Raw genomic sequence first — 53,127 nt, forward strand, 5'->3', positions numbered from 1 at the left:
TCTTCAGTGGTTTCAACATGATATTGATTATTTCCAATGTCTATAAAACTCAGCAACATTTTTCCGAAACGTGGAGAATAGATGACATCTTTAATGGTTAAGACAATACCATTACACAACATTATACGGGCATTTCTATATCCTTCAATCAGGTTGGATGAGCCTGAAAGGGTTGTCAGAGACGCATTCTTAGGTATGAAGTTAGTAAAATAGTGTCGCTCACGCAATATGGTATGCATAGTAGCACTATCAGCCATATAACTAACTTCTTCACTAGTCATACCCAAAAATAAATTAATTGAATTGGTCACATGCACAAATATAATTCCATTCATTCAATTAATCAATCGAGGAATAATATCCATAAAATAATTATCCAAAATTCAAAACAAACCAAAACCAAACAAATTATTCCAAAGACTTAGAAAAATTGTCCAAACATTAAACCATAAACCTAAAAATTAGGGGGGGGGGTTCGGCCACTAGGGGTAAAAACACGGTAAAAACATGTCTAGAAGAATAAAACTTATTCGTCCATAGGGGCAGGTGCCTTCTGAAATTTTGATATCTCCATGGATGTAGTAGCATCTTCGGGATGTTCCACAATGGCAAAGTTAGACTCACAACGGGAATGATACTTGGTAATAGCCTCGGGGGTAGCTCTGCATATGCGTGACCAATGATCCTTTGATCTACAGCGGTCGCACATGTCCATTTCAGTGGAAGCCGATTGAACGGTAGCTTTTTCCTTGTTCTTGAAGTTTGGGGCGTTAGGTGCAAGGGGTTGGCGCTTTTGGGTCAACTTTCCTCCCTTTAGTGGGCCTTGGTTCTGTTGACCTTGGGCTCATGGGTGGGCTTGTCGCCTATTACCAAGGCCACGAAAATTTTTCCGTCGTTTGTGGCTGCTAAAATTGGTCAAATGAGCTTCAGGCAAAGTGTTCGAGCCAATAGGTCGAGCTTGATGATTTCTCATCAAAAGTTGGTTCTGGTTTTCAGCGAGAAGTAAAACAGAGATCAAATCCAAAAATTTGGTGAACTTATATGCCCTATATTGTTGTTGTACGACAATATTGATGGCATGGAAGGTCGAATAGATCTTCTCCAAGAGATCTGCATCTGTTAAGTCCACTTTACAGAACTTAAGCAATGATCGGATTCTACAAAATTCAAAGTTGTATTCATTCACGGACTAAAGTCTTGGAAGTGTAAATGATGTCAGTCGTGTCTTGCTTCAGGCAAGTAAATGTCTTTCTAGTGATTGAAACGATTGGCCAGAGCAAGTAGAGAGTGTGTGGGTCCTTCTCAGCAAGGTACTCGGTCTGCAATGTATCATGGATGTGTCTTCGAATGAAGATCATTGCAGTAGCTTTCTGAGCTTTATCGATGGGTTTGGAGTCGGTAGGTTCCTCGATGTGGCTCTAATACCTTTTGCAATAAGATGGAGCTTTATATCTTGAACTTACTTCAGGTAGTTTCTTTCAGATACTTCCAGAGCGGTGAAATCGAGCTTATTCAAGTTTGACATGTCCCTAAAACGGAGGGTACAATAAAACGTGGTTAGTCATATGGTAATCCATAGACATACATCGTAGAACATTCGGGTTCTATAGACATGTATTGGTTTAATTTAAACATGAAAGCTACAAGTTTCATGTGGTAAGTTTTGAATGAAAATTTCAGGTTTCAAAGGCACTAAATATGAAACTACAGGTTCAATTTAGTTTTATGAACGATTAGTTCATAAAGGTGAGGTTCTTGCAAGAACACAAAATGCAATATGATGATTTAAGTGTAGTTGATTTGAGTTGCTTCGGAAACTCAAGTGTGAGAGTTTCGGGACTATGAAAGGATGTCAACGGTTCAAAGTAGAACAATAAATTATTGAATCGCTAATGTCCAAAAGTGATCTTTAGGTCAATAATTTTGGATTAATTATCAGATTAATGGATGGCATGTCACTTTTAATTAATTCAATAGATCGAGACCAAATGGGGTCAATCGTGGAAGCAAAATAATGATAGACGAGTCATATTAGCTTCAGTTAGTGATAAACCAAGTGATTATTAAATTAGAATTAATTGGCGTAACCTAAAGTACCCCAAAATAAATATTTGGGTGTGAGTTATAACGCAAGCATGCCAAAAATTGGCATTGGGTCGAAAGAAAGGATGCAACCCAGCCAAAAAATGGGATGGTAATGATGCGGGGACAGGCTCTGCAGTTCGGTTGCAGGTCATTGGGCCTCAGGAGGGCTGCAGGCTTCTTGGCTGTGTGGTCTAGGTAAGCCAAGCAGCAAGTGCCGCTGGTTTGGGCCAAAAACAAGGCACGGGTTTCGACTGGACTTTTCTAGGGTTTTAAGAACCCTAAATTGCTTTTAATTTATTTATATGTTTTGACTCACAAATTCCACATAACAAAATAATTGCGTAATGCATGAAGCGTGTGTGTATATATATATATTAACAAATATATGAATCATATACAATATATATATATATATATATATATATATATATATCAGAAGAAAAATATAAATATAGGGGATTCATACATCATGGGGAATGTTTTCATGCTTCGTAGACGTTTCAAATATATTACTTTATTTTAAGCGTACCTGATTAACAAAAAACAAATAAAAACCTTTGAATTTTGTAGAAGAAAGCCTCCTCCTACGATCCTTCAGGTCCTTAACTTCTGACAAAAGCGTGCTATCCTTCAAGTGCTTAGCTTCTGGCAAAAGCGTGCTGATAACATGTTATAGGCCTATTTGACTGAACTGTATTTAGAACTAGAGGGAGAGAGGTCAGCAGTAAGAGAGAGATTTAATTATGAGGTGTGTGTTGTATCACTGCATTGTGCCTATATTTATAGTAGTAAGATAAGTTAAACCCTTACCTTAATAGGATTACAACTCTAATAGAATAATATCTAATAAGGTGAATATTCCAAGATATCCCTAAATATACTAGGACTTGCACAATTACATTCATATTCTAAATATGACTGCAACAATTCTTTAATAATCTCGAGCTAAAAATTTAATCCAGAAGGGTTGGCGGAGAAAAACTATTTCTGGGTTAAAATCTAAATTTCTTGGGTTAAAAATTTAGGAAAACTAATGAAAATGGCTTGAAAACTTTGAGTTTTAATGATAAGGACAAAATAAAGGGTAAAGTGAATAGTACCATGATTGATTTTTTAGTGTAAAAATGTGATTTTTCGTTAAAGTAAACAGTATTGAGAGCTTTTCCTTAAAATTTTAGATTTTAACTCAAAGGGTTGAAGATGGTCCAAGTGAGAATTAGGTAAACAATAGTTTCACACGCCTGGTATTGATTTTTATAGGACTGTAAACGAGTCTAATTAAATTGAATATTGCAATTTTCAAGTTTGACTTGTTAATTTTTTTTTTTTCAAGCTCAGGTTAGTTTGTTTTACTTACAATTGTTATAGGAGCCTAACTCGAGTGAGCTTAAAAAGTTCAAGCTTGGACCGAACCGAGCTATTTCGAACTATTAACTTGGCAACACATTTTACTAATAGAAAATTATATAAAACATAAACCTTGCGAGACAACATTTTCAAACATACTAGTTTAAGATAGTCGCATAAACATCTCTTTCATTTTTGAGTCTTTTGGGTTGGAAGCCCGTGGGAGGCTAGTCACCACATTTATATTATCTTTAGAAACCAAAGAAGACGGTGGAGACATAATATCAATCTCCCTCGTAATAAAAAAGGCCAAATTGAAGATGGTTAATTTTAAAACTTAGAGAAAAAGTAGCAAACATAATTCTTCAAAAGCAAAATTCCAAACACAATGTTCTATTCCAGTTAAAGTCCTTAAATAGAATCTAGTTCGAGTTGCCTTGTGACTACTCACAAGCTTTATGAGCCAAACGTACCAATATTCTAGTTTAGCTTGTTTCTTATCTAGTCGAACATAAACTTGACTTGCTTCTTACATGAGTGAGCACCGACAAGCCAAACACGAATCGAACCCAATGCAAACTCAAGTCATGCCGATTTACAACCCTAGGGTTTGACTTGAACTATCTCCAAGTTGGACTAGATTTGTAGACCAATTCAGGCAAATAAGTAAGTCTAACTAGGGTTTGGCGACCAATTCATGACAGCTAGGGTTTGTCCAAAGAAAAGACCATATATTGTCGCACTTTATGTTATGTACTATCTTATGTCTCCAACGACATAAAGAACTTAACACAAATCCTAAAACGACAACATTATGGAAAAATGTTTTTAAGTTGATAATCCTACATTCTTAATTATTGTTTAACTTGTACATTTTAAGCTAAAAACATACCAATACAACGGAAAAACAAATGTTCCTCCATTTTTATCTTCTTCTTATCCCTTTCGCTTTGCATTCTAAGCCCTGTATTTACCATTTTCTGGTTGCAGTAGTTGTGAATCCAATCCATATCTAGTTTTCTATGCCTCTAGATTCCACGTGTCGCAAGTTTATTAGCCAGTGGATCCCCTTTGTCAACGGTTCCTATATTTGTAGACTCCAACAACTCTTTCTCAACAAAAAAAAAACAGTTATGAATTGCAGATTCTAAAATTTCCTAATGTCTTCTCTCTCTTCCTGCCTTCCTCTTAAACCCTAACATTCTCAATTCCAATTCTAAATGCAACGTAAGAAACGTAGGAGGAGTTTTTAATGAAAATCTCTTATGATGACAAAAAAGTTGAATATGAAAACTCTTTTCAAGCCAAAGACGAGAATGCCGATAGAGCTTGTAAAGCACATGCATGAGCTTTTGATTTTTATTGATCAAAACACCGATGCGCGTGAGCAAAAGCGAAAGGAAAAGGTTCGAGTTTTATTTCACATTCATGTTGTATAATTGTTTGATTGGGTTTTCATTTTGGGTTTTGAAAAATTGAATTATACGTACATTGTGTCTATAGGGTGAGTATGGTTGAAATGAATGAAATTGTAATTTGGTTTGAATTGTACTGATTTTTTTTTTTTTTTTTGAAATTTGTTATAGATGGAAGAATTGACAAAAGCAATATTGGAGATAAGAACTGTCGTATATGGAGATGATGATTCAGAACCAAATAAAGATTCTTGTGCACAACTTACCCGAGAGTTTTTTAGGGAAGACACTTTCAGGCTCCTCATTGTTTGTCTTTCAAAGCTCAACTTGGGGGTAAGCGATAAGAAATGAAAGCATGTTAGCTTAATTAGTTAATTACCAGATAGATATTGTTAATTAAACGAGTTTGTGTGCCCTATTGCATTATTTAAAGATGTCATGTGATGCAGGATCGTCAAAACGCCACTCATGTCATTGCAAATTTGCAAAGGCAAAAGGTTCAGTCGCGTATAATCGCATTAGAGTATTTGGAGAATAATATTGATATTATGGATATTCTGATAAAAGGGTAAGAACGCAATGTACCAGTAATGAAGTTCATAAAATGTAATAGCCAATATTGGAATTAAAATATTAATGAACGGTTTAGTTTGATTTGGTTTAGCTACGAAGACAATAGTGATATTGCTTTATCTTATGGTGCAATTACAAGGGAATGCATTCGCCATCAGAATATTGCAAGGTGATTAACCTTTATCTTTGTAATTGTAGTCTTAGAATTTAATTTCTTTTTAAATGAGCTTGGATATCATATCATAGTATAAATCATTTATTGGTTAATGTCACAGATATGTACTAGAATCAGACCACGTGAAGGAGTTTTTTTATTACATTCAAACTCCAAATTTCGACATAGCATCGGATGCTGCAGCTACTTTCAAGGTTCGATCCATTTCAAACAATTATCAAATTTTAATGAATGGTCATTGTTATGCTTAAAATTCCTTTCACTAGCAGCTTGATCATTAACTCATCGTCATACTTTGAACAGGAGCTTATGACTAGGCACAAATCAACTGTTGCTGAATTCCTTTCTAAGAACTATGAGTGGGTAAGATTCATATAATCTTCATGAAATTTTTTGGTTATTTCAAGCTATTGGTACTTCATTTTTTTACTTTTTACATTTTCTATGTTCAGTAGAATGATCTTTATTAATATATGAATTATTAATTACCTTCTCTTGTGAATTTGGATCCAGTTTTTCCATGAGTACAATTCACAGTTGTTGGAGTCTCCCAATTATATCACCAAACGCCAGGCTATCAAGGTAATAAAATTTACAAATATTTTTTCAGCCGACTTTCTTGGATAATCCATTCAATTTGTTCCTCTATGTTATTTTCGTCTTGAGAACCAATTTATGTGTTCATCAATTGTTGTTATTGATATGCATGTCGTAATTTTGTTTCAGTTGTTAGGAGATATGTTATTGGATCGTACAAACTCCGATGTGATGGTTCGATATGTATGCTCTTTGCATAACATGATCATCCTAATGAACCTTCTCAGGGTATCGAATCTCTCTTTCTCACGAGAATTTTGCATGCATCTCTGCATCACTTATTTAATTCATTTATGTGTTTTTTATGTTTGCAGGATCCAAAGAAGACAATCAAGTTAGAAACCTTTCAGGTCTTCAAGGTTTTGTTCAGAACATCAACTTTTAACCTTTTAGTATTATAAATATTTAAAGTGTAATTAATTTCTTGTCTTTGTTAATGACAGCTCTTTGTTGCAAACCAAAATAAGCCTCCTGAGATTGTTAATGTACTTGTCAAAAATCGAACCAAGCTTATTCGTTTCCTTAACGACTTCACCATTGAGAAAGGTAGGGTTTCTTTGTTTCGATTCAAAATTTACTCCTTGCTGTTCATCTCTTTTTTTAACTCATTTTTTAATAAAAATCAAACTACAATTTTCTGCAGAGGATGAGCAGTTTGAAGCAAACAAAGCTCAAGTTATTAATGAGATTTCTGTTCTTAAACTCAAACCGAGCAATCCCAAGATGTCATCGGTCTTCAGCTTTAGAACCAATTGTGCGATTCAATGTTAAAATTGTACAGTTGAGCTATAGGCCTCGTTTCAGAACTCGATTGAAAAAGAGAAGTTGAATTACTCTACCACTGATCAATTAAAGTTTTGTTGTCATATATCACCTACAGCTTAACTCCGTCTATTGTTCTATGCACTTGACCCTTTTTTAAGCATATTTTGGCATGCGTCAAAATATCTTTACAGTTTTTTTTTAAGGGTCACGAGCATTCAATTTTCAAGACGAAAATGTCTAGAAGGTTGAGATGGTGATGTAACTCAAATTTTCTTTTCACGTACAAAAGTGCAAATAGGACCTATAATTTCATATTGTATTATATTCAATAACCAAGTGTAAACTGAAGATGTATCCCAATATCTTCTTTAAAGTTCTAATAAAAGTATATTTGTTTTCAATTTTGCATGAGAATTTTCATGAGCTGCATTCATTCCCTTTTTATTCTTTCTTCCTTAAATATGTTAGACTATTGTTTTCTATGTGATGTTGAAAACGAAGGCTTTCTGTTTTGGCTCAAAAAACCAAAATTTAGGTTTGGAAGTTTCATATTTTTTGTTATGTTGGGAAGGTGTTCGTATGTTTGATATTTGTATGATATAAAGATTTAAATTTTTGTTTTTGTTATTCTTTTAATCAAGTGTAGGCCTACACAAACATAATTATAAGCTCATTTAGCAACAAAATTAATGAGACATAAACTATAATGCCACATCATTGTTCAAAATCAGTTATACAAACAATCTAACTCAATTTATCTAAACTACCTATTAATGAAATTTTCTTTGTCAATCAAAATAGGGTGAAACATGTGTGTGTTGCGTTTTCAACCATGCGTCCCAGGTTTGAAACTCCCCTTCCTCTAAATTATTGTTTTAGTTTCAAATCCTTCCCCCTATCCTTACTAATAATAAATTTAAAAAAAAAACCAAAATATGATGAAAAGACCAAATTAATTCTGTTAACCAAACTAAAGAAAAATAACCAAAATAAAAGTTATGGGCAATATAGTAAATCAAATATAAAATAATTTTATTGTTTTAGTTCAAAGCCTCACAACTCAGTAACCATATTGGTTGACCCGCTTTTCTCTTCCACGGTTTTCCCAAAATAAAATAAATTTTAATGACAAAATAGTTATTCAGAAATTGTCGATAAAGATAAGAACAACCTCTTCAGCAACGAAAAATTGTTTTAAGTCGTCACAGAAAGCTTTACCAACTATTTTATATTTTCTCTCCTTGTAAAATTTTATTTTCAAAATTTTAATAAGCACATGCATAGGTTTACAATTGCTAGTTTGAAATTACTTAATGTCCAGAATACATTGTCATCCCAAAAACAATAGACATTGACAAACGTCAAAAGTTTCAAGTGATTCCCTTCAAAATTTCACGGTTTCAAGAGTGCCATTGGTAGGAGATTTAGTTTTCAATATGAAATAGCCCTGAATATTTAGATGAAAATTTAACGAAGTTAATGTGAAATAGCATATTTAAATTTTAAGAAGATTAATAGGACAATTCGCTTAACAATTTAGTTAGAATGACAAATTAAAAGAGGTTTATAAGTTTATATAATATTTTTAAAAAAATTGCCTCCTTTCAAAAGATTATGAAATAAAAGAAAAGGATTTCAGAAGGGTAAAATACAACATAAAAAATAAAAAAATTCAACATAATTCCCCAGTAGTAAGAATCAGAATATGCGATCACTTATTCATGGGTAACCCTTCAAATGTTTCACACTAATATTAAATCAACATTAATCTCAGGTACAGTAAAAACAAACCAAATGATGGTAAAAAAAAAAAATGAATGAAAAAAAAAAAAGAAAAAAAAGCCATCCCTTACCAGAACCCACAACTTGGCCAGGAGATTGTACAGATAAAATTCTAGAGGGAAAAAAAATGTATCAGTCTCTCTTATGATTTTTTTGGTTTTTCCTCTTTTTCTTTTGGGTATCGTCGCCTCACCGGAGATGCATGATACACTTGTGACTATATCCCGCAATCTGGTTTTACATCTCACTCAAAGACCAAAACAAAAAAACCTAAAATCGTAACTCAAAACTCACAGAATTAACACAAAACCCATTTTTTTAACCTCTAACACTAAATTTGACTTCTTCAAAACAGCCACTCCCAGTTAGCTCTTACTAACCAAATTTCTCTTGCTGTAATATATAAATGGCAGTGGTGTGCAAAATTCACAATTCACCTGCTTCATTATCTTCACCTACAGTGTCGTGATATCAGAAATGACGATCCTAGGCAGCAATTCCTGAAAAACAATAGGAACGGAACCTGTAAGTGTCGGCAGTCACAAATATTGATAATTATGTGAGCAACACGCACATTGTCTAACACAAATTGCAAATGTGTTGCCGGTACTCATGGGTACTGCCCAAGAGATATCGAGTAAAACAGTATCCTAAGCAATACAAAATCTCGCTAAAAGAATGGGCGCTCGCTCATCTGAGAGATTAAGCTACGTAAATATAACAACATGCTTTATCGTTTAGAACTGTTGCAAGATTCCAGCAAACAAGTAATATGCAGCCATCATAATCTAAGCTGTTAATTGTTCACTGATGGAAACACTGCACAATTAATCTGAGCTCAAATCGGGCGAGACAAGGATCAAAAAATGATACTTTCAGTGATGGCCTATTCTCTGTCCCTTGTTTATCTCTCCGTCGTTACTTTGACACACTCCTAATTGCAGCAGTTGAACATCCATAAGACAGTCACTTTTCAGCCCAACAACATCTTCCTTCTCCATAATTTCATGCCCCTGATTAGTGATTTTATTATTTAAACTGACAGACGGAGTTTAAGGGTTGTTTACGGGATAATTGTTGCCATTTGGTGAGGAAACACACACAGGTAAGAGAGAAACAGAGAGAGCCTAGACACATTTTAAGTTTAACCATGGGCTGAGCTGAATTTGTATTTTATAGACTCAACGATCTTATCATAGACTCCTTTAGATTTCTCTCAGTTTCTTCCTTAAATGCATTTAAAAACAAAAGGTAAAGATAATACTCGTATACTAATCTGCAAGGACCTTGTAGCTCAAGTTGTTAGAAGCATTTATCCCAACACCTTAGGTCCTGAGCTCAATTGCCTCCTCCCTAAATAACACTTGTATAAAAACAATAAACTTAAATGCACCATTGAGTATACTTTATGTGGGCCAAGGTGTAGGAAAAAGAAAGCTCCTACTTTAAAAAGCATGCCTTCAAGCTCATATTATGAACATTAAAGCCACTTTACTAGTGAAGATAACCTAGAACGGAGAAGGAAAAGAAGCAACTTTATTACGGCACAGATGCTGGATCTCAGTAAAGACAAGGTGAACAAGTCCTTACAACAACAGATATTTTCAACCATTAAGAGCTAGGGATTGCACAATAGAGAGACAAGCAGTGCAGCAGATTAAAGAGGGAAACACAATTTTATACATTTTTCTCATATGAGAAAAACAAAACATTTATGACCCAAAAACGCACATGCCTACAGAGAAAAAGAATGAACTTGAAACTCTGGTGAAAAAAAATTGAAAAAACAAATAAACTCAATGTAATGGAATGAGACTATGAGAGGTACACCGTCAAAAATAGTCATATGCCTTTCAGAATACCCATTTGGAACCATCATCCCCTTAATTACTAAGATGTCGATAATCATATTTAGTTAAGCATCAAAGGTCACTAACCAGTTACAACCTCCACCAACAACACCAACAAAATCCCAATAAACTGAGTTGACCGATACAACAAATTGAAAGTCTTTTCCATTAATGTCTAAGTCCATCCCATGGTTTCCCCATTCCTTGAGCAAACTTGCCAAAAATACCTAATAAACCTAGGACTCCAAAGCAATACACTTCCCGATCAGAACAAACAACTGGCTTCCAAACCCTCCATATGGAAGATATAGGAAAGCTAAAATCTACCGTCTATTTATAATAATAATAATAAGACAATTAACAGATGTGTGTGGAAAACAAGCTAGAGGAATTTTGATAAGTCCAACCTTCAGATGAGCAATATCATGATTTACTCAATCTACCGAACCGCTAACTAGACAGTGACCTAATCCAACAGCACTATACAGCAGAAGCTACAGAACCATGAGCTTAACAATTTCTACAGAACAAGATGGACCATAACCAAAAAATCACACGCAGTTCAGCAACGTTCCTCTCTTGGATGGTATGCTAAACTAAAGTTAATCCTGTACTACAGTAATCAGCTCCATGGAACATCAGCTAGAGAAAAAAAAGATTTCATGAACCTATTGTTTGGATGCAACAATTCAAATCAGTTAAATCTTGTGGATCCAGTGCAGCATAGCCAGCCAAATAAGCAAGCTCAAGAAAGTTTTGAGGTTATACGTAGACATCCATATGAATTACTAGAAAAAACAAAGTTCCCTATATTAACAATTAAAGAGAACAAATAAAAAAATGAAAAATATAAGTTACGTCAGATATAGATTAAGTGTCTCATACCTGTATTTGGCTGTCTCTTATTAACACTATAACCACCAACATAACCAGGAGAACTTTTAGCTGAAACATCAGAGGCTGCTCTGCCAAGCCCATAACCAAAGGGACCAGGTCCATCTTGATCAGAATTTGATGATCTCCAAGTAGGGTCTCCATAAACTGAATTACTACTGTAAAAGTCAGCCAAGGAACCATCAAAACCACCACCATTTGATGCAGCAAATGAAGATGTTGGGGCCACACTTGCACCACTGTTTCTTCCATACCCTCCACTTCCCAGACTGTAACTGCTATCCCTGACTCCATAACCAAGATTCCTGCTATTGTTAGTAACATTATTTCCTCCGCCTTGAGCTGACATTGCTGAAGAAGGCCAATTAGCTCCAGAATTTCCAAACGTACGTCCTCCAATGGTCCCACTTCCTGATCCAATGTAAGCATTGCCATTTGTGGAGTTTGTTCCATAATTAAGACCACCCCCATTCCCATTCCCATTCCCATTCCCCCACAAGTTCTGAGTCTCTGAGCTGAAAAACGAAGATGTGTTTCCTCCATTATTGCCATCATACCCAATGGGGCTGCTAAACCTATTTGAAACATTGATATAATAAGGACTCAAACCCCGCCCGTAGCTCATAGTACTATTAAAGTTTGCATTTCCACCAAATCCTGGGCTCAAACCTGGCTCATAATTGATACCAATTCCATAACCAGAACCATATGGAGGAAATCCACTTCGACCACCTGCAACTGGACTGTATCTTCCAAGTCCATAGCCTCCAACTGTACTTGGATTATACCCCTGAGTGTAGCCATTAAGGAAGCTATTGACCCTACTCAGACCATAGTTGTATCCTCCAAGAGGGCTGCGACTGGGACCAGGTGATAACTCCTTCGGAACTGCTCGCTTGACCTCAACCATTTTCCCATTCAGTTCATGAAATGTCTTAAGCAAAACCTTGTCCACTGCCTCCTCGGAATCGTAAGTGATGAATCCAAAGCCTCTCGGCCTCTGGGTGTTGTGATCATACATCACCACAACATCCGTGATTGTTCCAAACTGTTCAAAGTACTTCTTGAAGTCACTCTCCGTCACAGTGGATGCTAAACCTCCAACAAAAATCTTTCTTGTGCGACCTGGACCTGGAGAACCCTGGATGCTGCCACTGCTTCTACCCAAAATATTCTGGTCATCCCTGGGAACAGCCTTCTTTGCCTCAACCTGAGAATAGAGAATGCAATAGTAAAAACGAAGATCAAATTATACAAGCTCCGTGTATTAATTTAACAGAGTAGAAGTGAAGATCAAAGTAATGCATCAACTAAACTGACCGCAGAAGAAAGATAAAACACAGAGAACTATGATTTACTCTAGCTGAATTTGAAATTAGTTTAACACAACCAAAGGAAATGAATTTGTGCAGTTACATTTTCAAACTCCTAACTGTAACAAGGAAACGAATTTGCTTCGCAATTTGAGCGATCCAGAAGGAAAAGAAATCATTTTGATTACCATCCTTCCACCGATGTTGTGCTTCTCCATTATAACATTGTCCGCCACAGCTGGGTCAGAAAATACTACAAAACCAAAACCACGAGCACGGCCTGTGGTCCGATCCTTCATGATCACAGCCTCTACCACCTCCCCGAAGCTGCTGAAATACTCTTTCAGCCGCTCCTCATTTGTATCCCAAGATATGCCGCCGATAAACAACTTACCACTGTCGGATTGCATTTTCTCTACAAGCCACAAGCACGTCATCAATTCAAGCTCGCCAAAAATCACAAATCAAACCCAAAAATGCAAACTTTAAATTAAAATTTCAATCCCAACCCGGCAAAGATGGAGCATTTTACAATGGATCCGATGTTAATTATACAATATAAACAAAAGTAAACCGATTCCGAAAAAACAAAATGCACACAATATCCAATACAATCCAACATCAACGCCCGCAGCTCAAAGTCTGAATTTTTTTTATCAATCCACCTAACTAGAACCAAATGCAGAAAATAGATACCCAACCAAACTAAAAAGAATAGTACCTTATTTTTGAAATCCTAAGAACACAGATTGTAATTTCGATTCAAAACAAGTATTCCTGGATTCAATTTACAAACATCCGATCCTTCACCGATCAAATACTGGACCCAGAATTAAGCACACCTACCAGAAGAAGAAAGAAGAAGAAAAAAAATAAACCAGAGAAAAATTTCAATCAGAAAATTCACCAGGATCCGAACCCACAATAAATTCAGAAAAAGCAACAAAAACCCAAATCAGATTCCCTCCATACCGGCAGATTAATGAAAACCCAGATGCCAAATCCTGCAGAAAATTAAGATCTGAGAGGAGGTACAGTAAAAATAAGAACAGAGGGCATGTTCAACCTCCTCTCCATATATCCCTCCTCCAATCCTTTTGTTTGTTCTTTCAATGGTGATTAACAAATGCAAATTCAGTTATCAAACAGATGAGTATTACCAGATTAAAAAATGTGTCTTTCTGGAGAGAGAAGGAGAGGTTTGGGAGAGAGAAAGGGAGGACATTGAAGGTCTGTGATGGATATATAGGCACTACGGAAATGGGAAGCTCATGATTTTCAGCTTTTCTATTTTTTTCTATTTCTTTAGGCTTTTTTTTATTTTGTGAACAATTTGATTTGAAAATTTATGGAAATGTGTCAGTGCGAAATTTTGCCCAAATTAAGATAATAAATTTTTGTTAAAAAAAAAAAAGATAATAAATTTATCAGAAAATAATGGAAAAATATGGTTTTTCTTTTCTCTAGGATGATAAAATGGGAAGGATTACATGTCGTTCCGGTCGCCGTTCATTCCTTTTATAGTTTTTTTGGGCCAAGATCATTCCTGTTACAGTTACTGACAATACGCTGACATTTTTCTAATTTGAAACCACAATAAAGTGGGCCCAATGTCATTCTATAATGAGGCCACAAGGCATAGATTTTGAGGACTTTTTCTAGGCCTCTTTTGATCTTTGTTTTTTTATTTTCTCACACTATTTCGCTGCTGAAAGAAAAGCAGCAGTTGAGAATTTCAATTACAGATGAATACGTGTCTAATTATAATTTTTAAATTTATTTATTTGAATACGTGTGGATCACATATTAGGGTTCAGCAGTTGCTGCTATTCTTTTTGCAACGAACTAGTGTTCTTTTTTTAATACATGCGATATTAGGAGGGTATTTGAACAAATGATCTTAAATGCAAGGTGAATGTTGTTATCCAACTGAGTCATAAGTCTTTGATCTTAGTTTCTTATTGTTGATAATTTTGCTTTCTCAAATAATGACCTGAGTTTTGTACCATATTTTGATTTGCTTTTTGAACTTTCAATTTAATTCTAATCCTCTTAATCTTTGAAAACGTGTTACTTTTCATATTATTGTCAAATCTATCAAATTTTCCCGTAAACTTGAAGGTCATTCTGTCTACTCAGGTAGAGAAAACTAACACAAAAATGTTGAAAAGTTTGATGCTTGAAGAGAATCGGGATGTTACAAAAAAATAAAAATAAACTAAGAAGCCTTGAACCAAATTTGAAAGTCCACAAGAGACCTCGTTGTTCTGGATGATTGAATTATTGCACAATCAAATTTAACCATGGTAGAGTCTTTGTTATTAGAAAGTGTGTTTTTTTATTTTACTTCTTTTGAAGAGAAATTCTATAGAGAATTTTTCAAAAGTAGGACTATTCATGTATTTAGTATCACCTTTTTTTTTTTGACACAATGTTTTATAATGTTGACATGGAAATTAACGTCAAACTATGAAGTGGCAAAGAGTCCAACTTAATGCGGGAATTAAAATTTAATGAAAATATTAAAATAGACGAAGTGAGCAACATGGATGGAGTTGGTGAGTGAGCAACATGCACGATAATATTCAATGAAAATTTTAAAACTACTAAGAGGAATTTATTCTGGCGACTGATTTAGCGTGCGTAATTAACGTGCAACTTCCAAGAGGAATGTGTTCTTCACCTCATGAAGGAGTGTGCGTTTGCCAAATGTGCTTGGATTTCCACCACCCCCACCCCATGGGTTCAACCTTCAACGGTTGGACAACGGAAATGGTTCCCAGACATCTCTTTGTCCTTTTTCTGATGACATGCTGGGCTCCGTGAGGCGCAAGGAATGAGATATTGTGGACGGATAGAAATGATTCCTCATGTCTACTGGTGCTGGTGGCCAAGGCATCTGCATTTGTTGCACGAATCTGTGGCGGTCAACTCACAGCCTTTTCACTACCCAATCAATCCCCTGGTTGCTTTCGTTGGTCACCGCCGCCTACGGGTAGCCTGAAAGTGAACATAGATGGATCATGGCACTCGGATCAAAAGATTGGTGGCGCGGGGTTATTGTAAGAGATGCAGCTGCTGACTTTGTCTCGGCGGTCTGCAGGAGTTTCAGGATGTCTTTTCCCCTTTGAAGCCGGAGGCAATGGCGGTTCCCGAAGGTATAGTTTAGGCAGTGGCGAGGGGTTTTCAAAAACATTGTATTGAGAGTTTTAAAAATCATAATACACTCTCACACCTATTTTTACTTCTCACACATCTTTCGATAATCGATTGTCGGATCGAATAAATTGAAGAAGATCGGTAGCCAATTAGTACTACGGTCTAATGGTATTCCTTTTTACTTGTAAGTTAAAGGTCTTAGGTTCAGTTATTGCCAAAGGCAAATCTGAATCAGTATTGCTAGCCATTTTGAGGTTAAGCCAACCCTTTTCTCCCTGTACATAATAGCGTTTATTCAAAAAAAAAAAAACCAAAATTGAACAAGGATGTGTGAAAAGTAAAAATAAAAATATCACATTGTTCAAGCGTCCATTTTTTATAATTGATCATTGATGAGATATTTTTTTTTTTTTTGACAAGACAATAATCTTATATAGGCGAATAAGAATTCGAACTTGCATGCAAAAGACAATACTGCTCTGGCAGAGAAGCTTAACCCACACATGCTCAATTCGAAGTTAAATGTTAATTTAGGTGACCCTTATGCTCATAATTCCAAAATCTCACCAACTGAAACGTAAGGGAAAAGAATTTAAAGCCTCCATTTGCTTTTAACAAGAGCAAAGAATTTTTTTTTTAATTTAAAAGGTCACTTTCTGAAACTAAATACAATAAGAAAAGTCTTGGGATGGAAAAAGGTAACTATGAATTATATTTGGTAGGTTTCGGATCATGCATGTTCGTGCTCCCCACGAAAGGGACTTTGCATGATTTGGTCTTTCCACACGATCGTTACTTTTTCATTATCATTATTGTCACAACGCTATTTAATATTATTAACACGTGAACGATATGCTAACAATGTCATCTACTTGTATTATAATATATGAATTAGTACTATTACGTAGTTGTGTGAGTTGTGAGCGTTATCTTAAAAAAAAATTGTTGTTGTTATTAGGGGTAATATTGTAAAGGACAAAACTTAGTATTCTTAAGTTTTGTTATTTCAGTTTTATTTTGCATAGTTGGTTGGTTAGGGTGAGCTATCAATACAAGAGTGTTAGTATCTTGTATATAAATACTTGAGTGTGATCTTATTGATTAACTAATGAAAATACAGTTACCAATAATTGCTCTTTTGAAGTTTAATGATTTCTTTTACCTATCGTGTTTTTAGAATCTACAATTGTTTAATATACTGTCTCTTAATTAATATAATTATATTTCTCTTCCTAATGTCTGAAGAGACCTCAAGTTCAAATTGAAACTTCTCGTAATAAGTAATGATAATATAAGAAATAAAAACTTATAACAAATATCACCCATATGTACATATTGACTCTGTTACAAGCTTTACAAGGCAAGAGATTAGTAATTTAGTATTCCTTTTGCCAATGGTAGAGAGCTTTCATTAAACAAAGTTCAATCAGACAAATTACTAATTTAATAATTAGTAATTTAGTATGGGCATATTATATCCAAATTTGATGGATCTATTGGTTAGTTAATGTGCTGATGATGGGATCCGAAGCCATCATACCCTCACATGCATTCAAAGTCATACACTTACATATTATATTGATACATGTACTATTATGTATAAGGACGAATTCATAGCACCACTTTTATAAAAAATTTGACACATTTTTGTGAAGTTTATTCCGCAATGTATTTCAATAACCGAACCATTTATCTTTTAAATCTTCCTTTAAAGATCATGTCTACCAAAAAATCACCTAAATCTGAAACCATATGACTATTAGGTTAAAGATTTGAGATTTCTTTGTAGATCCGTGTTCGTCCATTTTCTTCATTACAATGAATGCTTTTATGGTTTTGGATTTTTTAAATTCTTTGCAAAAATGATCTATGAAGAATGTTTAAAAGATAGACGGTTAGAATCGTTAAAATAAGAAACGTGATATCCACACCTCTTATTAATTTATGTCCTTTGATCTCATTCAATTCGTTCAATCCGGCGACCGGAAATTAAAAGTGTATTAAGTAAAAAAAGGTGTGTGAATAGAGCACCTCTAAAATAAATTACGAAGTGAGCCTCGTAAAAACGTATATCAAAAGTTGTAAAAAATTTGGTGCCGTGAATACGCCTCGTGTGTGCGCGCGCGCGTGTGTAAGTTTGTACTTGAAAGAGGAATGCATATGCCTTAAGCTTGTGTTGTCACCTTGATTCTAAATTATAATTAATAATTTAATCATGCAGTATCTTAATTATTAATTAATCTTCTTCAAGCTCCATATCCAGTAATCCATGGAAATAACTGCAAGAACTTTTTATTTATTTTCCTTTTATAATTTTCAATTTTCTCAATTTTCTCAATCTTCTTCTGGTTACTTGTTCCTGCTGAAACTAAAACCCGCTCTGATTGCACCTTTTCGACCAACTGAATCTTCGGTTCTTGAAGTGACCTTTCAGGTACTACAACCCCGCCTTCATTGGAACTACATTCAATCCACCAGAAGCATCCAATTTTGCTAGCAGAACTACTCAAGCTTCTACAGGATGGATTGCATAGGTAATCAATCCAACCGGAAGGCTATCATCGGTCTTTGCACAGTTGTAACGGGAGAGAAGCAGTTCATACAACACCGATAACCAGTTACAACCGCTGAATGCAAACAAGACCTCTTGCTTTCAAGTTTCAAACGTATCTGCAGAATAGCTAATAGCACCACATTCAATCATATACGGCAACCTGGGCCAAATATTCAAAACCGTCAGAAAAATTGATTTTCCGTCAGGGTGAACAACTCCGGTCATCTTTGCTACCATGTTTTTTCTTTATGTGTTTAACAGCAATAGCTTACTAACCAACCAGCAGGCGAAAAGAAATACGTAATTACAGAAGGGTGAAAATGGATAGAAAATTAGTAAACCAGCAAAAATTATCTTCAAATTGGATTGAATGTGAATTCTAGCCCTAGCATTTTAGTGTAGCCCTGTTCAGTAAGGTTAACTTCCATGATACGGTAGATTCTAAACAAGCATATAGGCCTACCAAGCACTAGTGAAAGAGTTGATGTTGATTGTGAAGTAGAGAATTGGCACAAACAAATAGGCCCTTGACGGCTAGGTATGAGTCACGAAGCTACCCATCTGCAGCAGCTCCTCATGCTTGTTCTTTGTTACATGTAAATCCAACGTCACCTGTCATATATGACAGGAAATTTGTTAAAATTGACGGATGGAGCTCCATCACTGAATGTGGATGTTGAAGAAATAGTCAAAAACTAATTGTTGTAATCGTCGAAGAGAAACTTTGGCGAGGAGACTTGATACCCACAAATTGATAGACCTCTAAACTCTTTACGGTTCTTATTCTTTTCAACACAGGTATCAGGCCCCTTTTAACAACATGACACTATTGGAAAATAACTTATTTGAAGCAGGACAGTGCATAAGCTATATTGTAAATAAACATCCATTATAAGTCATAGCGATATTCTGAGCCACTCCAAGGTCATAAAGTGAGTCAGAACATTAAAAAGAGTACCCAGATTCCATAGAGATAATTCCGCTCACCTCTTTGAAGATTTCACTATGAGAAGTCTCCTCAAAGCCCTGCATCAACCATATGTGAGTTTACTGAACCACCAGGAACAACCGTGCAAAATGCAAGTAAAATATGAGAGGCCAATATTGCTAGATAAATTGCATGAGTTTGCGATAAGAGAAAATCAGAAAGAGAGAGTCACAGACCAATTTCCTAAACAAGCTAAGAGATGCTCCATTTTGGTCCCCAATTTTAGCACGGAAGACGTGGATTCCCAAATTTTCAATTGCAAAGGCCATCATCATTAAGGCAGATTCCTTCCCAAGAGATAGTATTGAAAAATTACATTATAGCATACATAAACTGTTCCTAAAATGGAAACGAGTGAGCAGGTATAAATCTTTTGGCGCTGGAAATGCTTCAAATAAAAAAAGCACATATACAAATAGAAGAAAGAAAAGAAACCCATATTGGCACTAACGCAAGCACTTCGGCCTCACCATCCGGAGAAAGCAAAGGAAGATACCTTTTCTGTTGAGCAATCATTATTTCAATCTCTCCCATGTGTGGATCATCCAGATCATTCATATATAAGTTCACATCACCTATCATGGCTGCAAAGGGCATACTATTATTCACTCATAAATCATAACACGCAAACAAAGTCCCTTAAAAATATGATCTTTATCGAAGTTTCCCTAAAAGCCTCAATTTCTAATAAAGAAAAACTGATCAGAAAAACACAAACAATATCCTGTAAACTGATATAACTTAACAGTTCCCAAGTTTACTTGCTGAAAAGTAACAACCTTCTCATGATTTCATCCAAAACCATCCAACCAACTGTTCTTAAGTAATCATTTGAATGTCTCCATAATTTTTCTCAGCAACCAATCAGAAGGTAATTTTGTGAAAAAGGACTGTAAATTTGGCCAACCTTCCACATGAGGCTCTCCATGGCTGAACTCTTCCACAACCAATTGCTTATCCAATACAATGAAAGTTTGCTATGCAAAAACCATTTTCAACTCTTCAATCATTCACCAAACCACTAATACAATCACACAATAAACCCTCAATCATTTGTCAAAACTAAATTGAACCCTTTTTATAATTTTCCTGAAAGATCAAACCTTCAATATCAGATTCCACAATTACCACTTTTTTGTCAAACCCAGTTCAGTTTTTGTTATGAAAAAGCAAAGGAATCTACCAAAACCCACACAAACACATATAAGAGAGAGAAACAGAGTACTGTTGGGGTCTTGGGTCCAGGCGAGCTGCATCTTGTATTCCTGGTCGAGGGTGAGGGGCTCGAAGCCGGTGGCTTGGAGGAGAGCTGGGTCTTTCATCAACTCGTGGTATTTTGGGACGTGTTCGTTCATGTACGGCACCAGAATCACTCTTCCTCCCTCCAAGCTCACTCTCTCTTTCTCTCGCTCCATCGCTGGTTCCCTTGCTCTCTCTCTCTCTCTCACAGTCGCGCGCACAAACTGACAATCACAATTATTAACGGAGGCAGATTCTCTGCCCTCCCACTTCCGTGACCTCTACGGTCACAGTTAAGCCACGTTAACATTTTATATTATTATTCGTTTTTGTTTTATTATCTCTATAAAAATAATATAAAATATTGACGTGGCTTAACAGTGACCACACAAAACAAAAGGGCACAGGAAGTGGGAGGGCAGAGAATCTGCCTCATTATTAACACCTAACGTCTTGGTTCGATTATCATGTCAATGATATATTTTCAATGTTAGGCTAATAAAAACTTACACGTGATATTGTATTGTATTATATACGGAGCACTCAAATGAGAAATACACTATCTTAACCAACTTGGTTGCATCGTATTTGCTAGATTTTAGTTTACTTTTTCTTTACATTTCTATCTCAAGTGGGTATAAAGGTTCTCATCAAGGTTGTTGCCCAAGCCGTTCTCGCCTACCCCATGCACGTCTTCTTGTTCCCCGACTCTTTATGTGACGATATCGATTCAGCCATACTAGATTTTGGTGGGGCCAAAAGGTGGGCGAACGACGTATTCACTAGACAAGCTGGACTACTATGTGTAAGGCTAAGGTGGATGGAACTTAAAAGAATTTAATCGGGCTTTCCTTGCCAAGCAGTGTTGGAGGCTTATTCATGAGCCTAATTCTCTCTGGGCTCAAGTTATCAAAAACCGGTATTTTCCCTCTGTGCCTTTCCTGGATGCTAAAGGGAGGGTAGGGCTTCTTGGGCATGGTTGAGCCTCCTTGCTAGCAGAGATTTTTTGCTCATTGGATCCCATTGGCAGGTAATGGCTGGTGATCATGTCAGGGTGTGGGTGGACAAATGGATTCCCTCCCTTCCGTCCGGACACCCTACCCCTTTGGAAGATGACGAAACTAGGGGCTCACTTGTTGTCTCCTCTATAATTGATCATGAAAACTCAGCTTGGCAACTGGACAGCATTACTGATCTCTTATCTATTGAGGACCGTGAAACCATTCTCACTACCCCCATTAGTGATCCCACAAAGTATGATCGACTTGTGTGGTCGGGCGATCGAAAAAGTAAGTTCTCAGTCAAGTCTGGCTATAGATGGTTGCACGATCGAAATGGGAGATCCCATCCCCCGCGTCAGTCAGGTCCAGATACTTTTGAGCCCAAGTTGTGGAACTACATTTGGTCCCTGGATGTTCCACCCAAGATCAGAAATTTCATGTGGCGGGCCCTTAGACGGGGACTAGCAACGAAACTCAGGCTGCTCATCAGAAGGTGTGCCACATCCCCTTTATGCCCTTTTTGTGGTTCATCCGAGGAATCGGTGAAGCACCTACTGCTACTCTGCCCGTAAGTGGCGTAAATTTGGTTGAAAGGGTCGTTAGGTCTAAGAGTGGATCGTGGGTCTATCACCTCTCTGCAACGCTAGCTTTTGGAGCTTTTGGATACGAACCATGGTTCTAAGGAGGAGAGGCAGAAGGCCTTGTCTATCCTCGCCTTCACTTACTGGCATATCTGGAAGGTAAGGTGCACTAACGTGTTCAATAATAAACTCTATTCTCCTACTCAATCTATCCTTGCTCTGAATGGTGCCCTTGCCTCCTTTTGGGAGGGCCGATCCAGGTTGCCCCGGTCACTCTCATCGTGGATCACTACTCCATAGCCTTGCTCTTACTGGACCTCCCCACCTCAGAATTTTATGAAAGTTAATGTTGATGCATCTTGGAAGCCTTGCCTTATGGGCGAACTGAGTGATGGGTTTGTTGGTCTCGTGCTTCGGAACTCAAATTATTGTTGTTTTCCGATACCCCGTAGGGTGATTAAAGCCTCAGAAGTGTGTTCGGCGGAGGCGTTAGCGATCCTTAAAGGTTGTTTACTGGCTTTACAGTGGGGCTTTTCAAACATCATCATCGAATCTGACTCGCTGAAGTAATTTTTGCTCTGAATGGTCAGATTGATGACTGCAGCTGGGAGGCATTCCCTTTCCTCTCCAGAATTTGTGGATTGCGGAATTCCTTTGCAGCTTGCCACTGGTCTTGGGCTCCAAGATCAGCTAATCAAACGGCGGATTTTGTGGTTTCTCATTCAGGCGCGAAGATGTGCGACAATGTCTAGGTTTCTAGACCCCCATCTTCGCTTGTTGGCATCCTGAACACAATACTACAATATCCCCTATCATTGGCGAAGCAAAAACCGACAAGAAACCCAATTTTTGTCGAAAATTTAGCAAAAATCCGACATCAAACAATGCAATGTCGAATTTGAATTTCGACACTAATGCTAACGTCGTGAAAGGGCTTCAATGTCGGTTTGTATGCTTAATCCACCACTACGCAACGTCGGTTTAAAGCGACACTGACACTAACACTAACATCGGTTTAAAGCGACGTAAATTAGCAATTAAATTATAAAATATCCAGTCTTACATCGATTTAAAGCGACGTGATGTTTTGACATGATGGCGATCATAACCAACGTCAACTAGCAGCTAACAAATAAAATACTTAATCTATTGTCGGTCCTAACCAAGGTATTAAATATCGATGATATCAGAAATATCAGTAGTCCAAAAACACGGAAATTTCGATGGAAATATCGGGATATTATCGATATTGATAAAAATTGAATAAAAACCACGGAAATTGTAAGAAAAACTTGGATATTTTTATTGAAACTTTGCACGATGTTTATTTAGTCAATTATCTATTAGTTTATCACAAAAAATTGGAAGGAAATGCATTGCATGATAGATATAATTGATTTAAGTTGATTATATAGCGAGCTGGTAAATATTGTGAGTGTAGAAAATATGTAGTAATTAATGAAAGAAGTTTAAACACACCATAATCATTTATATATAATGAATTAGTACAATATTTTACACTTTATACATTGCATGGTAAGATACATGAGTGACTTAGCAAGGTCTAAAATATCGATGATATCGAAAATATCGGTAGTCCAAAAAAATATCGGTAGTCCAAAAACACGGAAATTTCGATGGAAATATCGGGATATTATGGATATTTTAGACCATGGTCCTAACCGACATTACCCAACATCTCGATAAATAAAATAATTATCATGCATTCCTACATAGATGGTAAATGAGATGCAAACTTCACAGATTCAATTTATTCAAGAATTCAACTGGTTCTTTTGGGTGTAGAATTTCTTGTTAAATGTATTCTATTTCATATAAATAAGGAAGTACAAATAACACATATATAGGAGCCATTAGAGAACCGGTTACAAGATGAAGATAAAAAAACTAACAATTACATATAATATTAATGAGAGCTCCATGCTTGCATATAATCCTAGCAGCTGCCATGATGCTTTCCTGTGCTTGCCTTTGTCGAAGACCACAGATTTTGTAGCTCCATATTGCCATATATAATACTAGCAACTCCATGCTGCCATGCTTGCCATCAGATCAGTGCTCCAATACTTTACTACTTCAACATTAGGGCTCTAATCTCTATAGATTAAACTCAGGTTTTATACCTTTCAAAAATTATGGATCTGTGATTTCCAGTGTCCTTGCTCTTCAGATCCAACATGCATAAATACAGAAAAAACAATTAAAAACCAAGAAACAAAAATAATTTTTCAATTTAAGCATAAAACTAGTTAGAATACAAAATAGAAACTAAAATTAATAATCATAATAATTTAAAAATGAACCACCTTCAAGCTCTTCCTCCTCGAATTGAAGTTCCTCAGAATGTTGATCTTCAAACTGGTGATCCAAAGCAAATGGGGAAGGAGAAGAAGAAAGTCTGAAATTGGGGGAGAAATGAAAGCACAGTTGAAATGGGAAAGAGAAGGATTAAAATATGGGTACTTTTCTGACACACTTTTTGAAATTCATATAGCGTCACTTTAATGAAACTAGCGTCGGTTTAAATCGACGCCAACTTCTGACACACTTTGTGACTAGCGTTGGTTAAAACCGACACTAAGTCTCTCCATCCATTTCCTCATGCAAACAAGCGGGAAATTTCCCGCCTAATATTTCAAATACTATAATTTTATATATATTAATTTTATAATTTTATAACCCTAAAAAATACTATAATAATTATATATATTAATGTAACAATTTTATATCCCTAAAAACTATAATAATTATATATATATTATTAAATTAAATTTCAAAAATTGGTGACCATTGGATTAGCTTAAATATACATATCATTCAATCTCTTAAGTGTTATACATACAAAATAAATAAATTTAAATCTACTTAATAAATATATATATATATACACACACACCATTGAACTTAATAGGATACGAATTCTACGAAACTAATTTCAATGATCCAACTGTCAAACTTGTTTGTATATGCTTCGAAATCACATTAGAAAAAAATTGCAAAAAGCAAACATTCAGAGATCAATTAACGAGACAAAACTTTTCAACGGTTATAAAACGAAAAATCACGATTTAACGGTTATTTTAACTCCGATTTTGATTATTTTTTATAGCTACACTCCTTGATCCTATATGAATACAATGAATGAATTCAATCTTCAATTTAAAACATTTACATTAGTGGATAATGAAAGTATAAATAAACTCTTAAGTGTTAATGAATCTATCGTTTTGATGGGATACGCATTCTACAAAACTAATTTCAACGATCCAACTATCAAAATTGTTTATATATGCTTTGAGATTGCATACGCCAAAAATCGCAAAAAAACAAACATTCAAAGATCAAGTAACAAGACAAAACTTTTTAACGGTTATAAAAGAAAAATCATGATTTAACAGTGATCTTAACTCTGATTTTGATGATTTTTTACAGCTACACTCCTTGACCATATATGAATACAATGAATGAGCTCGATCTTCAATTTAAAATATTTACACTAGTGGATACCACAAATTCTTATGTTATACTTAATGAAAGTATAAATAAACTCTAAGAGTTAGTGAATCTATCATTTTGATGTAATACGCATTCTACGAAACTAATTTCATTGATCCAACCGTTAAACTTGTTTATATATGCTTCGAGATTGCATACGCCAAAAATTGCAAAAAAACAAACATTCAGAGATCAGGTAAGGAGACAAAACTTTTTTACGGTTATAAATAAAAAATCACGATTTAACGGTTATTTTAACTCCGATTTTGATGATTTTTTTACAGCTACACTCCAATACAATGAATTAATTTGATCGTCAATTTAAAATATTTACAGAAGTGGATACCACAAAATCTTATGTCATGAAGATCGATGAAAATTGAGGATTTTGTAAAAGGAATAACATGAAAGCTTTGAGTTCCATTGGCAATGTTTAAACTTTTGAGAAAGGCTTCACAACAGGATTCAGGCAAACAATCCCATTCATGCAACATTCTTTTAATTAACTCCAGTAAAGTGGTGAAGATCCCGTCTAGCATTCCCGCTAAACGCTTGATCTGATATAGTCTTACAACTGCTTTCAATTTCTTAACCTTCTTACAACTTGGCCACAAATCTTGATCCGCCTCTTCAAGCAACCTAAATAAAGTCTCCATTTCGGGGTATCATCAACCAACTCTTGTCCATGTTTTACCACTTTACGAGGGCAAAATATTACGTTGACACTAAGATGCCTACAATCTTTCAATCCCTATCATGTAGGCATAACTATTAGAATTTTCAATTTCTATCTTTCAACCCTCAAACTCTACCACGATTGCAATTTTTTAATTTTCACCACCTATTATAGTAAAAACAAATTAAAATAACAACAAAAAGTTATCAAAATTATGCTCATCTAATCTATTCTAGTAAATGACAACCAAAAGTTATCAAAATAACAACAAAAACAAATTAAAATAACAACAAATTAAAATAACAATTAGAATGCAAAACAAATTAATTTAACATAATATATTCTTATATTACTAAATAGGGCAAAAGATTGTTTACTACCCTCATGTTTCGTGGTTTTCAACATTTAGTACATCAATTTTTTTTCATCCCAGAGTCATACCTAAAGTGTTAATTTTGGGACAGTTTCATACATCCGTTAGTCAAACTGTTAGTTCTCCAGTTAAGTGATAACGTGGCGCCCATGTGGACAATGATTGAGCGCCATGTGTCATTAAAAAAATATTAAAATATTAAAAATATTTATATTAAAAAAAAACCATAATCCCCTTCTTCTTCTCTACAACCTGCACCCTCCCCAGATTTTTCTTCTTCTTCTTCCCAGATTCGGTTTTTTTTTCCTTTTCTTTCTTCTGTTCTTCTTCGTCTTCTTTCTTATCTTCAGGATTTAAAATTTTAAAACAAAAAAAAAAAAAACAAAATCTGGGCTTTCACCCATCCCGACACCCTTCCTCCTTCTCCCTCCCCTCTCTTCCCTGCACCCATCCTCCCCGCACACCCACCCATTCCCCTCCTTTTCCCTCCCTTCTCTCCTCTGCAGTCCACACGGAGCCCTCCCACCCCTCCCTCCGAAGCCACTGGGAGGAGGTCAAGCGCCGTCGACACGGGGGTTATGGCAGAGATCGAAGGCCCCTTGAGGACCCATCAAGTCCGACGACCTGCAATTCCAGATTTTAATTTTTTTTATACCAAATTAATGTTAGGGTTAGGAATTGGAGGGAGGGTGAGAGATCTCCGTGTGGACTGCAGAAGAGAGAAGGGATGGAGAAGGAGGGGAATGGATGGGTGTGCGGGGAGGATGGGTGCAGGGAAGAGAAGGAAGGGTGAAGGAGGGAGGGGGTCGGGATGGGTGAAAGCCCAGATTTTTTATTTTTTTTGTTTTAAATTTTTAAATCTTGAAGATAAGGGAGGGAGAAGGAGGGAGGGGGGTTGGGATGGGTGAAAGCCCAGATTTTTTTTTTTTTTTAATTTTTAAATCCTGAAGATAAGAAAGAAGAAGAAGACGAAGAAGAAGAAGAAAAAGAAGAAAAAGAAGAAGAAGAAGAAGAAGAACAGAAGAAAGAAAAAGCTAGGGAGGGTGCAGGTTGCAGGGAAGGGATTATGTTTTTTTTTTTTTAAATATTTTTTTAATGACACATAGCGCCCAATCATTGTCCACATGGGCGCCACGTCATCACTTAACGGGAGAACTAACAGTTTGACTAACGGATGTATGAAACTGTTCCAAAATTAACACTTTAGGTATGACTCTGGGATGAAAAAAAATTGATGTACTAAATGTTGAAAACCACGAAACATGAGGGTAGTAAACAGTCTTTTGCCCTACTAAATATTACAAGTTCATGTTATATTTAATATTGTTAATTTAACATAAATGCTTATAAATATTATTCATTTCCATTTTCTCATAACAATTCAAGTGACAAAATTAATTAATTTGACTAAATATTTATTAATTTAACAAAAATAGTAGAAATTTATCTAAGTACTTAAATTAGAATTTTTAAATAAATAAACTTGTGTATCATACAATTTAAAAATTAAAGAATTTAGTGATAAAAACGTAAATTATGGAAGAATTCCGTCGTCGATCAATTCTTTATGTACTCAACTAGCTCAAATTGTAATTAAAATTAAACATAAGAGGAGAAAATAAAAATATTACAAGCAAGAAAAACTTACTGCTCTGAAAAAGGAATAAATGAAGTTGGAAGAACAAATAAGAAAGATGCAAGCGAGAACACACAGGGAGGGGTTTGTCAATTAGAAGAACGAATAGGAAAAACGCAAGAAAGGAAGAAGAAAACATGGGGGAGAGTAATCAATCTGTCGCTTAAAACCGACACTGGGTTTCAAAATATTTAAAAAAAAAACTAATTTAAAGCGATATTGGGTTTCAAAATATTAAAAAAATAATAATTTAGTATCGGTTATAAGCGACACTCATATTTTATATCGCTTAAAAGCGACACTGTTATATTTAAAGCAACACTATTTTACTTAAAGCAACACTAGTATTTAAAAATTATTAAAATGTATGTCGGTTTTAAAGCGACGCTAAATGTTTACGTCGGTTTAAAAGCGACATTAAATGTTTATGACGCTTATAAGCGACAGTAAATCCGACGTCATGTTTAATAAGTGTCGCAACTGTCTAGTCCGTCACTATATTATATTAAACCAACACCTTCTACTGACACTATAAGGCTCTTTTGTAGTAGTGACAAAGATGGCCTTCCGTACCCCCCGTTGTAGCTTTTGGTTGCTGGGAGGATGGGTTGATGCAATTCTTGTTTGTCTGTCTGTAATCTTTCCTCTCTTACTGTTGTCGTTTAGGCCTGTTAGCCTTGCTGGCTCTCTTGCCCCTCTTTGTGGCTCCTTTTTGGTTTAATCTAATTAGCTCTTTCAAAAAAAAAAAAAAAAAAAGTGTTGTGCAACAATACTATTTTACTCTCTAAGTTTAGGGGGTTTTTCAAAATGGATCACATGATTTTAATTTTCTCACATTTAATCATTAAGTTTAAAATCGTAACTTTTTTTATTGTTCTCCATTAAATTGATAATGTGATAGACATGTAACACATTTCTTAACGTAAAAGCCTTATTTGCACCACGTGGACTGAAAATTGTCTCCATGGAGTTTCAGTTTTTCCACGATTGATGTTTTGTAGCCGAAGGCGACAACCAATTGCAATTGATCCCAATGTTTTAAACCTAAATTCTATGTACGCTTAAAAACAAGTCGCAAATATGTCATGTCATCAACTTCACAAAAGATCAGATGATCAAATTGGAGGAAAGTACAAATTTTTTCGTTTTAAAACTTCATAATGCAATGTAAGAACATTGAAATCTTGTAATAATTCAAACTAAATCTAAAAGGTATAAACATAATTAATCCTTTTTAGCACATAAAGAGATAAGTAAAGAAATAAGTAAAGAAATACTTCTTAAAAATAATATAGTGCTCGATATCTTTAACCTTTGTTCCCACAAGAATAATTAGCTTGAAATTTCATACTACTTTTTCGTAAAAAGGGGGTGAAGGGAAGAGGGGAGAACTAAAATATCTGGGTTGTGAAACCCTTTGATATAGAAATGGAATGATTGAATATGTAAATTGTGTTTGATAAAAGAGCAATGTAATCAATAGCATGAGGAGTTTGAATTTGCTCACCACCTTCACTTGGTGCTGAGTATTACTACTTTTTTTAGAAGGCGCTATGTGTTCGCTGAGTTAGCTATAATTAATTTATTTAATTTTTATATATACAACATATATTATTAAAATCAGAGATTTTTCCCAACTCGTATTTGCTCTGCCGCTATAATTCAAAAATGCTATCAGACTATAAGTAATTTTTACTCAAGACAAGAAAATGAGAGCCAATTGGCAATTCCAATTAGACAAAAGGGATCAACTTTGGCAAGGAATTAGCCAAAAAGAAAACGTCTTTGGCCCTTTGGGTGATGATCTGATTAATTGATTAAGCAAATGAAATTAAGTTTGTTAACCATCCAGCGCCCTATGCAGATGGTGCTTTAGTGCGGTGATGAAAAACAATAATATCTATTCATCCTGGTGTAAACTTGATCCCCACCAATCGCCCTCCTCCCTAATATCCAGCGCCCTATATATAATTGTGCCGAGGCTTCTACTTTCTATATTATGATTCCCTTGCTTCAAAGCCAAGCACAATCCTTGCAAATATCTCTTCCATTAAAAAAACCCCAATAAAAAAGTAATGAAATTTTGGCCCAATATCAATTCATCACAAAAGACACGTTCACTTCCAGTTCCACATGAACCCTCATTTTATACTCCACCGAACAAACACTTTGGTTTCCTTAACTTCAAAGCTAAGCACACAAAAAACTATTCAGTACACATATATTCCCTCCACAGCCATGATGGTCCATTGCATCAACCACATCATTACCAAACACATAAATGTTAACAAAAGCTTCCCAACCAATTCTACACCCCTCTAGCTCCCATTCCCCTTGATATTCATTACTTCTTCCCAGCCATCAATATGCTCTTCTTCTTATCCCTCTTCCTTCTCTTTTCCTTTCCCCATGTCACATTTTCTGCCCATTGCACCACCGCCGCCGCCGCCAAAACCTTTCAAAAATGCATCACACTCCCTACCCAACAAGCCTCCATAGCATGGACTTTCCATCGCCACAATGCCACCCTAGACCTTGTTTTCTTTGGTACTTTCATATCTCCTTCTGGGTGGGTTGGGTGGGGCATCAACCCGACCTCCCCGGAAATGACTGGCACACGTGCTCTAATTGCCTTTCCGGACCCTAGCACCGGTCAAATAGTTCTCCTCACTTACCTCTTAGACCCAACCACAAAGCTCCAAAAACGCCCTCTCCTCTCTCGCCCTCTTGACATCCACATTCTCTCCTCGTCCGCCACCCTATACGGCGGGAAATTAGCCACCGTCCACGGCGGTGCTGCAGTCCAAATCTTCGCTACATTAAAACTCGCGCCGAACAACACAAAGCTCCATCACGTGTGGAACCGCGGCCTCTACGTCCAAGGCTACTCGCCAACCATACACCCAACCACAGCCAACGACCTTTCATCCATTACGACATTCGATGTCATGTCAGGCACAACGGCCACACGTCACTCCAACATTGGCACACTCAGAACAGTGCATGGCATCATGAACGCCATTGCATGGGGCATCATGCTCCCCATTGGAGCAGTGCTTGCACGCTACCTCAGGCACGTACAATCATTAGGGCCCACATGGTTCTATGTGCACGCTGGGGTCCAACTGTTTGCTTTTTTCCTAGGGACTGTAGGGTTTGCTATTGGTATTAGGCTTGGGGATATGTCACCTGGGGTCCAGTATGGGCTCCACAGGAAGCTAGGGTTTGCAGCATTTTGCTTGGGAGGGTTGCAAACCCTAGCACTATTGTTTAGACCTAAAACTACAACCAAGTTCAGGAAGTACTGGAAATCTTACCACCATTTTGTTGGGTATGCATGTGTGGTGCTGGGTGTGGTGAATGTTTTCCAAGGTTTTGAGGTGATGGGAGAAGGAAGGTCTATTGCTAAACTGGTTTACTGTTTAGGATTGTCCACACTGATTGGGGTTTGTATTACTTTGGAGGTGAATTCTTGGGTGGTTTTTTGTAGAAAACCAAAGGAGGAGAAGCTGAGGAGGGAAGGTTTAGTTGGAGCGTCTGATAAAGGCAGTGGAATCCTCAGTTGATCAGAGGCATCACGTACTTTAACAAAACGATACTTCTCAGGCCTATGGAAAATTGTCGACCGACGAACAAATTTGTTCGTTGGAAGGTCTTTCAGGAGCCCTTTTTTTGCTTTCAAGAACCATATTTATAGCTGCAATTTTGGTTCGCTTTTTTCATGCTTTTGTAGAAGAGGTGAGATCATAGAGAAAGTTGTTGTTGATGTTTTTCCATTACCACAGTTTCACTCAAAAGCTTATAAGTCGAGTTTTTTACTCTTGGCACTATCCAAGTCTTTCGATCTGGGTTAACAACTATCAAATGCTCAATTTGTTTAGAACAATTCTTAGATTCTTAGGTTGTTTAGTAACAAAACTTGTTTACAGTTTTACTCGATACTTCGTTGCGTTTATGACTCAGGATGCTCAATCCACAGAGGAAGCCCAAGCTGCGAAAGAAAGTGGACTAGTAAAAGGATGGAAGCCCCCGTCCCACATCGACCAAAACAAAGTTCACAAACTGCTTTATATATTCCTACTTGATAGCACTGCTTGTCCCTTCGGGGACATCCGATAAAATTGGAACGATACAGAGAAGATTAGCATGGCCCCTGCGCAAGGATGACACGCATAAATCGAGAAATGGTCCAAATTTTTTTTGTCATTTTTACATGATTTCTTTTTTATTTTTGTAATTTTAAAATCACCAAAAAAAAATTTAGTGTGATTGTCATCCCATTAAATGGTATTACTACACTAAATATTAAAAAAGTTGCGAATGTGACTTTTAATTATTACCATTAATCTTCGTATTATAATATGAGTCGATAATATAATCGAAATTACCAAACCTATGATATAATTGTACTAGCCGTTGTCATTATAACTACAATTAATATACGTTATAATATGTGGGAAATATATAACACCATGTTGGAATATGAAGGTCGCTACAAAAAAAACTCCCGACATACATCCAATTTTTATTTTTAGAAACCCACCATTAAATTTACATACTTCTCTGGACAACCATGTAAAATTTTAATATTCCTAAATCATCCCACTTAAAAATAGAGAAAAAAAAATTGGCACAACCACTCAAACCCCCTCCCAAACCTTTTCTTCTTCTGCCTATCCTCATTCTTATCCAAGAACAGCAAATCCCATTCTCCACCCAACCCAGAGCCCATCTCCCTCACCAATCTTATCCAAATTGATGGCAAAAGCTATGAAGATCCATTGCAATAAGAAGTTGGAGAAAAACACCCATTTGCGGATCTGAGATGATTGAGAGAGCAATAGAGCATGGAATTGGCTGGGATAGAGTTAGCTAGGGATTTTAATGGTAGAGGGGCAGCGAAAGGTTTCTTATCAGCAAAGGTCAAACATTTTGCCCTTCCCTTTGAAAGGGAATATTTTTGCTCACTATCAGTAAGCCATGGTGATGTTCACCATCATATTTATCATCATTGGATAAATTTAAATTTCAAGATATGTGTAGTGTATTACAAATCTCAAAAGTTAAACTCATTCAAAGAAAAGAACTCAAGCCCGTACTCGGCTTGGCAAAAAATTACAAATAAAATATAAATGGAATTGTCAAGAATGGGATTTGAACCCATGCCCTTTCGGACCAGTACCTGAAACTGGCGCCTTAGACCAACTCGGCCATCTTGACATTATTGATTAATTTTCGAGTATATAAAATATAACATTCATAAAAAAACAACTACTCCAGTGAACGCCAACTTCTCTCCCTTAACAAAAGATATTTTCCCAGCCAATGACTAGGTAAAACATTTAAATAATCTTACTCATATTCAATTGTTATCATAACAACTTGTCGTGAGTTTGCCTAGTGAATCCATGAGCCAAACTTTTCGTATTAAAATGAGGCTCGATAGAGAGGCGAGAGTCAAACTCTTATCATGAGCATTCAAAATATCTGGAGGCAAACGTTCTATAAATTCAACTTATATCACTTTCAAATAGAAGTTTGGGTATCCAGCATTGTTGGCCGCCCATTAGCTTTTCGTATCATTGTTTGGTGGTGTAGAATTTGCATCTTGAATAGTTACCGCAGGCAGTAAAAAGTTGAAAGAGATTGATCACAAATTCAAATGGTCTTAGTAGTAAAAACTAGAAGGTCTAAAAGGCAATAAAAAGGTGGCAGTTGCCAATCCTCCTCTTTCTTCCTTTTTCTGCTTTCAACTTTTTGGCTCCTAATATTCGAGAGATAAAAAGCAAAAAGGAAGCAAATGAGAGTGGAAGGAAGAAATGTTGGTCTCTCTTTTGTACAAGATCTTCTCTTTCCTTTTTTATCACTTCCAAAGATTTTCAAACTTAAATGATGGCTTACTTTGCCTGATCGGTAACCACCAAGACATTCTTCCTTGGTGGAGAGAAGGAGAGCAACTTAGATGTATACATCACCTTCGTAGGTACGTAGCGTTCCGATTCAATAACTTAATGTCATGTAGAGCAACTTAGATGGATTCATTTCATGTTATTACGACGTTCCAGTCCAATACCATAATCGCTTGTAGAAAAACTTAGATGAATTTGGTACACGCCATGGTGCACTTGGTCCATCTAAAAGGTTTAATTTTCTACTCATTGTTTTTTAGCCTAACTACATTTTCTCCTTAGGTTTAGCGACCGAAGACGTACTTGACGTAGGTTTTTTGACGTATGTCTTCAAAAAGTGGTCACGGAGTTTCAATTTTCTACCAATGCGCCTTGAGAATACGAGATTGTATCAACTCATAAGAATTGAAGACGTCTTTGATGTTTTTGGGCTGACATGGAAGCCACATTCGCACCAATTTAATGTCCCACGACAAGTAATCATACAATTCCATCTCGATGGTGCAGGTGTGACTTCTACATCCGCCCAAAAACGAATCTCGCATTTACCACATCATCAATTAAACAGAGGATCAAACAGTCAAAGCAAAGTAAAGAACCAAAAACATTAAACATAACCACATACCAAAATAAAACTTGACAATTGCTGCATACCAAGTCCTCAAAGTGTAAGAATCAGAATATGGGATGGCTTATTACTAACTGGGTAAACCCTTAAACGTTTCACACTAACAAATCAACAGTAATTTCAGGTACAAAAAGAAAATAACAGAATAATGGAAGAAAAAAAATGAATAAAAAAAAAAAAGCATTCGCTGAGCATAACCAATTGCCAGAGATGTTACAGATGAAAACTCTAGGAAAGAAAAAGAATATATATATCAGTCTATCTTTTCTGTTTTTTTTTTTTTTTTTTTTTCGTTTTCGCGTTTTGGGTATCGTCGCCTCACCGGAGATGCATGATACACGTCTGACTATATCCCGCAATCTGATTTTACATCTCACTCAAAAGACCGAAAGAAAAAACCTAAAATCGGTAACTCAAAACTCAAAGCATTAACACAAAATCCATCTTAACTTGTTCTATCTCTCTACTTTTACTTCTGCAAACAGGGCACTCCAGTTAGCTCTTCTTACTAACCAAATTTCTTTTACTGACATATATAAACGAGGGCAGTGTGCAAAATTCACAATTCACCTGCTTCGCCAGATTATCTTCACCTACAATGTCGTGATATCAGAAACGAACGATGGTTCCTAGGCAGCGATTCCTGAAAGAAAACAGGTGGAAAGAGGATTTTAAGCATCAGGAATTGGTAGAGTTTTCAGTTATATATACATATTTGTATTTCCGACAAGTTATCATCTATTCATCTATCTGAGAACAAGATATAGCATAAAGGTTAATGTGTTTTGTTACCAACAGGTTCAATTGACGATGACGAATTCATGGAAATCACTTTGCACTCAGGTATTGATTACAAAAGCTAAACTAGAAAGTTTCCCAACAGAGAGCTTATGCGAACAACATGTTTCACCTTTTAGAATTGTTGCAACATTCCATTTTAACAAGCAATATGCCACCGTTATAATCTAAATAGTGATCGTTCAAAGGTGGCAAGACTTATAACAATCTGACCATCAAATATGAAGAGACAATATGGATCACGAAATGAGATTCCAATGATTCATTAAATTTCCTATCCCCCTCTTTTTCTGTTAGTTGTTAAGTATCTTTGACAAATGCATCCAGAGACAGAAAACCGTACAGATTGCCAAATTATATCTTCCCTCTCCACTTCAGAACCCTACTTAGTGCTTTGGATTTCTTAAACTAACAAACTCAGAAAGGTTATGTAAAGGTCGAGAGAAAATAAATATTATATTTTCAGTTCAAAAATATATATATTTTTTCAGAGAGAATCATATTTTAACCAGAGACTCAAAAAACTTAATTTTAGACTTCTTTAGATTTCTACATTTCTCTCAGTATCTTCCTTGATTGAATTAAAAAAATAACAGGCATAAAACTCGGACAACTGTTAAGCAGTATACTTAAGAACGAACTGCCTTGAAGATGAAACTATGAAAACAAAGCCACTTTTCACGTAAATATATTCTAGATGAGAGAATAAAGGAATCAACTTAATTTGTGAAAAGCACATACTGGATCTCTGGAAGGACAACGTCAAGAGCTTCATAAAACAAGAAGGATCTACTTTATATTTCAACCATTAAGGGAATGTGATTGCACAATCTATAGTCTAAAAGAAAAAAATGATTCATATACTTTTCTTTTCTATGACCCATAACACATGCGCCAACAGATAAGATGAGAGAGCTCATTCAAAAATCTAGAATGGCCAATAAACAAGAAACAACGTTAAATTCATCCACAAAAAACATGAAAGCAAACAAACACAAGAGAAATTGATGAAAGCTGCCTAACCTTCTTATCAGAAACAAAAGAGCAGAAGTTTCTTTGGAATCACATAAGCAGAAGTTTCTTTGGAATCACATAAGCAAGAAGCGAAACTGATGAAACGCCCTACCAACACTATAATACAAAATGGCTGATTGTCTCATCAACCCTGAACAGTCAATACCCATTTGGGACAATTGTCTCCCTAATTCCCAAGAGGTCAATGGTCGTATCTAGTTAAGTAGCGAAGAAGCTCATTGTCCAGCTACAACTTCTACCAACACCAAACAAAAGCCAACTAAAATTGTTTCACCAGTAACCCCAACATTGAAAGCCTTTTGCTTTTATCTCAAAGTCCCAGTTTTTCTATTCCTCAACTGAACCCGCATAAAAGCTAATAAGCCTAGGACTCCAAAGCAATACACTCAATACAAATAGCTGGCTTCAAAAGAGTCTTTAAAGATGATGTGATATAGGAAAGTAAAAGTTGCATCTCTGTGGTAACAAATTTATCAGCCAGTATCAACTATCAAGGCTATAAATGAAGAATTGCGTGGAAAATAATCTAGAGGACTAAACAAGAAGCAAAGAACCACAGAGGTACATAGTGTAACAATCACAAGGTAGCAATGTGGTGTCATGTGAGCAGCCATTAGGGAACAATGTAACCAACAGGATAAAGGACTTCATAAGTTCAGCTTGATGAACTGGGATGAGTGTAACAATCAGATAAGAAATATCATGTTTCACTGGATCTATTGAATTACTAACTAGACCAGTCACAAAACTCAATACGCAGCGCAACCAGGAGCTTAACAAGAGCTTTTCCTATTCCTATTTTTTTTCAATAACATAGACCATAACACAGAAAACCTACAAATTTAGGATCAAATCCTGGGTTTGACTGTCCCTAAATAAATTACGATAAAGTTCCCTATCTTCCAAAAAAAATTAAAACTACAAAACATACCAAGAAAATAGATGAAAAACAGAAGTTGCATAAGATATTAATTAAGTGGCACTAACCTGTGTTTGACTGTCTCTTATTAACACTATAACCACCAACATAACCAGGAGAACTCATAGCTGAAACATCAGAAGCTGTGCCGCCAAGCCCATAACCAAAAGGAACAGACCCATCTTGCTCGGAATTTGATGATCTCCAAGTAGGGTCTCCATAAACTGAATTACTACTGTAAAGGTCAGCCAAGGACCCATCGAAACCACCACCATTTGATGCAGCAAATGAAGATGTAGGGGCCACACTTGCACCACTGTTTCTTCCATACCCTCCAGTTCCCAGACCGTAACTGTTATCCCCAACTCCATAACCAAGGTTCCTGCTATTGTTAGAAACATTATTTCCTCCGCCTTGAGCCGGCATTACTGAAGAAGGCCAATTAGCTCCAGTATTTCCAAATGTACTTCCTCCAATGGTCCCACTTCCTGATCTGATGTAAGCATTAGAATTTGTGGAGTTAAGACCACCACCCCCATCCCCCCACAAGTTTCGAGTCACTGAGCTGAAAAATGAAGATGTGTTTCCTCCATTACCGCCATCATACCCAATGGGATTGCTAAACCTATTTGAATTATTGATATAATAAGGACTCAATCCACCCCGTCCATAGTTCATATTATTATTATTATTATTATTATTATAATTTGCATTCCCTCCAAAACCTGGGCTCAACCCTGGCTCATAATTCATACCCATTCCATAACCAGAACCAAATGGAGGAAATCCACTACGACCACCAGCAACTGGACTGAATCTACCAAGTCCATAGCCTCCACCTGCATTTGGAGTATACCCCTGAGTGTAGCCATTAAGGAAGCTATTGACCCTACTCAGACCGTAGTTGTATCCACCAATAGGGCTGCGACTAGGGCCAGGCGATAACTCTTTGGGAACTGCACGCTTGACCTCAACCATCTTCCCGTTCAGTTCATGAAATGTCTTAAGCAAAACCTTGTCCACTGCCTCTTCTGAATCATAAGTGATGAATCCAAAGCCTCTCGGTCTCTGGGTGTTGTGATCATACATCACCACAACATCTGTGATTGTCCCAAACTGCTCAAAGTACTTCTTGAAGTCACTCTCTGTGACAGTGGATGCTAAACCTCCAACGAAAATTTTTCTTGTGCGGCCTGGACCTGGAGAACCATGGATGCTGCCACTGCTTCTTCCCAATATGTTTTGGTCATCCCTTGGAACAGCCCTTTTGGCCTCAACCTGAGAATAGATAACACATCGGTAAAAATGAAGATGAAATGATACAAGCATTACAAATTAATTGATCAGCTCAGAATAATACAGCAATGCATTAACAAAACTGACAGAAGGAAAGATAAAAGAATGAGAAGCATGATTTACTGTTGCTGAATTTGAAATTTAGTTGAACACAGAACCACAGTAAAAATGAATTCCTGCAATTACAATTTCAGATCCGTAACTCCTATAAGAAAATGACTTTTCCTTTACATTTTGAGTGATTCAAAACTAAAAGCATAATGCTACATGATGAAACACAGTGAAAATAAGAATGTAACCAAAGGCTAAAACTGGTTTAAACCAAAAGGAAGTAGTTTGCTTACCATCCTTCCATCAATGTTGTGCTTCTCCATTATGACGCTGTCCGCAACCGCTGGGTCAGAAAATACTACAAAACCGAAACCACGAGCACGGCCTGTGGTCCGATCTTTCATGATCACTGCTTCTACCACCTCCCCAAAACTACTGAAATACTCTTTTAGACGCTCTTCATTTGTATCCCAAGATATGCCGCCAATAAACAACTTACCACTATCGGATTGCATTTTTTCCTACAAGCCAAAAGTACTACATCAACTCAAGCTTTGAGAAAATCCACAAATGCAAATCACACTATCCACCTCAAAGCAAAAACACGAACTTTATCGAAATTTCAAACCCAATTGGAAAATGAAGGATTCAACGGATGATCCAATAGAATTCTATTTTAAAAACAGAAGCTAAAGGTATTCCAGCAGAATGAGATGCAAGCAATTATCTAATCCAATCTCACAGCAACACCAGCAGCTCAAATAAAAATCTCTCCTTTATCCACAATAAACACCAACCTAATCGAAACCAAATGCGGATTAATATAAACAACAATCCAAAGTAGAAAGATCAGTACCTTGCTATGAAATATTGCAAAAGCGCAGATTGTAATCCGATTCGGAAACAAGTAATCCCGGATTCAATTCAGAAACGACCGATCCTGCACCGATCAAATACTGAACCGCAATTTAGAACACCTGGAAGAAAACCCAACAGAAAATATCAATCAGAAAAAATCAGCTGGATCCAAATCCACATCCCCAATTCAGAAAAAAAGATCAAAAATCAAAAACCCAAATCAGATTATCATCATACCCACCGATTAAACAAAAACCCAGATGCCAAACCTTGAAGAAAACTAAGATCTGAGAGGAGGCACTCTAGGAATAAGAACAGAGGGCATGTTCAACCTCCTCTCTATATATGCCCCCTCCAACCTTTGTATTTGTCCTTTCAATGGTGGTATTTGATTACCAAATACAAATTTAGTTACCAAACAGATGGGTGAGAGATTAAAAAAATGTATATTTCTAGAGAGAGAAACAGAGGCTGTAGAGAGAGAAAGATAAGGTGCTTGGAGGGTCTGGTGAGGAATATATAGCCTCTCTGTAAATTGCGATGATGAAGATTTTCACCTTCTTTTTCTATTTTTTTAACTTTTTTTTAGGCTTTTTTCCTGAATTTCTGACTGCAAAATTTGAAAATTTGAGAAATGGGTAGTAAGAAATTTACCCAAAAAACAAAATTTAATCAGAAATAAAGTCGTGGAGATTTGGTAATGAAGAATGTCTGATCTGATAGTACAAAGAGAAGAGGATCACTTTGTGGCTTTGTCCCTCCCGTTCATTCCTTTTATACTTAATGGGAAAACACCTCCATTGTAAGGTTTCACACATAACCTGCGCCGTGCCGTATGAAATTTAAACCCACATCGAAGTGGGCCCAACGCCATACTAGCCGTTGATTTTGATGACTTTTGCTTGATCTACTTTGATCTTCATTTTGTTTTCTAATTTACATACTTTACCATTTTATTTTCTTTTCTTTTCTTTTCTTTTCTTATGGTAAATTTTAGGCTTTTTTCTTTTCTTTTCTTTTTTCTCTAGAGTTGTGATTCATATTAAGCATATGAGTTTTGAGTGCCACTAAAACCAAGAAAAAAATTTGAGTGTATTTTATTATTACTTAACTTACTTTTTTTATCCACCGTAAAAGGAAAAACGACAGTGTGTAATAAACATCTCATCTTTTAGAAACATCGTTGAGATCTGACGCTCTAACTCGTCTAACTCAAATTGCCTTTTGCTTTCTTGAATCTACTTTATTTGGTGTTTAGGCATCGTATTCTCTATGCCAATACAATGTCAGAGTTTTTGTTCTCACATGATCTTTGTGTGACATGAGATTTAGCGATCCTATTGATTTTGCAATCTTGCAGTTTCAGGTGAACTAGGCTTTCAATGAAAGGTTTGAAGTCTTCTTATTGCTTCGTAGTTAGTCATGTAATATTTTTCATAACTCGTTTGTAAAAACCTTTTTAAAATTGACCTGTTTATGAATATCTCTGTAACGTCATTTATTTAGCGAATGACATATCCTACATTTTTCAAAAGTGAATGTGGTATACGTCACTCGTCTAAACACTATTCACTAAATAGAGAAATTCTAAGGGTTTTGATTCCCTCCCTTGTAAAAATTAATAATAAAAATAATAAAAATTAAAATTAAAAAAAAAAACTGTGGCAAAGAAAAATACTTGTGTTTATTTTACTTTTCAAATACTAATTTTAAACTAATCCATGCAAAATTAAACTTGTAATGCAAATTGACATTTTTAAACATTTTATAGCCTTTTTTTTACTACACATTGGTAACAAAGTAATTTCCCCTTCGTGCAATCAAGATACTACTGTGAACACGGAAAATTCCTGAAACGAAAGAGACAAGAACAACGTGCACAAACAAATATTTGTATTTTGATGATTTTGGGTTACAATCTCTTTTAACTTGATCCTCTGATTCGATCTCCGTAAGGTGTTGATTTATGGATATTTTGTTGATCCAAGGGCCGTGGAGGCTTGATTTTGGATGAACTGTTGGAAGTTTCTTCAAGGGTCGTGGGCTTGATCTTTGAAGGTGGATTTGAGCGAATCTTCAAGGAGCCGTTGAGGCTTGATCTTGAGGATGAGTGTTTCTTCAAGGGCCGTTGAGGCTTGATCTTGAATAACGGTGATGAACAGATCTTCAAGGGCTTTTGGGCTTGATCTTGAAGAGCAGTGATGAACAGATCTTCAAGGGCTTTTGGGCTTAATCTTGAAGAACGGTTGGATGTGTGTGGATTTGTCGACGTTGTTGATCCAAAGGGTCGTTGGGGCTTGATCTTGGATGAACGGATGATGAACGATGGTGCTTTCTTCAAGGGCCGTCGGGGCTTGATCTTGAATTGGTGGATGATTATTGATCCAAAGGGCCGTTGGAGCTTGATCTTGGAAGAACGATGAACGAAGAACGAAGAGCACTTTCTTCAAGGGCCGTCGGGGCTTGATCTTGAATTGGTGATTGTTAATCCAAGGGTCGTCGGGGCTTGATCTTGGAAGAACGATGAACGAGAAACGAAGAACACTTTCTTCAAGGGCCGTCGGGGCTTGATCTTGAATTGGTGGATGATTGTTGATCCAAAATGCCGTTGGGGCTTGATCTTGGAAGAACGATGAACGAAGAGCACTTTCTTCAAGGGCCGTCGGGGCTTGATCTTGAATTGGTGATTGTTAATCCAAGGGCCGTCGGGGCTTGATCTTGGAAGAACGATGAACGAGGAACGAAGAACGCTTTCTTGATTCTTCGGGAACCTGGATGCTTGAGAGCTTCGGAGTTTCAGAGCTTCAGAGCTTCAAGAATTTTGCCTAATGATTTTTTGGTTCCTTTAAATGAATGAATTAGCCTTCTATTTATAGAAATTTCCAAGGCCTAATTTTGAATATAATATTCCAGATGAAATAAGTCGTTTCTGCCAGGTGTTGACACGTGTCCTGTTTGATGACTTTTCCAACTTATTTTGATTTTTTGTTTAGACACACGCTACGTGTAAAATTTATGTAATACATGAGTGTTGAAACTTTGATTTATCGGTTAACATTTATTTACCGAATTTTCGATGTCTACAACTACATGAGGCGTTAGAGTACTCTTAACTCTTAGATAAAATGGTACACCAAAACATAGCACGTTGCTACAAGAATGCATCCATAAAAGTTTGAACTCTTGATTGAAAATTTCAAATGTTTGCTCGCTTAATTTCTACTAAAATTTTTACAATTTTTATGTAAGATGTTTATAAGGGAAAGTACTTGGAAAACCCAAATATTATATGAAACAAATAGTTGATGACTTGAAATTTGGCCACGAATGGATTTGCCTTTTGTAATAGGATAGTGTTATTCGCATATTCATTTTTACTTTTTACATATCTCTCTTAATTTTTTTATTGTCAGATTGAACAGATTGAAGACGATCAATGACATTATATAAGGATGTGTGAAAGATAAAATTAGTGTGTGAATAACACTATTCTAGTAATATAAGGCGATTAGAAGTTGCTACAAAATGCTTGCAGCTGATTGATGCGATTGGAGAGGCGTTTGTCAGTTGGAGGCGTGAAAGCTTGCACATCCAGTTGGTTCCTTGTAGCAGAGGCGGTGGAAGAAGAAGATTAGGGTTTCTTTTGTACTTTTGGGCTTTTTTTTTGTTTAACTTTGTTGGCCCCTTTGTGCTTGTACTTAGTTGGATTTGGGCTTTGGTTTGGGGTCCAATTTTGCTTCGTGTTAATCTTGTAACTGGGCCTCTTGGGTATTTGTTTTTTGTACTTTATGGTTGTTGCCCTTAAATATTATTTCCAGTTTACCAAAAAAAAAAAAAAAAAAACGAGTTCAAACAGAACCACCACCCATGTATTTCTTTAAGCAATATATTTGAAGAGAAGAATTTTATACTAAAGCAATCAATTAAAATGTATTTAACTATTGAGTTTTGCCAAACATTAATTTTGCCAAAAAAATTACAAGTCAAACATTAATATAAAATTTAGCTATAATGTGTACATTTAATATAATTATTATCATTTCAACGGCTAGATCATGAGATTGTGTTAAATACATATATCCAGTGAATTATATATGACCGTCAAGTAATAATTATATATTTAATATAATTTTTAATGCATCGATATATTTATCCTAAAGAATAAAAATATATATCATTAAATAATAGTACTAAGTGACAAATGTTTGAACACTTCGAATCAAAACATAAGAATAATAGTTCACGATCACAACTTAAAACGAAACCACGACATGTCTAAAGGGTTTGTCAATCAAAACGAGAAATATGACCACCTTTATTTACCATTTGTTAATAATAATATAAAAAAAACATTGTTTTTTCTTCTTTTTATCATGGGAACATTCAATTGTGAACCACGATTATCCATCATTTTCAGGCTTAGAGGAGGTTGAGAATTGCACTTTACCAGTGGCCATGATCAAGTAGATTCGCTAAACCACTTGTAGTGGTTAATAAAAGAACATTATTGACAATTACAAATTTACCATCTAACTCCCTTTCTAAGAAAAAAGGACTTAAAAAAATTATTATTGAAGGGGAAGAGGGTTTGAAACTATTATAATGATTAAAGGAAGGTGAAACTTTCGAACCTGGGATGCATGGATATAGAAACTTAACCCGTAGAATATTAGACCACATGTTCTCCTTCTAAGAAAAAAGGATTGTAATGTAATATCCTTTAAAGTTGCAGCAAGTAAAAAGGACTTCGTAATCTTTATGAATGAATGGTAATACCTATTGGTTAATCGCTTTGGCAACATTAAAGCAATTGCATAATGTAACCAACCTAGTTGCAGTGGTGGATTTAGGAATTGTTTATTGGATGAGCGAGGTATAAGTTCTTGTTGGCGGGAGGGGCTTAGGCTAAGGCTTAAAATAGTTCCGTTGTCATTTGGTCTTAACTCTTGTTAAACTACTCATACAACAAGAGGCAAGACCAAATAACAACCAAACAATTTTAAGATACCCTTGCAAATTAAGGACCAGAAACATATAGTAAAGTTTGCAACCCTTGTACTCATAATTCTCACCAACTGAAATTAATTAGGAAGAAAACATGACAACAAAACGAATGATATATTGGGATGATACGGCTCTTCTCATTGGGATGTTTACCAACTCCAACTGACTTAAGATTTTATTTATGAATCAATGATTCAATAGTTAGTGACATATGTTACTCTACCGATTTGCATGCCTATGGCGCCATATTCACACTGCATTTACGGTATATTTATTTATTTTAACAAACGATATTATCTACACTAAGGAGATGGATGTAGTTTTGGCGAGAATCAAACCTAAGACCTCTCAATTACAAGTGAAGATGAATACCATTAGACTGTTGTACTAAGTGGTCACACTACATTTATGTTAATAAGCAAAGTTTAACTCGAAAATTACCCAATTTTATAAGAGTGGTGCAATCCACACGCCTTTTTTTTTTAATCTCTCACACTCCGGTCAATTTCAACTGTCGGATTGAATGAATTGAAAAAAATTAAAAGACAAACTTAACAAGAGATGTGTGCATAAGATGTAAAAATGGATGTGTCATGTGTGGACAGCACTGCCCTTTCATAAATAGATAAAGTAACCTCAAGTATCATATATCTAACAAAAATTGACATTCGTAAATTTCGCATAGTGATCAATAAATATGACAAAGAAGATTAATCTACGATGCTCTTACTGTTATTATATCTCAATATGTACTTTTTACGCACGAGTGAGCATTAATTCTGTTTATACCATATTTAGGGTCTCATATTTAGATCTCGTACAAATACTCGAGGGACTTAAATGTAATTATGTGATCAAGGAAAGGGCAAATATGTAATAAGTGAGGAGTCCTTATTCTATAAAAGGACCCCTCACCCTCACAATTAGCGGAGGCCATTTTCTGGAGCCTTCTCACCCCTCTCACGTCTCTTCTCATTACAGAGGTTCTCTCCCTCACCTCTCAGAGAAATATACAATCAGTGTGGACGTAGCCCAAACCTTGGGGTGAACCACGATACATCTTGTGTCATTTACATTACTTGCAGATTCACGGCCGGATTTACGTTGCACCAAGACGTCCGGTTTTGTGCATCAACATTTGGCGCCGTCTGTGGGAATCGATACAAAAAACTATGTCAGTTCTCTTTCATTTTTTTCATCAAACCTCACCACTGTGAATCTGCAAAAATCACAAAAACTCAAAAACCCAGTAACTTTTCTCTCTCACTCTACTATCCTCTTACACACAAGTCACAAAAAACCAAACACTCTCTCCCTCGACCTCACCGTCCTCGACCTCTACAACAACAACCTCACCGGCGACCTTCCCGTATTTTGGGCTTACTGCAAAATGTCTCCCCCAGTTGAGTCTGGGATATTAATCTTGTCTACCATCTCTGATTTTATCTTTAATTCTTTGTAGCAAAACTTGGAACACAACAACTTATCCCAGCTCTAACAAAGCAGAGAGGGATTCAGGAGAGGTTGACCTGCAAATCCCAATTCCTAACCGCAGTGATGAGAACCCCTCATCCCAATCATCACCCATCCAAGTCGTCCACAGCCCCAGCTGAGGACGACTCTGACTCGACCCGACCCACAATGCCCGGCCTCGGCGTGTCAGTGGCCGACGGGCTGCTGAAAAAGGGGGTCTGCGTGAAGCCATGGCTGCTTCTGAACTCCAGCGGACAAGCCCAGGTTGTAGAGGCCGACAAGCACACTATCATGCGGTGGACCGGTCTACCCGCTCGGGACCATCAGATCCTGGATCCACTTCTTTCGTACCCGTCTACGGTGCTGGGTCGAGAGCGAGCTATAGTTCTTGAGTTCATCTAGAGTGATAATCGCCTTGAGACAAGAGAATCGGTGGAGAAAGTTCTTGGGTTCATCCAGAGCGATAACCGCCTTGAATGACTAAAAAGATTTGAGTCACCTGTGAGTCATGAGGATGAAACACACTAGTAGTTCTCCTCTGGCAACAGGGGAAGACGCGCCCTTCAGATGGGATCACGTGAGGGTCAAGTTGAAGAAGGAAAATTGATCAAAGGTGGATATCTAGAGAGTGAGGAGTCCTTGGGAATCGACAGAGTGAGGATAAGTTCTCATTCTTCGCCACCTCAGCAGAGGCGACACACGCAAAGGGCTCTACGATGCCAACTGGGTCACCACAAACGTCTTAATCCCCGAAGACCAGGCTTCTTGCCTTTTTTTTTTGGCGTTTTCTTTCTTTCTTCCCGTTCTTGCTCTCTCTGCACGTTTTTTATCGGAGAAAATTAAAGATTTATCGGATTCCCTCCCGCCGGAATTGTCTTTTTAGCTGTTTATGCGCAAATGTCGACTACGTTTGTTGAGCAATACATGATGATGGACAGATCTATCGGTTCTTTCACCATTCCCTCAGCCTTCATCTCAACTTTTGACATCATCAGTGTTATTTTCTGGGTCCCTATGTATGACAAGTTTATTGTCTCAATTGCTAGGAGATTTACGGGTAAAGAAATGGGCTTTTCAGAGTTGCAACGGATGGGTATTGGTCTCTGGTTGGTCCATCCCTTCTGGTGGCGCCGCAGCTTACATTACATGGGCTAACAACAAAACCTTCACTGTCCAAGACACTCTTGCATTCACATATAGCAGCGAAAATCACGACGTGGCGGAAGTGACAAAGGCAGCTCTTGATGCTTGCAATGCACTAGTCCCGTCACTTTGGAGACTGCCAGCCCTACAAATATCACGCTTAGCTCTTCAGGGGAGCATTATTATATCTGCACCTTTTCTGGCCATCGAGCGCAGGGGGGACATCGAGGCCATAAGGGGCAGAATGAACCAATTGCTCAAAGACTTTGACTGCTTTTCCATCGCCTCTATTTTCTCCACCAAGAGCTAGCAACAGAATAATTAAAGTGGAAAGCAAAAGCAAAGCAAAGTAAAAAAAGAAAGCAGAAAGAAAAACAATCAAGTGAGCTGCGGCACAAAAGCAAAAGATAGAGACGCAGTGGAGAGATAAGAAGAAAAGCAAAATATCTTCCTATTATTATGATTCCTTCTGTCTACCAGATAAAGAGACAAAAAGAGTGCAGCAAAAAAACACAAACAAAGGCAAGGAATAAACACCCCACCAGAGTGATGTGGTTTACTTTCCTTATTTTTTAATGATGTAATTTAATTTTCGTATCTTTCGGAGACATCTGTATAAACCCCATCAGATGGTGAAAAAAAAAAGGCAAAGCCCAAAATAAATGGGTTGGAATGTTGTGTAGAGGGCGAAGGCCCATAAGCCTAAAATAGCCCCAACCAGGCGATCAAAAATACGCCCAATACTCCATAATTATTCGGCAACCTGCCGCTATTACCACTAACCAAGTGATCAAAAGTACGCCCAGTACTCCATAATTATTCGGCAACCTGCCGCTATTACCACCAACCAGGTGATGAAATGTACAACCTGTACTTTAAAATCATTTGGCAACCAGTCATTTATGCCACCAACCAGGTGATGAAATGTACAACTCGTACTCCCCTTCATGCCACCAACCAGGTGATCAAAAGTACACCCAGTACTTCAAAGTTATACATAAGCACTACTTATGTCAATCATACACATGAGCATTACTCATGTCAATCATACATAAACATTCATGAGCATTACTCATATCAATCATACATAAACATTCATGAGCATCACTCATGTCAACATTCATGAGCATCACTCATGTCAACATCCATGAGCATCACTCAAGTCAATCAACATAAACATTCATGAGCATCACTCATGTCAATCAGCTTCAAAAGCCAATTTACAAAAACTCTAGCTTTAAAAGCTTCATTTACAAAAGCTCTAGCTTTAAAAGCTTCATTTACAAAGCTCTAGCTTCAAAAACTTTATTTACAAAAGTTCTAGCTTCAAAAACTTCATTTACAGAGCTCCAGCTTCAAAAGCTCTAGCTTCAAAACCTTCATTTACAGAGCTCTAGCTTCAAAAGCTCCATTTACAAAAGCTCTAGCTTCAAAAGCTTCATTTACAAAGCTCCAGCTTTAAAACTTCACTTACAAAGCTTCAGTGCAGGGTATACAAATACCACCTCCAAACAACCGCCACTTCGGCCCATACATGGATTCAATTTGAAGTCTCCAGCCAACAGACTCTATTGACCGAAGACTTGAGGGACTACATTATGTACCATATATTGGGCCTCAACTAGGCCTCATGAAAATACTTAGGGGACTTAGCCCATTATCTATGTACTGAGGAGCGATCCCTTATTCTATAAAATGGACTCCTTCACTTTCATTAGAGAGCACTCATGAAAAATACTTAGGGGACTTAGCCCATTATTTATGTATTAAGGAGCGAGCCCTTATTCTATAAAAGAGACTCCCTCACTTTCATTATAAAGCACTCATGAAAAATACTTGGGGGACTTAGCCCATCACTTATGTATTGAGGAGCGAGCCATTGTTTTATAAAATGGACTCCCTCACCACCATTAAAGAGCATCAACTCTAGCCCATATTTATGTATTGAGGAGCAAGCCATTGTTCTATAAAAGGGACTCTCTCACCATCATTAGAGAGCATCAACTCTAGCACATTATTCATGTATTAAGGAGCAAGCCTTTATTCTATAAAAGGGACTCCCTCACCATCATTAGAGAACATCGCCACCTACTGAGCAACCGCCTCGCCGCGAGCATCAACTCTAGCCCATCATTCATGTATTGAGGAGCGAGACCTTATTCTATAAAAGGGACTCCCTCACCTTCAACGCCACAAGTCGAGCCAACCAAGGCAACATAAGCCACGAGCCGAGCAGCCTCGCAGCATGTGCTACTTCTAGTTGAGCATCATTTTAGATTGAGCACCGCCTCATATCGAGTATCAGTTCAAGACAACATCTAGTTACTTCGACCCACACATGGACTGAATTTTAAGTCTCAAGCCAAAAGACTCTCTTGACTGAAGACTTGGGGGAACATTATGTACCATATATTGGGCCTCAACTAGGCCTCATGAAAATACTTGGGGGACTTAGCCCATTATCTATGTACTGAGGAGCGATCCCTTATTCTATAAAAGGGACTCCCTCACTTTCATTAGAGAGCACTCATGAAAAATACTTGGGGGACTTAGCCTATTATTTATGTATTAAGGAGCGAGCCCTTATTCTATAAAAGGGACTCCCTTACTTTCATTAGGGAGCACTCATGAAAAATACTTGGGGGACTTAGCCCATCACTTATGTATTGAGGAGCGAGCCATTATTTTATAAAATGGACTCCCTCACCACCATTAAAGAGCATCAACTCTAGCCCATATTTATGTATTGAGGAGCGAGTCATTGTTCTATAAAAGGGACTCTCTCACCATCATTAGAGAGCATCAACTCTATCACATTATTCATGTATTAAGGAGCAAGCCCTTATTCTATAAAAGGGACTCCCTCACCATCATTAGAGAGCATCGCCACCTACTGAGCAACCGTCTCGCCACGAGCATCAACTCTAGCCCATCATTCATGTATTGAGGAGCGAGCCCTTATTCTATAAAAGGGACTCCCTCACCTTTAACGCCACAAGTCGAGCCAACCAAGGAAACATAAGCCACGAGCCGAGCAGCCTTGCAGCATGTGCTACTTCTAGTTGAGCATCATTTCAGATTGAGCACCGCCTCATATCGAGTATCAGTTCAAGACAACATCTAGTTACTTCGGCCCACACATGGACTGAATTTTAAGTCTCCAGCCAAAAGACTCTCTTGACTGAAGACTTGGGGTAACATTATATAACATTTATTGGGCTTCAACTAGGCCTCATGAAAATACTTGGGGGACTTAGCCCATTATCTATGTATTGAGGAGCGATCCCTTATTCTATAAAAGGGACTCCCTCACTTTCATTAGAGAGCACTCATGAAAAATACTTAAGGGACTTAACCCATTATTTATGTATTAAGGAGCGAGCCCTTATTCTATAAAAGGGACTCCCTTACTTTCATTAGAGAGCACTCATGAAAAATACTTGGGGGACTTAGCCCATCATTTATGTATTGAGGAGTGAGCCCTTATTTTATAAAAGGGACTCTCTCACCACCATTAGATAGCATCAACTCTAGCCCATATTTATGTATTGAGGAGCGATCCCTTGTTCTATAAAAGGGACTCATTCACCATCATTAGAGAGCATCAACTCTAGCACATTATTCATGTATTGAGGAGCGAGCTCTTATTCTATAAAAGGGACTGCCTCACCATCATTAGAGAGCATCGCCACCTACTGAGCAACCGTCTCGCCGCGAGCATCAACTCTAGCCCATCATTCATATATTGAGGAGCGAGCCCTTATTCTATAAAAGGGACTCCCTTACCTTCAACGCCACAAGTCAAGCCAACCAAGGCAACATAAGCCACGAGCCGAGCAGCCTCGCAGCATGTGCTACTTCTAGTTGAGCATCATTTCAGATTGAGCACCACCTCATATCGAGCATTAGTTCAAGACAACATCTAGTTACTTCGGCCCACACATGGACTGAATTTTAAGTCTCCAGCCAAAAGACTCTCTTGACTGAAGACTTGGGGGACTACTGTTTATACCATATTTAGGGCCTCGTATTTAGATCTCGTACAAATACTCGAGGGACTTAAATGTAATTATGTGATAAAGGAATGGGCAAATATGTAATAAGTGAAAAGTCCTTATTCTATAGAAGGACCCTTCACCCTCACAATTAGCGAAGGCCATTTTCTGGAGCCTTCTCACCCCTCTCACATCTCCTCTCATTACAGAGGTTCTTTCCCTCACCTCTCAAATAAATACATAATCAGTGTGAACGTAGCCCAAACCTTGGGGTGAACCACGATACATCTTGTGTTATTTACATTTCATGCAGATTCACGGTCGGATTTACGTTGTTCCAAGACCATCCGGTTTTGTGCATCAACAAATTCTATCAGTCTAAACAATTGGATGATAAACAAATCGACATGTCAGGTTGTTTAATTTACAACATTTCGATAATTAATAACATGTTATAAGGTTTTTAAAATGAATCTTTCATATATCGATGTGTATTATTGTTACGAGTTAAGCCTTTTTTAACATAGTTTTGCAGGCATCAATTATATGACAACAATGTCGTCGAGTCCTCCTAGTTAATATTTTTTTTTTAATTTGGTTCTCTTAACAAATATATATGGGGTGTGATATCCACACACCCTATTTTACTTCTCACACACCTTTTTAATTTTTGGTCGTCGGATCGGATGAATTGAAGAAGATCAATGGATATAAATTATCAAGGGGTGTGTGAGAAGTAAAATGGGGTATGTGGATAGCACACCCCATATATATACCCAATAGTACGAGTCTATGAGAGATTATGGGGTGGATAGGGTTGCTACATGCAACATCTCACTCAACGAACACTTCCTTATACGTAAGCCGTAAATATAAAACAGCCTAATTCGAGACTTTCTTTGATACTATAAGAACTTGTCTATGCATGCACATGTCAATTGTCACACGCGCTAGTCATTAAATTGGTAAATCTTTTGGATGATATTTACATTTGGAATATATGATTAGCAATTAGCATATATTTCTTCTTGCTCTAGCTAGCGTTGAACCTCAACCCTCCAGTCATGCATTTCTCACGTGTACATTTGTTCACTTTGTACCATTTTTCAGTACTTGACCATACAACCCTTGTCTCTTCCAAATACATACATTATATCTAGAGAATTATATCCACGACTCTTTTTGTTTTTAGGTGTTTACAATGGAGGGCTAGCATGGTCATCTTATATCTAGGGATACTAATACTTCATTCTCAGTAAGGATGAAAGTCTTTCTTCTTCACTAAGTAACGTGATATCAAGTTTACCGTACAAACGTTATACTTAAAACCATTCATTTTCTATAATCATCTTAGTGGTAAGTCTTTCTTCTTCTCCATAGTTGACATCGTTTCATTATTATAGTTGGTGCATGTGTTGATCATGGAAAGAGTCGGCATCATGCAATATTGAAGTATCAGTCTTTGAACCCTAATACAGTATCAGTCTTTAAACCCTAAT

The 53,127-nt window shown here is 36.8% G+C and overlaps 5 protein-coding genes and 2 non-coding genes across 27 annotated transcripts; 3 read left to right on the top strand and 4 right to left on the bottom strand.

Moving 5' to 3' along the window:
* The first annotated feature begins 4,557 nt into the window (after positions 1 to 4,557).
* LOC103404988 (putative MO25-like protein At5g47540) lies at positions 4,558 to 7,358 on the top strand. 2 transcript variants are annotated; one of them, XM_070817270.1, is made up of 11 exons: positions 4,558 to 4,838; positions 5,019 to 5,180; positions 5,297 to 5,415; positions 5,497 to 5,589; positions 5,696 to 5,789; positions 5,899 to 5,958; positions 6,109 to 6,177; positions 6,322 to 6,420; positions 6,507 to 6,551; positions 6,636 to 6,738; positions 6,836 to 7,358. In XM_070817270.1, exons 1-11 carry the CDS (start codon positions 4,698 to 4,700, stop codon positions 6,961 to 6,963), a joined length of 1,113 nt encoding a protein of 370 aa, XP_070673371.1. In that variant the 5' UTR covers positions 4,558 to 4,697; the 3' UTR covers positions 6,964 to 7,358. The 2 variants fall into 2 exon arrangements, with proteins under 2 accessions (XP_070673371.1, XP_008342171.3); XM_008343949.4 differs by having other exon boundaries at positions 5,512 to 5,589.
* Positions 7,359 to 8,649: 1,291 nt separating this feature from the next.
* On the bottom strand, positions 8,650 to 14,146 carry LOC103404989 (heterogeneous nuclear ribonucleoprotein 1-like). 3 transcript variants are annotated; one of them, XM_008343950.4, is made up of 5 exons: positions 13,769 to 14,146; positions 13,518 to 13,638; positions 12,985 to 13,211; positions 11,475 to 12,693; positions 8,650 to 9,239 (listed from the first exon to the last, which is right to left on the bottom strand). In XM_008343950.4, exons 3-5 carry the CDS (start codon positions 13,204 to 13,206, stop codon positions 9,226 to 9,228), a joined length of 1,455 nt encoding a protein of 484 aa, XP_008342172.3. In that variant the 5' UTR covers positions 13,207 to 13,211; positions 13,518 to 13,638; positions 13,769 to 14,146; the 3' UTR covers positions 8,650 to 9,225. The 3 variants fall into 3 exon arrangements, with proteins under 3 accessions (XP_008342172.3, XP_028953054.2, XP_008342173.3); XM_029097221.2 differs by lacking the exon at positions 13,518 to 13,638 and having other exon boundaries at positions 13,957 to 14,092; XM_008343951.4 differs by lacking the exon at positions 13,518 to 13,638 and having other exon boundaries at positions 13,769 to 14,043.
* A 4,085-nt stretch (positions 14,147 to 18,231) lies between these two features.
* Positions 18,232 to 20,999, bottom strand: LOC103404990 (GCN5-related N-acetyltransferase 9-like). Of its 17 annotated transcripts, none has more exons than XR_011578105.1 (6): positions 20,723 to 20,998; positions 19,994 to 20,081; positions 19,674 to 19,784; positions 19,497 to 19,535; positions 18,973 to 19,121; positions 18,232 to 18,669 (listed from the first exon to the last, which is right to left on the bottom strand). XR_011578105.1 is itself a non-coding variant. In XM_070817228.1 (4 exons), the coding sequence occupies exons 1-4, from the start codon at positions 20,910 to 20,912 to the stop codon at positions 19,118 to 19,120; spliced, it is 321 nt and encodes a 106-aa protein (XP_070673329.1). In that variant the 5' UTR covers positions 20,913 to 20,999; the 3' UTR covers positions 18,846 to 19,117. The 17 variants fall into 17 exon arrangements, 1 of the variants encoding a protein (XP_070673329.1); XR_011578102.1 differs by having other exon boundaries at positions 19,674 to 19,836; XR_011578110.1 differs by having other exon boundaries at positions 19,674 to 19,836; positions 20,277 to 20,939.
* A 9,760-nt stretch (positions 21,000 to 30,759) lies between these two features.
* LOC103404992 (cytochrome b561 and DOMON domain-containing protein At2g04850-like) lies at positions 30,760 to 32,843 on the top strand. 2 transcript variants are annotated; one of them, XM_008343957.4, is made up of 2 exons: positions 30,760 to 32,257; positions 32,483 to 32,843. In XM_008343957.4, the coding sequence occupies exon 1, from the start codon at positions 30,886 to 30,888 to the stop codon at positions 32,083 to 32,085; it is 1,200 nt and encodes a 399-aa protein (XP_008342179.3). In that variant the 5' UTR covers positions 30,760 to 30,885; the 3' UTR covers positions 32,086 to 32,257; positions 32,483 to 32,843. The 2 variants fall into 2 exon arrangements, with proteins under 2 accessions (XP_008342179.3, XP_070673432.1); XM_070817331.1 differs by having other exon boundaries at positions 30,772 to 32,257; positions 32,499 to 32,843.
* LOC114822805 (U6 spliceosomal RNA) lies at positions 32,616 to 32,718 on the top strand. Its single transcript, XR_003770999.1, has one exon. It is a non-coding gene; the product is annotated as a U6 spliceosomal RNA (small nuclear RNA).
* An 815-nt stretch (positions 32,844 to 33,658) lies between the features above and the next one.
* TRNAL-CAG (transfer RNA leucine (anticodon CAG)) lies at positions 33,659 to 33,739 on the bottom strand. Its single transcript has one exon. It is a non-coding gene; the product is annotated as a tRNA-Leu (tRNA).
* Positions 33,740 to 35,095: 1,356 nt separating this feature from the next.
* On the bottom strand, positions 35,096 to 40,806 carry LOC103404991 (heterogeneous nuclear ribonucleoprotein 1-like). Its single transcript, XM_008343955.4, has 5 exons — positions 40,255 to 40,806; positions 40,012 to 40,132; positions 39,449 to 39,676; positions 37,877 to 39,086; positions 35,096 to 35,699 (listed from the first exon to the last, which is right to left on the bottom strand). The coding sequence occupies exons 3-5, from the start codon at positions 39,668 to 39,670 to the stop codon at positions 35,686 to 35,688; spliced, it is 1,446 nt and encodes a 481-aa protein (XP_008342177.1). The 5' UTR covers positions 39,671 to 39,676; positions 40,012 to 40,132; positions 40,255 to 40,806; the 3' UTR covers positions 35,096 to 35,685.
* Between the last annotated feature and the right edge of the window lie 12,321 nt (positions 40,807 to 53,127).

This window comes from Malus domestica, chromosome 17 (assembly GCF_042453785.1).
Source record: "Malus domestica chromosome 17, GDT2T_hap1".
NCBI lineage: Eukaryota > Viridiplantae > Streptophyta > Magnoliopsida > Rosales > Rosaceae > Malus > Malus domestica.

Excerpts from the sequence above, each read along its gene's own strand:
- LOC103404988 (XM_070817270.1), top strand. The coding sequence starts at position 4,698 with ATGATGACAAAAAAGTTGAATATGAAAACTCTTTTCAAGCCAAAGACG. Across the intron at positions 5,416-5,496 it reads ATGGATATTCTGATAAAAGG|TTTGATTTGGTTTAGCTACG; the intron begins GTAAGAACGCAA and ends TGAACGGTTTAG. Across the intron at positions 6,552-6,635 it reads AAACCTTTCAGGTCTTCAAG|CTCTTTGTTGCAAACCAAAA; the intron begins GTTTTGTTCAGA and ends TGTTAATGACAG.
- LOC103404989 (XM_008343950.4), bottom strand. The coding sequence starts at position 13,206 with ATGCAATCCGACAGTGGTAAGTTGTTTATCGGCGGCATATCTTGGGAT. Across the intron at positions 12,694-12,984 it reads ACAACATCGGTGGAAGGATG|GTTGAGGCAAAGAAGGCTGT; the intron begins GTAATCAAAATG and ends CTCTATTCTCAG.
- LOC103404990 (XM_070817228.1), bottom strand. The coding sequence starts at position 20,912 with ATGGAGCGAGAGAAAGAGAGAGTGAGCTTGGAGGGAGGAAGAGTGATT. Across the intron at positions 20,082-20,722 it reads CTGGACCCAAGACCCCAACA|CCATGATAGGTGATGTGAAC; the intron begins GTACTCTGTTTC and ends TGCCCTTTGCAG. Across the intron at positions 19,536-19,993 it reads ATGATTGCTCAACAGAAAAG|GGCTTTGAGGAGACTTCTCA; the intron begins GTATCTTCCTTT and ends TGGTTGATGCAG.
- LOC103404992 (XM_008343957.4), top strand. The coding sequence starts at position 30,886 with ATGCTCTTCTTCTTATCCCTCTTCCTTCTCTTTTCCTTTCCCCATGTC.
- LOC103404991 (XM_008343955.4), bottom strand. The coding sequence starts at position 39,670 with ATGCAATCCGATAGTGGTAAGTTGTTTATTGGCGGCATATCTTGGGAT. Across the intron at positions 39,087-39,448 it reads ACAACATTGATGGAAGGATG|GTTGAGGCCAAAAGGGCTGT; the intron begins GTAAGCAAACTA and ends ATCTATTCTCAG.